A 60,948-nucleotide genomic window follows, 5' to 3' on the forward strand; every position below is an offset into this window, starting at 1 on the left:
TCAAGGCTAAACTGAGGTATGCAACCTAGATCTCGGGTTAGAACAAAACTGAGTTTTAAATAATAAAGATACCAGTAGATACCTCAATCATTTTTGACAAAATTGCTTTCATGAACATACATATGAGATAAGAATGAAAATAACACAGTTCGAAAAGTAATCTCTGGCTATTTAATTTCCTTCTATTAACTCTACATCACATTTATTTTAGTTTTTATCCAATAACGACGAAAAAAGGTTTTCATGCCGATGGTTTAACCGTAAGGTTTAAGGTGAAAATCCATAAACTATTAGAAAGCAATGTACTTGAATATCATCTATTCCTTGCCATTCACATTCAACTAGTGCACTGGAACTTTCTACAATAGGCTCACCTAAGTTTTATATCTACTATTTACATTACATGGAGATAAAAGGTTTGAACTTCAACCTTGATGATCCTATGAACCGATAGGAAATAATATTGCGACTAAAATGCAAGGAGTAAGAACTTAGAAGTCTTTCTTGATCCCATCAGAACAAAATATGCAGGCCATGATAAATGTTTTTCTCTTATAATCTTTAAAACACATAAAAATAATATAGCATCTCAATTTTCATTTACTCTCTAACAAAAATACACTGTCTACGAATGACTCCTGACCACTACCATGGTACTAGAAAGATTGTCCAACAGAGTATATACCTGCAGAACCATGGAGGACGCTCAGATAATCCCACATTAATACCAACTTCAGCTCTTTGCTTGTTATCCTAGTTAGGCTTGACAGTTGCAAAGTTCAAAGTTTTTCTTTGGCCCTTAGGACCATACTTTTCCCAGTAAACAAAGTAAGCATAGGAAGCAGGAAAAATGAGATTGCTAATATATATTTTAAAAACTTACATTAAAATTGGAATGCTAACAAAAATAAAAGTAAACCAACGAATACAATGTAATTATAAAAAGTAAGAAATCATATCAGAAAACTTGTTTTGCACATTAGTAGAAATAAAGAGCTACCCATCTTCACAAAATAAACGTCGTCGTGTATAAACAGAAGAAAGTGATAAAGCATGCATCATTCAGAAATAACAATGAAAAGCGAGAATGAGAGACATACCCTTCTGTAATACACTGTGTGTGATCTTGAACAGTATCATGTCCAAATATTTTCCCGCAGTCAATCCACGACAACTGCGCAACAAAAACAAAAAGTGAGGAATGACATCAAAATGTGAATGAGAAATAACTATTAGCTAGCGGAGTTGAATAAAGAAATTATGATTACAAAACAGAAACGTACCTAAAATATGAAGAAATTGTTGAAATTACGGTTCAGCTTACGAAAGTCTTCTTCTCTTTTGGGGCTGCAAAATCGCATAATTTTTCAGGTTGCATCCAGAGAAAATTATTTATAGGTTATATGGGTTAGGGCTAAACAGCCCTATTATAAAATGGGATAATAAAAAATGGGGCCAATTGTAAAATTTTAAGGATCAGCCATGAGTTTTATTCTCATTTGCTAACTCTATTAATCGTATTACAACGAAACGGTTGCATTTGGCATAATTGAAGGGATTAAAACTTAAAATTAACTTAATACCTATAAAGGAAAAAGGAAAGAAAAGGTTATTTCATCCAACGAAATGTATCTTATATAAATTAATTCTAAATGAATTATAAATAATAATATTTAAGAATTATTTTTATTACCAAAAAATATTTTGTCTAAATAAAGTGATGTGTAAGTAGCAGCCAATAAACCTGTCTTCTTAGGTTGTCAAAAACCTTTCACCCGCTCAAATCCAAGTCAGGTCGAAAAATCGATTTATATTGGTTAGAAATTTAGTTTTTATCGGTTAATGTAGTCGGGCTCGGTCCCGTAAATTTGAATGGCAATAACCAAACCGACCAAATATTATTTATATTAAATTATCCATGACAAACCCAAAACATCCGCGCACATGTAGAATTTGCGTTGGTGAACACCTGATTTATGAAAGTTCTTAGTTCTCTACTCCATTTCCCGAACTCTCCTGTGTAGTCTCATCTTTGCATTGCTATAAGTTTGCTTTGTTGCTGTTTTAGTTTCTGCAACTCCAATGGTGTTGAGAATTCCTACAATACTACAACATCGACACTGCTATAATACGTTTGACAACACTCCGATGTTTTAGTACACTGTTCTTAAAAAATGGAAAGCTTCAAGATCTGAGGAAAAAATGTTAAGAAATCACGAGGACAAATCCTTTCCTTTAAAACCCGCTCAGCCTATGACCCGCCTAGCCCGCTAGCGTTACAGTCAAAACCCAGTAAATAATATTAGTGTGCATTTGCTTCAGTTTTAAAATTTTGGGCCCTAATGAAGCAATGCTCACCACCTTCTTACTTTCTCTTCCCTCCATAAGAAGAACCAAGTCCCACAGTAACCAAATTATTTAAAAATTCTTAACAGAATTAGTGCGCTAAATAATGTGAAAGCCAGGAAATGTTTTTTCCCCAATAAGGATACGAATGAGTGGCACCGCCCTTTACCTCTTACATATCTATCCACTAATGAAACCCCCCAACCCCTCCCAGAGTTATTATACAAATTGAACGATTCAAGACATAACTCATTGATTAAAATTGTAAACCATCAGTAGCAAAATCGGTTCGAAACAAAAATCAAAATGTCAATTTGCAAATGACTAACAAGAACTTTCCCATTACACGATGTCTTGTGGCATCATCCTAAGGTTTGTCGACTAGCAAGATCAAACATCACCTTGAATGGTACAACAAACCAATAAAAACAACTAAAGCCATATAAAAATTTGGGAAAAACTACAATCAAGCTGCGCCCTTCCCCTTCTTCCTCTGGATTTTCTTCATGTAAAATTCCAACTCCTTACCTTCGAGAATGTAGCTGCACAATTAAGGAAAACAAAGACAGTAAAGAACAGCTCAGGATAAACAGATTCAAAATAATTACAACTTAAGCAATTACCCATCAGCTCTGCCACATTGACCAGGGCGAGAAGAAATGCAAGCCAGCAATCGCCCACCACCAAACTGCTCCTCAATATGGGAATCAAGCTTACGATCTTTCTGGCGCTTCTCCAGTTTTCTCTGCACACGATTACTCTTTTTGGCTTCTTCTGCAGCAGCAGCAGCAGTAGCAGAAGCTTCACCGTCCTGCAAGTTACATCACAGGGTGATGAAATAGTCATAAGCTTCTATACAGGAGAATAAGTCCACTTCTTCCACAAATTGAACAAATTACACTACCCCAATCATGATATATATCTATTTATCAGATACAAAGAAAAGAATAATTCACAAAACAAAATAGCCAAGCAGCATCCGTTTAAGGACATTTTAGGTACAAATTACAGTTTTGTGGAACACAGCCACAAATGTCTTTTATCAAGACAATAGATATAAAAAGCAAATTCCTCGGGGTTCAGATAAGTCAAATCCACAGATTCTAAGAAAACACAAATGGCTGAGACAATATACAATAACAAAAATTCATTCTGAACATATAGTTCACAAACTGTATCCAATGAAACAAAAACTAATATGCATTACAAACATTGCTTTCAGTTTTGACATATCTCTTGCTCAGAATTATTTAAATAACCAAGACAGGCAAATGAAAATAGTAAAAGTCATAAATACAAGGAATCAGAAATGAAAGTACAAATAGCATTGAGCTGAACTATGGTTATATTATATTATGAGAACATAAACAGTGCATAAAAATAACATTACAAAAGAAATGTAAAGAAAAACCCACCTCGGCAGATTCCTTCTTGGCAGCAGTTTTCTTTTTCCTACCAATGTCAACACCATAGTGCTGAAGGTACCACTGTTTGAATGGAGCAGCATCAACCTGGACAATAGCACTTTTGACAAGGGTCTGAGTTCGCACAAGCTCGTTGTTTGAGGCATTGTAAACCACATCAAGTATACGAGTCTTGCGAGTTACGGCTTCACTTCCCCATGAGTAATTTCCAGTATCCAATCTCAGTGCCCTCCACTTCACATTGCCACCTCTAACACGAATCCTGCGGACTGTCTTGTTGCTTGATAACTTAGTGTTAGCAGGCTGGCGACCAAGCTCATACCTTTATAATATAAAACCAATAAGATATCTTAGGGTAAGTAGGAATTATTAGAACAGAACATCATCAAAGCTAAAACCGAATGCAAACAAATTAAATTATACTATTATATACTAATAAACGAGCGGTATGAATTATCAAATATAAAATATAATCCATTATCAAAATAGATATAAATGAAGTAAAAGCAAATTTTCTGTTTGAGAAATACTTAAACAAACCTAGGGAGAATTTAATATGATAGCTGTTAGTAAGGACCAAATAATCATTAAACTGTATTCAACTTCAAAAAAAATTGGGAAAGTTTTATCATCATTGACCCTAAGTCACCTTTGTTCTATGTAGGATATTATATGCGTCTAATTGTTACATATCATGTTTTATTTAACAAAAATGAAACACAATAACAGACAACTCCTTAGCATCAAAAAGAGAAGGTAGTGTGAAACAGAAGTTCTGCCCATCCGTAGACCATCCAAAAAAAAAAAAAAAAAGTAACACAATACAAAGGGATTCATAAAGGATACCCATTTTGCATCAAACTTATAACGAAATTCAAATGCACTAACATTTTTTATTTTTCCCATGCCCTACCAAAATCACAGAGACAAAGAATAACTAAACCTAGATCCACTAATTGCTTTAGCAAATACAAATTCGCATTTCAAATTCCCAAATCAGACACGCAAATTCCATACCAAAAAAAAAAGAAGAGATACCATTCACATTTTCGTTTAAACCATCAATTCCACAACCAAGCAAAGACTCCAAACAGCGTAACAATCAAAATGACAGAAAATCCCAAAACACACATCTCTTCCACTTTCACTAAAAACATAAAGCAACTCAAACGACACACACATCAAATCAAAATTAAAAATAAAATGAAGAAAAAAAAGAATTAAAGAACACACTTTCTCTTCTTCCTCCAAGCCTTCTTCTTGCCACCAGTGGCACGCCTCTTGTGCATAGAATCCCTGGAAATACCTGATTAAGAAGGAGAAGAAGAAGAAAATCCATCAAAAACTTTACAAGCTCAATTGGTGGTGTTAGGGTTTGCGGAAGATGGAAGAACAACGAAAGATGAAGCATTTACGCACCCATATTGGCAGAGTTGTAGAGAAGAAGCGACACACTCTGTCTCTCTCTTCCTCTGTGTTAAAACCCTAATGTTACAATGCCTTATATATTCGACCCACCAAACCTAGTCACTGCACACTATCTTCAATAGACCCGCCCCGTCGCCAGTCCACAAGATTCAGGCCCAACTTCAATTTTTTTATTAAATAAAGTTTGTAACACTGTTCACAAAAATCATCTAGAATAAAATGATATAGAATAGACACAAGATATAAAAATTAATTAATTAATTAAAATATTATAAAATATTATTTCTTTTACTGTTTCTGTTTCATTTATATTTGAAAATAAAATATCATAAAATTATTTAGGAGAATAAAAAATAAGCCATACAAACTTTTTTTTTTAACTTTAAAGTACGGATTGATGCTGCAATTAATTAAAGTAAATTAGAGTTTTACATATACGAACTTATCTCTATTTAATGGTCTAAATTGAATAAGTTCTGATGGTGAAGAATTTTTTTTTACTACTTTTCAAATATGTGTTTCTTTTTTCCTTAAAAGTAAAATTAGTAGGGTGTCAATGACATGTATAGATGTTTTAAATTTAAATAAAATTTAAAAATAAAAATAATGTTAGGAGGGTAGTAAATAATTTTTTAATAAATTTTGAATATTTTATTTTTTGTGTAGTAATAAATTAAAAAATAAATATTTTAAATTAACAATAAAATTATAAAATAAGTTAGTAGAATCAAGCCATATTTATATTAAAAACTAACACATATCATCGATATTTATATGATATATTAAAAATTAAGATCATAATAATCTTAAAATTTAAATTATTAAAAAAATATATATTTATTTTAAAATAATGTATCAAGATATAAAGTTTAAATTAAATCAATTTTTAAAAGTAGTATTTAAAAATATAAATTATGACTAAAAATAAAAATAAAATGTTGAATATAAGAAAAGTTACATGAATTAATGAGATAAGAAAAATAAGGATAGAGGTAGATTTCATTTTCTTCTACTAAGCTTTAAGTTAGAATTGAGGTGGTGGTGAAAAAAAAAATTGTTTAGAGATATATTTATAAAGGAAAAGCTACCTACACCATACAAAGAGCTTGGGTGGATCTTGAGTAATGACATGTTTGTAATTAGTGGATGAAAATTGTTTGAAAGTTACACTTCAAAAGATGAAGTCCTTTAGAAACTTTATCTTTCATGGTAGAATATCTTTTGATAAAGCTTTAAGGAAGAACAATAGGAATATGACAATAAAAAAGAAAATATCAAAGTTGCATGCAACTTTTGAAATTATAGATGTGGGTCACAACTTCAATATAATCAAATTTAGTTTAGAATTCAATTGTATCACAATTGTAAAGAATGGTCTATGGATGATATTATTTAATCACTATTTGGTAGTCTAAATGAGATCATGAAAAATTGTTTTTCTAACTAATAAAGTTGAGAAAATTGTAGTTTGAGTTTTTTTTTTCAAGCCTAAATTTGGTATTTTATGATAAAAGTGTTCTACTTTTACTAGCTTTAGCCAATCAAGAATGTTTGTGTTGATATCAACATTACTAATTGTAGCAAGAGGTTGAGATTGATCAAATTAAGCCAATAGTAGTTGAATTGAATGGTCATATTACCATGTGCAATATGAAGAAATGCATATAATTTGTTCTACTTGTAAATATTATAGTCATATTACTCACAATTGTTCTAAAATGAGTTATCAAATAGTCTCTTATTAGTGTTGTGAATAGTACAATCAATTACTTTAATGGATGGTATTTTGATAGTTACCTTTGTGGTCATATAGGTTGTAACACCTTAAATTTAATTTTAATTAAATAATGGTTTCACAAATTCGAATAACAGAGTTTCATTAAATATTTTGAAATGAGGGAAGGGTTACAAGTTAATATCAAATAACTGCTACAAGACTAATTCAATATAACATTTTTAAAAAATAAAAATTTAAGTCCTATAGCAGTTCATCCATCCCTTCACTGAATCCGGTGCTGATTGTCTTGATTACCTGAAAAATGAATGTAAAGGTGAGTACTCTGCACTACTCAAAACATAACAAGCATAGAGTCTCACCTTGCCTCTATTTTACTCAAAATAAACATAAATAGCATGTCATAGATTTCAATTTAACTTGACACCGATGCACTCATAGCATCAATCAATCATGCACACTCGCGCGCTCAAGGGGCGCCGCCACGCTTACCGTGGCACTGTGATTACAGATTTTCACTATGGATGGTTGCCAGTTACCTCCGCCTCACGGATACCACGTGGGCAGTCACAGGTCGCTCAGTAAAGCTAGTGGTCAGAGGTCTAGTCAGGAAGAGAGTGTGTGGCCCATGGTGCACCCGTTCCAAAGTCGGTGTCACCACCACTCTCTCCTCCCCAAGGTATTTCTACCATCCTCATCTTTCACACCCCTAGTGTATCGCTGAACCATTTATAGCACATTTTAACGACGCTACACGCCCCATTCACATACATTTCATTCATACACGCAATATTCATGCTTGCACACAACACACAGCCTATATTCAATTCACATTACATGGCATATAGCCCACATTTTATCCACAATATACCGCACATAGCCTTCATTTATCCACAATATCGTTAATTCACCAATCAATGGCATTCCATCACACACAATCACCCCACGGGGCCTAACTATTCCAGCACACATCACATTGTACACCAATTTCCATCAAACACACAATTTCTACTCCCTATCTCAGCCACATTGTATTAATCAACAAAATACACAAGAATTACAACACATTGAGATAGGGTAGAGTCCCCCTTACCTTGGATTGAAGACCCACACTCGAACTCAACCTCGAACATGCTTCCCACATAGATCTCAGCCTAAACACATTGAGAAACTCTATGAAAATCCCAGAAATCACCAAAAACAGAGAAAATAGAGGAAAAATGAAACCCTAACCGTTTAAAACTCACCTCTAAGCGTTCCCCACATAGATTCAACCTTCAATCTAGCTTTCAAACGACTTTGGAGGCAATTTAATCAGTGAAAAAGGGTTTTGGGTTGGAAGAATCGAAAGGATTTTGAGAAAACTTCTGGTCACGAGCTGCAGCGACATGTCTTCTTGCTACAGTGAAAAACTCAGAGAAAACTGTACTTTGGTTTCTGCAGAATCTCGCTATAGCGAGACCCTCTCGCTACAGCGAGAATGCACCTAGAAATGCGCTTCAAACTGTCGCTCTATCATTACAACAAGATACTCTCGCTACAGCGAGAAGGCGACAGATGCATGTCTTTTACCCAGGGTCCTCTCGCTATAGCGAGAATGCCCTGCACCAGAACTTAGCCTATTTTCCTTCAGTCTAATTCTAGCCATAAACTCATATCATAATAAGGTCATATATATATGAATATATATATATATATATATATATATATATATATAATTTAACATTACAAAATTGGAGCGTTACAGAGGTTGTTAGATTAGGGTGAATTCTATGACATCCAATAGTGAGTACACTAATGAGTCATTTTTTGGACTCTAGTCAACGCATGGTGATTGGCTCATAGTTTCTAAATGAAAGAAAAGAAAGAAGCAAAGGGTAAAGAAATCTCACAAAGAAATAATAAAGAGAAATGTCCATTTTCTGCAATAACAATGAACAAAATCACATTTTCTTTTCTTTATAGTGGTTCAATATGACATGTAACCTTATTTTCATAATCCCCACATAAAAACTTTTTCAACGCATCGTCACATACATCATTTGGAGATCATTTCACTTACCTTTAACAAAATAATACATAAACATATCAATTCAATGACTATTTTTCGTGTTTTCTTACCATTCCTATTCGTGATACTAACTTGTAAGTGTTTTGTTGAATTGCCCACATTATAAGATTTCCAACGAATCTTTTCTAGCATGAACCAGACTCTGTTACACTCAATTATGCTTATGTTTGTAAGTAATGTTGAATTATTGAATATTTTGACATACGAAATTCCTGCGCTATTTTTGCTCAATTTTTTGTGTTTTAAGATTAATATGTCTACAAAAAAACTAGTTTCTAAACCCTAAACTCTAAAACCCTGAATAAAACTCAGTGTCTTTTATTTTGAAAAAGGAGTTCATTGGCACCTCATATGCATCAAACAAACTCTAAATGGTCAAGTTTTAAGCCCAAATGCAAATCTCGTTCCAAAAATTAAAAGAGATGAAGTATTTCAAGTAATAAGTAAGGAAAAAGATAAATAGAATAGGGTGTTCCCTTAGCCTATAGACATGAATGCATGTATTAGAAGACATGTGCTATATATATTAATTACTTGCTATGTTGAAAATATTGTTTTGAAATATATTATAAAATTACAAAATACTTAATTGTAGCTACAATAACCTGGATTTAGAATGCTTTAAATGTTTTGGCATGTGAGGTGGATAAAATTGTGTATATGTGTGACCACTTAGTTAAACACTAAGTTATATAAAAAAATTGACTTGTAAAGTTAGTGCTAAGGCACACTGAAATTGATTTAACAATTAAAGTATGGTTTGACACATGTTTTCAATGCATAAGAAACTTGAATTATCATATATGCATTAAACAGGTAGATTAAGGGGCCTTATTTATGATGTAAAGCCCTTGAGAAGGCGTGTGTATGCATTGTTAAAAATGCTCAAGAGATCAATAGGTACATATATTCTAGCTATTGAATCTAGTAGTTGTCTCGTATTAGATCTTGAATTCACGAAATGAGTAATAAAGTACCAAATTATTTTCCACAGGTCCTATAAAATCATCTTTTATAAATAGGTAGTTATCTAGGTTAAGGAATTCAAGAAAAGAGACAAGAGTGGTAGGCTGGAGATTCTTACTAAAACATGTTAGTAAGCATTGGTATGTGTACTTGTCAATCTCAATGTAAAATTTGTCTAAATAGTTGAGTACAAACTATTATTCTTGAGTTGCAATAGCCTATGTGCACCATAAGAAATTATTAGAAATAATAAAGAGATTATTTAGATGGCAAATGAGTGTAGACACTTCTCCCCTGTAGAAGGAAGTCGTTATGTTATTATTATAATATGAGGTGAATAATATAAAGGAACACTTATTCAACCTAGGGGATTATTAGAATTTGAGACTCAATAATAGCCCTATAGTCATGTTCTTTGGCATAAACCTCTAGTTAGGAGTGCTTTGCACGATACTTTTTTATCCATACTTACTACTGAGATGTATCTAATTAGTAAAACTAGTTCCAATAGTATGTTGTAGGCTACCTAAGGTTAAATAGTGAAACTCTCAACAACTACTAATAAATATAATTTTTTTATATATTCAAGAGTCACATAAGCATGATAAATGACTTTTTAAGCTAAATCAAGAGTTTGCATTTGCACTATTCATGCATCATTGCTTTTAATATGCATAAAATGATTTGGAATTGTATGTGTAGAAGTGGATATGTACCTTATTTACATTTTCGTCATTTTTTCTTGAAATTTTATTACTTGGACACATCTCACTTCCTCTCTTTTTGTGATTTTTGATACTTTATGTATTGCTTTTTATTTGAAGTGTTTATAAATTTTGAGGATGTGAATCTCATGCCTCTTCGAAAACATTGAAGTTATTTTTAAAAAGGACAAAGACCCTTTAAGAGGATCTATAGCTTTTGATGTTTGTTATTGGAGGATTCCACTGGCAATAATGTCATGAAATAATTAGGATGTTATGTTTTAATATTTGGTGTGGTAGTAAATTATTTTATGTTATCATTATCATGTAATTCACTTTCTCACTCCAATAGATTGACTAAATTTTAAGACTTATTCTAGGATGATTGTAATTAGGTTTATGCATTCACTATAATTAATTATGATTTTGTAAAACTCAAGGATAGAAAATGATGTAGAGTAAAATTTGATTTTCATGGTACACAAGTGGACCCACTTAGATCTATTGAATTGGCAAGTACTACTTGGCATTGCCAATAAGTTAAGTAGAATAAATAGGATGATACATAATAAAGGATGATTATTGATGGAATCCATATCTTAAACAAGTGAACCTATTTAAGTCCATTTATGTGGCTGATTAGATTAATGAAATCAATCAAATGGAATTAAATAGTGCTCTTATGAAAGAATTTCATTTATAAATTATGAAGTCTATCAAATACCACCAAGTTAGTCAATCGAGACTTTGACATTACCAAATCATGATGAGTTATATTTCCTTTCCATGTGAGTTTAAGGAGACACTTGTGTAAATCAGGTTATTAAGTAGTTATTGTGAAAAAAACTATAAACTTACTTTACATTAGAAATGTTTGTAAATTATAATGTGAATGACAATGATATTAAAAGTGGATTACATCACCAAGTATGACATCACACCTAATGTAGCAAGTTAGACATGTACGATCATAGTATTTATTGTCGCTATAATTTTTAAAATAACTTGAATTATTATACAATTTTTCTTCATAAAGACCTTTGAAACATTATTTGGGAATAAAATTTAAATGATATATATTTTGTGATGAAGGATTATTAATGTTAAGCTATATTTCGTAACTCCATTGCTTCAAATATTCTTTGCTCATCATATCGGTACTTTTCCTGATTGTTTTTACTGTCATTTTCTTAAGGAGGACAATTTGGAGAACATTAGAAACTTTGCTTATTTTAGAGCAATTAGGAGGACAAGAGTTTCCTCAATCTTGATAATTTTCTATTGTTTATAGATGTTATTTGGATCGTTGATTTTAATCTTACAGGAAACTCTTCAATTTTTAATTTTAAGCACTTAAGATGAAACATAAACCAAAATATATCAACTAACTAAAATATTAAGTTCTTCTTACCTAACCTAAAAATTATATTTTTTGCAAGTGTGAAAGATTGAGTGCATGTTAGATAAAAACTTGGTTAATGATGATGATGTGATAAAGGGAATGTCTGTAAGGATGAAATTTTTTTTTGTCAAATATTGGAAAGAGTATAGTGTAGTATTGGCTTTTGGAGCTATTCTTATCCCACGTTTGGAAGTATATTTTATACTATTTTGCTACACCAAACTTGATTGGTCAACCTCTGAATATAAGGTTAAGAGTGTGAAGGAAAAGTTTAAAAATTTGTATGAAGAGTATGTGAGTGATCCTTCCAATACCCCAAGTGCTTATCAATCTCAATCATTAACTGAATCTAGTATGTTGGCAAGTCAAGTGAAGAAGGAAGTAGGCACAAGAGATCAAAACTACTCAAGGTATTTTTTTAATGTTCCTTTATTAAATTTATACTTCTATTATTATGTTGTTTAAGTGATTAATATGTTATATATTGCAGGAGCTTAAAAGTTTCGAAGTGAAACCAAATCTAACATTGGGAAAAGTAAATTAGATCTTTATTTGGAAGAAAAATCACTTGACTATGATGATAATGAGGATTTAGATGTGCTGAGTTATTTGAAGTCTAATGATAAAAGGTTTCTGACACTTGCAATTATGGCACAAGATGTTTTAAGCATTTCAATTACTATAGTAGTCTCAGAATCTGCTTTTAATATTGGTAGTCATGTTCTTACTATGTATAGAAGTTCTACCCTTCCCGATAATGTCCAAATGCTCATATGCACTAGAAACTGATTGCATGGTTTTATTCTGAATCCTAATGTTAATAGTTTAGACAATATTTGTCATGACCCCTTTATGTAAAGGATTAGTGATATCCTAAATTACTACTCCTAATTTAGATTGCATTTATCGGACAATACACGTATAATATAGATAATATAACTTTCTAAACTTATAAATTTCAACATCCAAATCAATTGTAGCTAAACAATCTTGACCTATCACTAAAACTTAGACTGACAAAATAATTTAAAGCTACAATTTTCTCTCAAAACGTGTTGACTTTGATGTTTGTAACATCCAATATTTGTTATTTAAAATAAATAAATTTTTATAGCAAAAGGGAAAATAGGAGAATTTTGTTCTATTTTATAGTTTAAAGAATTAGGTAAAAGCAAAACTTACATTCCTCTTATGAAAATTTTTCTTAATTCAAAAGTATTTAAAATTTCTAAAGGAATAATTTTAAGACTTTAAAGTGACAAATAAAACTTAAATTTACATCTAACAAATTATTTGGTTCAAAATGCATACGTATAATTTTAAGATATAATCATTAAGACTTCAAAATTATTAATTACAATGAGAATTTATCCAAGTATTTTAGAATTCTAAAATTATTATTTAAAATATTTACAGAACTTATCAACTTAAAATGTAAATAAAGTAAAATACTACAATTTCTCAAATTATTCTAGCCCCTACAGAACAGTCTTCCTTCCAATATCACTGTACTATAATCCTAGAACAGATCAATCAGCTTTATCCCCTCCTCATTCGCCTTTCTGAAAATAGTTAATAAAAGTGAGTATTTTACGCCTTACTAAATCTCTTTTTGATAGAAGAAAGATAAATATGTATTAATATAATGCTGAAAATATTATCTAATATATATGTATTGAATTAACAATAACACTTAGAGCATACAAATTATTATCATAGTGGAGCACTTACATGACAACCAATTGATCATCTTTACAAATATTTATGACATGCATTTTCACACTATGTATGTCATGATACATTATTACCACATTAGTCAATATGCCATAATACATGTGTTCTAATTGTACCTGTCGATGTATTACAACACATATATCATAACAACATTAACCGATATGTTACAATGCATTTATTATCATCATACAATTTTTATAGTACTTCATATTCATCACACTTTCATATTCATTACCCCTGGATCCCTTGAGCACTTTATAGCATAAATAGCTGTTGGTTAGCTATAGCAACATGGATACATGTATGCTGACCCAGCCCTTTTTAGCAAAAGTGTAGTTAGGGGTTTAAGTCAAGAAATGAGTATGAGGCCTATGATGTCTTTTCTCTATATTTTCATAAATTTTTGCGTAATCATAGAAAGACATCCACCACCCTCATTTCTTCCAGATTTCTCAATCGCCCCGTCTTCCACACCCCATTGTATCTTTGTGACTATTTATACTTATTCTCTTTCTTTTTCTCCCTCTTAATATTTCTCATTTTATTTTCATATTCTTTCTATCAATCAGCATGTCATAATACGTGAGTTATGATTTATATAAATCCATGTATTATAATACATGTATTATAATATACCCTTCAATGTACTACAACACCTATATCGTAATCACACCTCTCAATCCATTTTGACTCATGCATTATGATCACACATCTCATAATTTCTCAATCATGTCACATTCTTTCAAAACAAATCAACACATTCATTAATAATATGAATTCACCCATTTTGGACACATATCAACTATCAAACAATATCAATATTTATTGTATCATACCATTTTAACACAAAATTATCAAATAATATCACATCACATAGTCAATACAAAGTGCCGAAGGTCGGGCACCTCTGGAATTAGACCAAGGTACAATTTCAATACACGCTTTCTCAGCATCAATACAGTCATTTATCCTAAAGTTTGGTAACATCCAATATTCACAGTATATCTATTATTCCAAAAATATCAAATGTGTAAATCTTAAATTACCTCTAAATAAGGTTTACTAGTAAAATCATAATATTTCTTGAAATAGTTTTATTCAAAGCTTTTGCTATAAAATTGTATTTAGTTAGTTCTGAAAAGAAGCACGAGGTTTCATGACAAACTCTATCCCTACATATTAGATTTTTAAGAAAAACCTTAATATTCTAAGGTTCCAATAGAAAATAGTATTTGCAAACCAAAATATTAAGGAGTTAGGGTTTGGGATCAACTCTCTTTACCTAGAAATGAGTCTCTTATATTGAGTTTTCCTAAAGATCCAAGGGAGAAGCACAACGTCTCAGTAGAGAATATCTTACTTGAATCTGAATGGTTGAGCTTCCAAGCTCAGATTTGAAGGAAGATTGAGGTTTAGAGGAGGATTTTTGAGAAGAGAGGGTGAGAAATTAGAAATAACAAAGAAGAGGTCGAGATTTTTGGATTGTGATTCAACTTTCTAAATTGGAGACCCTTAAATATCCCTTAACTCGCGATCTATCATTCTAGCTACAACAAGAGCCCTTTGCTACAGTGAGAGCTTCTCGCTACAGCGAAAGAGCATCAAAAAGCTTGATTTTGGACGCTCTTTCTCGCTACAGTGAGATACCTTGCACCAAAATTCCTATTTTCTTCCATACAAGGGCCACAAAATTGAGGGCAGCCAGACCTTCCAACTTAAGAAGTAGTTACAATACTTGTCATATCTGCTCATGTACCACAGCACGATCATCGCAAAATATACACACATGACATAGATAGAATGCAAGGGTGAGCTTACGAAACAATGACCAAGATTGTAAAAGTAAATATGAATATAATTATCTATACCACCTGTTTAATTTTAGTAGTTTTCAGCATAGGATACAACAATGTAGCTCATATAATGTATGATGCGACAACTTAGTTCCAACTGGTTTCACAGCCCTAGTATTCCAGAAGAAACCTACACTTTCTCAGTCTGGGAGCGATCTATCTCGGTACTTGGATCCAAATATACAACACAGTGCAGCTCAATATGTTATCTATTCGACACATGCCTACCCTACCCAACTAGGCTTTCGAATGATGAATATCAGCATGACAATACAGCTCAGCCACAATTATATATATATATATATATATATATATATTCAATAGCTCAGAAATATCTAGCAATATACGTACATATACAATGACAACTCAACACTTATAACTCCTAACATAGCATCACACCAACACTCATTCATTCACTTCAACACATAGGGTTCATAGTATGTGTTAAATAGTTTACAGTCTTTATTAAATATTTCAACCTATATGTCTTAACACACAATCTAACTTTCACATAGGTGCTTAGTCTTCTACCTTAGGGTTTCTCCCTTCATTGACTCAGTCTCAGCTAACCCGAAATTACGCATATAAATATTACATCTAGTGAATGAAAAGACCAGCTCCGGTAAGCTCCCCTTACCTGAAATAGGTTTCTCAGATCTAACTCAATGTAAACTTCTAAGGAAAGAAACAATGCCCGAGGCTTAGACCTCCTCACTATTAGTAAATAAAAACTTTAGAGAAGAGAAACCTAAGAAATAAGAAGTAAGGATGGAGAGTGAGAACTCAATAGCTTACCTAGATCCGTACCAAACAAAGGTTCTCACTTAGATTGGGGAGAATTTCAGCCTTCAGAAAGTTTCCTTTAAGATATAAAGGTAAGAGAACAGAGGGAAAAAAATGAGAGAGGAGGGCTATTTGGTGAGAAATGAACGATTCTTTGTGTTGTGGTTCCTTAAATACCACTCTAAGCCTACGCATTCTCGCTTGAGCGAGCTAACTCTCGCCTAAGCGAGCCTTATTCTCACCTGGGCGAGCTTATCCTCGCCTGGGTGAGAAAATCAGACAATGAAACTTCTTAAAATTCTACTATTCTCGCTTGAGCGAGGAATATCTTGCTGAAGCGAGCAGAATTCTCGCCTGAGCGAGATTGGGTCCAGAGAGCTACCCATTTTTCCTGCAACTCCTTGCCTAAGCTTGTAACATCCTTCTTTTCTTTAAATAATTTCCATTAAATAATTTACATATTGAAAATATTATTAAGAAAATTGGTAATAATTTGTACAACTTTGCAGAAATGGTACAATATGGGAATACTAATTAACAAAATTTAACAAATTTATCAAATTCAAAATTTGTCTATCAATGGAATAAAATACATTAATAGATTCATACATTTATTACTTTTAATTTAATTATATTTGAGCAGTTCCTTTCCCACAATCCTTGACCTGTATGACCCTAGAACGGATCAACCATCTTCATCTTCTTTCTTTCATTATCTGAAAATATTGGTAAGGGTAAGTATTTCCTGCCTCACTAAATCTCTTTTATTATAAATTATTTTAAAAGAAACTGAAGTTATTGCCTAATATCTTGTTCCAATTCATTACAAATAGTGAATAATTCATATTGAGACTCATCATATCCAAGCACATGCAATAAGATAGCCATCAATTAGAGCATATACATCAATTCACTCATTATACATACATTTCTATGTTGATCTGTATGTTATTATACATATATTATATCATTTTAATTAATATGTCATAATACATGTATCATAGTCACACCCGTCGATGTACTACAATACACATATCATAACAACATAAATCAATCTGTTACGATACATATATTATAATCATACAAATTCTATACCATTTCACATCTATAACACTTCCTTAACAATTGCCCCTAGGATTCTTTGAGGACTTCATAGCATAGATAGCTGCTTGTAACACCTTAAATTTAATTTCAATTTAATAAGAATTTCACAAATTCAAATAACCAATTTTCATAAAATACTTCAAATTAAGGGAAGGGTTACAAATTAATATCAAATGATTGCTACAAGACTAGTTTAGTTACAACAAATTTTAAAATAAAAACTAAGTCCTATAGCAGTCCATCCATCCCTTCATTGAGTCCAGTGCTGATCGTCTTAATTACCTGAAAAATAAATGTAAGGGTGAGTACTCTACACTATTAAAAACACACAATCAACATAGAGTCTCACCTCTAGAACTTTCCCAATACATTCAACAAACACAATCACAGACAACAATTCACATCCATAAGTACAAAAGACAAACCCATGCATACGCATACCAGCCACACTCACTATAGTACTGTGATCACAAATTTACACCATAAATAGTCGCTGGTTACCCCTGCCTCGCGGATACAACGTGGGCAGTCACAGGTCACTCAGCAAAGATAATAGTCAGGGGTCTAGTCAGAAAGAGAGTGTGTGGCCCGTGGTGCACCCGTTCCGCAGTCAGTGTCACCACCACTCCCTCTTTCTCAAGGTATTTCTACTGTCCTCATCTCTCACATCCCCATTGTATCGTTGAACCATTCATAGCACATTACAACGGCGCTAATATGCCCAATCGCACATACTCCATTCACGCATGCAGTAATCATGCTTACACACGGCACACAACCCACATTCCATTTCACAGCACACGGCACATAGCCTACAATTATCGTTTATATTACATGACCCTTGGGCCCATGTTTTCACAATATTCATTCAAATACACGGCATAAGTGCCCATACTCATTCACAACACTCGGCATACATGCCCTCATTCTATCACACAACATTTATATACAATCCATCAATTTTGGGTCAACACACATAATGTTCACACATCACGACACTTGACCCACATTACATTTCTTAGCAATTTCCTACCCACTAACTCAGCCACAACACAATATTCAGCAAAACAACAACAATTCATGCATAAAAGAGTAGGATAGAGTCTCCTTTACCTTGGATTGAAGACCCACACGCTAAATCCACCAAGAAGTTCTCCCCCTCACGGATTTTGTCCTAAACACATGGAGAAACTCCATGAGAACCCAAGGAAACCACAAAAACAGAGAAAAAGGGATGAGAAACAGAACCCTAACCATTAAAACTTACCTCCAAGCGTTCCCCACACGGATTCAATCTTCAAACAAGCTCCCGAACGGCTTTGGAGACAATTAATCGGTGGAATAGGGCTTTGGGAACGAGAAGATCAAAGAAATTTCGAAGGGAGAGGGAGAAATAACTCTCCCCAAACCCTAACTCCCATTAAATCCTTTTCTAGTCGTGACACTCTCGCTACAACGAGATATTCTCGTTGCAGTGAGGGGACCTCGCTGTAGCAACACACCCTCTCGCTACAGCGAAAAAACTAGAGAAAAATGCACTCTGTTTTCTGCAGAATCTCGCTACAGCGAGACCCTCTCACTACAGTGAGACTGCACCCAAAAATGCACTCCAAACTGTCGCTCTCTCGCTACAGCGAGACGTCTCTTGCTACAGCAAGAAAGTGACAGTTTCAGCCCTGTACTTAGGCACTTGGCCCATTTCAGCCCAACCAGTCATGCATACACACACAAATATATATATACACATACATATTCACAACATATATCTAAAAATAAACACATGAATATACATTTAAATTTTATATAATTATCAATAATTAATATTATAAAATTTGGGGTGTTACACTGCTAGTTGGCCGCAACATCACGGATACAGTGTGCCACCCCGGCCCTTTTTAGCAAAGGCATAGTCAGGAGTTTCGTCAGGAAATGAGGGTGTGGCATGTGAATGTCTATTTTTTAGCAAATTATTGTGCACCCTTTTATCGTTAGCATTCACTATCCTCATTTGTCTAAGATTTTCCAAATCTTCTCCAAACTCTATACCCCTAGTGTATCTCTATACTATCTATACTTATTCTCTTTCTCTTTCTCAGTATTTCTCATTTCTATATTCTTTTTATCGATCAACATGTAATAATACGTGAATTATGATTTATATAAATTCGTGGATCATAATATAAATTATAATACACCCTTCAATGTGCTATAATATATATCGTAATCATCATTTTCAAGTTATTTTGACCCACGAATCATAATCATGCATCTCATTCTTTCTCTTGGATACATCACATACTTTCAAAATCAATTAACATTTCAATTATTAATGTGAATTTACTCAATCTGAATACATTTTAGCTATCAATTCATACATGTATATACTTATTGCATTATACTAGTCTACTAAGAAAGTTATCACACAACATCACACCATACAATTAGTACAATATATCAATCTAGCACGGAAATTATCACAAATCTCATAGCATACAATCAAACAATATATCGAAGGTTGAACACCTTTGGACTCAATCCAACTCGTACAATCTCAATATGGTCTTCTAACTTAAAGTTCATTATTTTGTGTCCTTTATTACTTAACTCATATATATCCTAAGTAACTTAGTTCTAAAACTTCTTAGTGCTATTCTAGCCCATATCTTTTTCTAGGAATATGATTTCATTAGTTTCAAATAAACCCAAAACCTTTCTTTATACCAAAAATACACTTTCCCCATATGATTTCATAAAAATTATAGATTATTACAAAACTAAGTTATTCAGATTCTCCTAAGATCACTATATATGTATATAAAACTAAGGCTTGAGAATACTCCCCTTACCTGGTAAGGGTTTCAAGAGATCTACAGTGAGGTTCCACGCTATCAACGGGAATATCATCCGAAAGATGAAGCTTCCCAAGTATTTCAAGATAGATGTCTTATTATGAGAAGAAAATTGAAGAAAAGGAATAAAATAGAGATCTGAGTTTCGAGAAACTTACTTACATCTGAATGAAATCGATGTTTAGCTCAGATCTGGAAGAGATTTAAAGTCCGGAAGAGTTCTCTTTAGAGAGAGGAAAGAGAGAAAATAGAGAAAATGAAGAGAGAAGGTCATTTGGTGAGAAATGAATGTTTTTGAGATTGAGGTTCCTTAAATAAAGATTCTCGCTTGAGTGAGCTTCCATTCTCGCCTAGGCGAGTCTTCCTCGCCTAAGCGAGACAACCAGACAGCAAGATTACTTGTGGTTCTGATATTCTCACTTGAGCGAGATACAATCTTGATTGAGCGAGCTATACCTTACCTAAGCGAGATTAAGTCCAGAGAGTACCCTATTTTCCTGCAACTCTTTGCCTGAGCGAGCTCTATCTTGCCTGGGTGAGCTGCTCCCAGCCTGAGCGAGACCCCTTTCTCACCTGGGCGAGAGGACAGTTGGAGCAACATTATCTCATCTCGCTTGGGCGAGAGGGTTCCAGAACGTTCTCCTTTAGAAAATCCTGTCGCTTAAACAAGATACCTTTTATCTAAATTCTTATTTTTCCTATTCAAGAGTAGAAAATTAAGGATGTTACAAAGCCAGCTTTTCTCACTTGGGCAAGGTCGCCTCTTGCCTGAGCGAGATTCCTTCTCGCCTAGGCAAGGGGACAATTAGGGTGATTCTATCTATTCTCACTAAAGTGAGACTGATCTTGCTTGAGCGAGAACACTCTAGAATGCTCAATTCTGCATGACTTAGTCTCGCTTGAGCTAAAATTACCTCGCCTGAGCGAGACACTCTATACCCAGAACTCTTAATAGAGGTAACACAAGTCCTTGACTTCAGTCCTTAGGTTATCACACACATAATACACTTAATGATATCAAACACAACAACTATTATGCACTATAATTGCTATATCTTACATCAAAATCATAAAGTTTTCGTATTCGTATTCCAACATATGAAAATCCATACACTTTAAGCATACACAACATAATTTAAACAAAATAATACATATGTAAAATACATCGATTTGACAATATTTTTATAATTGTATAGGCTTTTGGTTAATTTCATTTGATTTTTTATCTAATTATTTCTCAATTTTTTTTATAAGTTTTAGATGAAAATGATTGTAAATCTATTTCTCGAGGGATGAAGGAATTGAATATGCATCAAAACGATGATATTGAAGGCTAGTGATGAATTGAAGAATGAAGACTTTTGATGTTTTTTATTTTCTTTGTTTGAAAGATAGTTGAACTTAAAGTGGTTTTTAAGGTTGTTTTTGTTGAAACATTGGTTCCCTGATGTTGTTGTTAGCAATTTGCTTCATTGTCCTTAATAGATTTTACCTCTTTATTAAGCTTTTGTTTTTGAAATGGATGGAGTGAGGTTTGGTTTGGATTAGCTTTTAAATGTTAGGCCTATAAATGATATTCTCATATATTTTTTGGTGTTACTATTAGCTTGAATTCATACTAGCTTAATGCAGTTGCCAAAATTTGTGAGAATGTGGAGTTATGCAGGCTCATTGAGCAGGTTTTTAACATATTTATATGCAATTTTTTTTGTTAGAATATTTCTTTATAAGATTTTTTTTCATGTAGGTTCTGTGAGAGGGCCCAGGCATTAATACACAGAGATCTACACATTGGTTCTATGATGGTTACTCATAAATCAACTCAGGTTATAGATTTAGAATTTGCATTCTATGGACAAATAGGTTTTGATATTTGAGCATTCTTGGGAAACTTGATTTTGACTTTCTTTATTTCTTTGCATTTTATCTCCTGTTGTGGTTACTTTTAACATATTGATGAGAGGGCCATGCAAGGCAAATAGATTCACAAAGGCTAAAGATTTGTTGGATGAGATTGTTGTGATGGGTCTTTCTCCCTCAATTGGACTTACAATTTGCTAATAGATAGTTGGTGCAAAAATGGTTCTATGGATAAGTGTAAAAAGGCCTGATGATGCTCTCTTAGTCTGAGATGAGATGGAAAAAATAAAAAGGTTTTAATCTTTGTTGATAATTGTACTTGTATATTTTCTTTTTCTCATAAAATTCCTTTTTCTAGTAAAAATAAAGTGAAGACTTTGGCTAGAACTACTACGTCTATTAGCTGAACTAGCATTGTTTTTATCTACCTATGTATCTTCATCTCATTTGGTTAGTCTTTTTCTTTCAGTCAAGTTACAACATTGCAGGGTGCATATAATAGTTTGATTGGAATTAATTTCACTGGGTTTAACTCCATTGCTACGTTATTTGGTTGCTCAACAAAACCATAACCATGAGGCAAAGCAATAACACAAAAACTACTGAGACTTGTCTAGTGAAAAAAATTTTAAAATCATTTTTTAATTCTTTACTAGTCTGGAAGTGGAAAAACTTATGCAATGTGGGGTCCCCCAGGTGTTATGTTTGAGGAGCCCTCACCCTAAAGTCATAAGAGAATTGTTCCTCAGATCTTCTAGATGTTATTTTTTTTATCTTGAGAAAGTATGTTCTACTTCTTATATTAAGTGCCTAATTTATAATTTTCTAAAATGTTTTTTTGAGTTTTGACTATTTTGAGTTTGAATTACTATATTAGGAGCAAGACATGTCCAAAGGAAAACAGTTCAACTATCAGTGCCGATGTTCTTTCCTTGAGTTAATTCTTCATAAATTTTCTCATTGTTGCTTCCTTGCTTCTATAATAATAATCTTATTTCTTTTTTTCTTTGTTGTTTGAAATAGATATACAGTGAGCAAGTTGATGATTTACTTGATCCAACCTAGCAGAATCTTCAGGTAAGCATATGCCACTCTTGTGCTACAATTTATCATAAAATCACTATTTTCTAATACACTTATTATTGCAGATGAAAGATGATTCCAAAAATGCATTGTACATAGAGAATTTGACTGAGGAATACATCACTAGCTATGATGATGTGACACAAATTCTGATTAAGGTGTGGACTGGGGAGCATCATAGCAAATATTGTTGAAAATTAGATGCCTACATTCTATTTATGCTCTATCACCAGCTTAGTTAATTTTATCTTTATATGCTACAGAGCCTTTCGAGTAGAAAAATTGGTGCAACAAGCTTAAATTCTAAGAGCTCTAGATCACATATCATTTTCACTTTTGTGATTGAGTCATGGTGTAAGGTATTGCTAACGCTATCTTTTTCTTTTCATTACCTAAAATTGAAGAGAGACTCATATTATTAATTTTCTCTACTAGTTAGTTGCTAATTGACACCTCTAATTTTCATTGAATGGTAATGCAGGGAATCCCATGAAGTGGTTTTAGTAGTTCAAAAACTAGTAGAATTAGCCTTATTGATCTTGCTAGACAAGATAGGAACAAAGTTGATGATGCAGGCAAACAATGTATGAGGGAAAGCAAAAATGTAAAGAAGTCCTTGTCTTAGCTAGGGTATGATGCCATAACATGACTAGATTACATTTGAATTAAATTTTCCTTGTCTCAGCTAGGGTTTGATGTCATGCCATGACTAGATTACATTTGAATTAAATTTTTCTTGTTGGTTGAAATTATTATCTTGGTCTTATTTATTTATATTTTGGGTGAAATCATCTTCCTCTTATTTTACTTCTTTGTAACCTCTATTTTATTTGCTGTAGGCACTTAGTAGATGCTTTGACCAAAGAAACTCACCCCAGAAAAGCACAACCAATTCCAAGCAGAAAATCATGTTTAACACGTTACTAAAAGAAATTAATTTGTATAAATTTGTAAAATAGTTTGATTGACATAGCTAATTCCATATAATTGTTCCTTATTTTTTTATTTGACCTTTATTTTTGGTGAGTACAAATCTAATATTATATATGTGTCTTTGTAGGCTTATCTATTGGCCAATTTTAACACACTAAGTCTTATGGGCTTTTTGACCCTACAGGCTTTTTAGATTGAGGGCTATCGACCCTAAGGGCTTTTAAGCTCTAGCCCATATGGGTGAGGGCTGGTCCATTTGCCAGCTCTAGTTGATATCTTGATATATAAACTTTGTTCAACATTGTTACTGTGTATTCTAACTATACTCAATATTGATAAGTTGCTACTTAAGTCTTAGATTATCTTACATAACATGAATTTGAAATATATGTTACATAATAGCCAATTAAGTTACCATGAATAAAGGAACACATGTGCATAACAATCATCGTAGGTTATATAAGTACATGTTGTCACTATATCTTTTTTTTCTTCTTTCACCAACTGATATATATTGATTAAAGATACAAAAGATAAAGTCTGAAGTAAGTCTTATCCAATAACAGATAATCCACTTAGATGAGGTGCATTCATGCCTTAATAGCCAATTCCGTTATTGGTGTAACAAAATATCCATTTGAATAAGGCATGTCCACGCATTAACATATTTGGTGCTATAGAAAATCAACTTGAATAAGTCTTTGCCCTGAGCCACACCTTAACCATTAGTTCTTTTTTTATGTAGTACAAAAGCTTCACTCGGATAAGCATGTCCACACCTTAACACTCAATATCAAATATTGGTAGAATAGAAGCTTCATCTCAATAAGGCATCCCCGAAACTAATCGTTAGTTCTCTTATTTGATGAAACAAAAGCATAACTTTGATATGGTGTGCCCAGGCCTCATCCAAAGTACAAAATGTATGTCAATCGAGGTTTTTTTTTAAATGTATATAGATAAACTTAGCTAAAATGGAAATATTTTATCAGCATATTCTACGTAAAACCACTATCATGAAAGGCAAGTGAAGTGTTATTTTTATTAGAAAATAGGGTGGAGTGTTATATAATAAAATATTGAGGGTAGTTAATTTATTTTACTCAATTAATTTTGATAAAATTGATTTTGAGTTGTTGAATGTAATTGATATATGTAAATAAATTAATTTGTTAGAACTTGTATGTTTTATTAAAAGGTACAATTAATTTTGTAACTTAAAACAATCTTTTAATATATACATTACAATCAATTTAATTTGAAGTACAAAAAAAATTACTATTATTGTTCAAGATATTTTATTTTTTGTAAATATAGAATCATGATCATTCATTAATGTGTTTAAATTGATTATATAGCATTCAACGTGTAATTAAATAAACTTTAACTAATCTCAATAAACTTAGGTTAATATTATTTCTTAAACAATAATTTAAAAAATAAAAGTGTAAGGATATTTGACAAACCTAAAATGAAAATCTAAGGAGAATATTAAAGTAATTTACAAATTTTACAAATAAATATTATTTTTAGAAAATAATTAATTTTCTAATTATTGGATGAGTCCATTTAAAAAGAGAAAGATAGTCACATTTTGTGAATTTTACAATTTTTTGCAAGTCTCATAAAATATATGTATCTTTTTCTTTTGTATTAGACTCATCCATTAATTGAAAAGGATCTTCCCTTGTAATGTTGTCATAGATGTATTTCTGCAAGTACCTCAAGTTTTGGCAAAATACCAACAAGTTTGTCATTGTTAGAAAGCAATTGTGTTGTGTAATCAAGTATATATCTACTCTAAACAAAGGTAAAGACACATGTATATAGTTATTCCATTAATACATCTCATTGATTAATAAATCCACGCACAATGTTGTGATCACATAATGTTTATGTAAGGATTAAATCCATGCATTATCTATGAAATGATTGAATCCATGCGCAATGTTTGGATCATATGACTTCTAGTAACATGTAAACTAACTCCAAAATTTTGCTAAGAGAAGCAAGGATTTGTAGTTGACTTTAACCCAATTATTGATGTATCAGTTAATAATTCTTTTCTACTTGAATGTTCAAGGGTGATGCTATTAAGTTGAAATTAAAAGAAAGTTAAGGTCAAAGATCTCTCAAAGTTGCCACAGCCACGCACCGAAACCCACTACATTTTAAATGGCCATTTCAAGCCATTGTACTTAAGAAGCTTTGAGCGCTGCAAACCTATTTTGTCACACAACTTAAGACATCCAAAGCCTACACAGCCTTTACTTATCAACTGACAATGACGAAAACTCCTCATAAAATGTGTCTTAAATATTTAAGTTTAAGCTAACATGAGTTAGTAAAGTAAATGACTCGTTAGTGAGTAAATATTTTTAAACTGTTACATGTATTTTAAAATCTATAAACGGATCTTTAACTTATAACTTAATAACACAAGTTTTTACATCTAATCTTTGGCTTTCGGATACACTTCTCATCTTGTCTCTCTTGCACAGGATCCTTGGCACATGTTTGGTGAGACTTGGAGCTTCAAGCGATCGTACTTGAAGACCGGGAACACATCTCATACTGTAGTTTACTATTTCTTTTGATTATGATGGCTTTGTTTATGATTGTTTTAGTTCTTTTCTTTAGCATGAATAACTAAGTCTATAGCTAGGGGCTATGGGAACTATTGTTCATAAATTTATGGAATTTTGATATTTGAATCTAAATTTGATTTCTGTTTTGTGATTAGATTTTATCCTATTACGCTTCTTTCTTAATCCTAATTTATTATATCGTCAGGTAACTGTACCTCGGTTAATTAATAGATCTATAGGGTAAAACGAGACAAAGGATTAGATGGACCAAACTAATCTTTCTCTTCTAATCGTTATTAAATTAATAAGTTCATAGATTCCTTAAGCTTTCTTAAATTAATATCTTGCATGATTATTGGGGATGTTAATTTAGAGAAAAGAATATTAATATTGCATGACCATTGGGTATTAATAGTATTCGTATGAATGATTGGTAATCACAAGGAAATCAAATTTAGAGTTAAACAGAGAAATGACATAAAGGATTGAATGAGAAAACTCATATGCCCTAGGTTCCTCTCTAATAAATTTAACCAAGACATGCATTGTATTCCTTGCTCTTAGTTTTATAATTGATTTAATAAATTCTTGTTTTTAATTAATCTTGTATCTTTGAAGCTTAAACAATTGAATTAAGAAATTCTTAGTAATTGAAAATCAATCGTTGTGGAACGATATTTTGGGAACTTAATTTAAGAACCCTTTATTACTTCTCGATAGATACACTTGCCCTCCGAACAATAGAATAGCCAAGAGACTAGCCAAGCAAGTAATGGCTATAGACCACCCCTATGAGGCAGCAGCAAACACAACAAAGTTTTGAGCCTTCTTTAGAGGATTTGGTCAAACAAATGGCCAAGAGTAATTTACAATTCCAACAAATGGTCAAACAAATTGCAAACACAGATTGGCCAACTTGCTACAACTGTAAACCAGTTCAAGTCTCAAGGTTATGAAAAACTCCCTTCTCAACTAGAGGTTAATCCCAGAAACGTGAGTGCCATAATATTGAGAAATGGGAAGGAGCTGTTAGGCAACCAGAAAGATGAAGAGGTACAAGATGATGTGGAGGCAGAGAAGCAGCAAAACACAGAACAACAAACTACCTTTAGCAGTTCAAAAATTGTGCAGAAACCACCCCTTCCCTTTTCGAACAGAGTGGCCAAGCCAAGGCCACCAATAGACTTTGATTATAAGCTTTTTGAGACATTCAGAAGAGTAGAAGTAAACATTCCACTGCTAGATGCGATAAAACAAATTCTAAAATATGCAAAGTTGCTTAAAGAGTTGTGCAATAACAAGAGGAGACTGAAAGGGGATGAAAGAGTCAGCATGGGGAGGAACATGTCAGCCCTCATACAACCCAATATGCCACAAAAGTGCAAGGATCTTGACACTTTTATTGTCCCTTGCACTATTGGAAATTCCACCTTCAACAATGCATTACTTGATCTTGGTACTTCCATAAACGTGATGCCTACATCAATCTATAGGTCTTTGAGCCTCGACCCTCTAAAGAAAACTGATATAGTCATTTAATTGGCAAATAAAAGTACTGCATTTTCTACGGGAGTAGTGGCGACGTGCTGGTGAGAATGGATAAGTTGATATTTCATGCAGATTTCTACATTTTGGACATGGCAGAAGAGTCCAACATGTCTACACTAATCCTTGGAAGACCTTTCCTGAAAACAACAAGAACAAAGATTGATGTGCACTCAGGAATTCTATCCATGGAGTTTGGAGATGATGTTGTGCAGTTCAACATCGTTGAGGCCATGAAGCATCCATCAGAGCTGTATAGTGCATTTCATATAGATATTATTGATGTTTTAACTGAGGAGTTTTGTACTGATTTTTCTGATATTTTTAGTTATACATGCACTGTAGGAGATTTGTGTAAAATTTGTGTTGAAATAGATGTATATTTAACATCTGATGATGTTTTATGTGATGCAGTAGCAAGTTTGGAAAGCTCTAGCTTGATTACAGCAAATACATATACTCCTGAACCTGCTCAGATGCATACTGCAAAATTAGACTTCTCCACCAGGACACTCCCTTTATTATGTAGCCACATGTACTTGAACTGAAGCCTCTGCCCAAGCATTTAAAGTATGTATTTTTAGAGGCTGATAACAAGCTGGCAGTGATCATTTCAACATATTTAGATGCTGCACAAGAGGAGAAGTTGTTGCAAACTTTAGCATCCCACAAGCAAGTAATTGGGTGGACTTTGACAGACATTCTAGGAATTAGCCCATCTATTTGTATGCACAGAATTCTACTGGATGAAGATGCAAAACCTGTGAGACAACCCCAAACAAGACTAAATCCCATCATCCTAGAGGTGGTGAAGAAAGAAGGTAGCAAACTGTTAGCTGCTGGCATGATATACCCAATCTCTGATAGCAAGTGGTTAAGCCTGATCCATATTGTACCCAAGAAGACTAGCATAATAGTCACAAAGAACCAGTTTGATAAGCTGAATCCGACTAGAATTCAGAATGGGTAGCGAGTCTGTATTGATTATAGGAAGCTAAATTAGGTCACTCGCAAGGACCATTTTCCCCTGCCTTTTATTGATCAGGTCTTGGAGCGAATAGCAGGGAAATCCTATTACTGCTTTCTAGACCAATTTTTTGTTTACTTTCAAATACACATAGCCCCAGATGATCAGCATAAGACTACCTTCACTTGTTTTTTTGGTACCTTTGCTTATAGACGGATGTCATTCGGACTGTGTAATGCACTTGACACTTTTCAGAGGTGTATGATGAGCATATTTGTGGAATTCCTAGAGACCTCACTTGAAGTATTCATGGACAACTTACTGTTTATAGGTCTTCATTTGATGTATGTTTAGATAGCTTGTCTAGAGTAGTAGATAGGTGCATACAGTTCAATTTGATTTTAAATTATGAGAAATATCATTTTATGGTGACTGAAGGGACTGTACTAGGGCATGTAGTGTCAAGTATGGGTATTGAGACTGATAGAGCCAAGATTGATGTAATTGTTTCTTTATCTGCGCTCTTTTCTTGGTCATGCATGTTTCTACATGTGCTTCATTAAGGATTTCAGTAGAATCGTGTCTCCATTATCTATCCTTTTGCAGAAAGATACTGATTTCATCTTTGATCAAACCTGTAAGGACGCTTTTGATGAGCTGAAAAGGCGCCTCACTTCTACTCCTATCATTTAGCCTCCGAGTTGGGAGATTTCGTTCAAGTGTATGTGTGTGATGCTTCAAACTTTGCAGTTGGTGCTGTCCTTGGTCAAAAAGTGGAGAAGCAACCCCATGTCATAGCCTTTGCTTCTCGGACATTGGATAAAGAACAACCAAACTACACCACTACAGAAAAATAACTTTTAGCTATTGTTTTTGCTTTGGATAAATTTTGTTCATATTTACTTGGCTCTAAAGTAATTGTTTTCTCTAATCATGCAGCTCTGAGGTACTTGCTTAAAAATTCAGATTCTGAATCGACACTAATTCTCTAAATGCTTCTTCTGCAAGAGTTTGACATTGAGATCAAAGATAGATGTGGTGAAGAAAACTTATGGTAGACCATTTAAGCAGAATTCAGCAGCCACTAGAGGATCTCCCTATTAGAGACATCTTTCCAGATGAGCAGCTTTACCACATTGAAGGGTATGATCCTTGGTATGCAGACTTGGTGAATTATTTGGCTGCCAAGGAGATTCCTACATACTTTTCCAAAGCTCAAACTACCAAGCTGAAGAGTGATTCCAAATACTACATTTAGGATGATCCATACTTATGGAAGATGTGCAGTGACAAGATTATTAGACGATGTGTGTCCGATCTTGAGTTCCAGTCTGTGCTTAGATTTTGTCATTCATTTGCTTGTGGTGGAAACTTTGGACGTCAATGTATAGCCCGAAAGATTTTAGATTCTAGACTATATTAGCCTATAATGTTCTGGGATGCACATAACTTTTGTAAGACATGCAAGTAATGTCAAAGGACTAGAAACATCTCATGCCATAATGAGATGCCCCAACTACCTCTCCTTTTCTATGAGGTGTTTGATGTATGGGGCATAGATTTTATGGGTCCCCTTCCTGTTTCATTTAGTTATACCTATATTTTGTTAGCAATGGACTATGTCTCTAAATGGGTGGAGGCGAAGGCCACTCGTATTAATGATGCTCATGTTGTTGTAGATTTTGTAAAGTCACATATTTTCTGCAGGTTTGGATTTCCCAGAGCATTAATCAATGATCAGGGATCACACTTTTGCAATCGCATAATGGTTGCCTTACTTCAGAAGTTTGGGGTTATGTACTACACCATACCACCCTCGGACTAACGGACAAGCGAAGATCTCCAATTGAAAAATAAAGCAAATCCTGGAGAAAAGTGTCCAACCTAACAAAAAGGATTGGAGTCTATGCTTGGAGGAAGCTCTGTGGGCTTACAGAACTGCTTACAAAACACCCATAGGAATGTCTTCTTATCGGATTGTTTTTGGCAAGGCATGCCATCTACCAGTAGAAGTGGAGTATAAGGCATTCTGGGTGATCAAGCAATGTAATTTGGATATAGGGGCAGTTGGCTCACATAGGAAGCTTCAATTACAAGAGTTGGAAGAGGTTCGTAGAGAAGCATATGAGAACTCTAACATCTACAAAGAGCGCACCAAAGCTTTTCATGATAAACTAATAGGGCTTCAAGGTTAATGGGCATTGGCTCAAAGTTTTTCATGAGGGCTTGGGGGAACATGAACAAGAGGAGGCCACTGCCACCTACGCTAATTTATAAGGAGTTTTTTTTACCTCTCTCACTTATTGGATTGTTTGAATTGTCCTTATGCGTATTGTGTTTTCCATTGAGGACGATGTTAATTTCAAGTGGGGGGAGTACTATGTTTGTGGTGTGTACTTAGTCTAATTAAGTTACTATTTCATGGCTTTGATCGATTAATTGAATCATTCTTCGATTTGATAGGTGGACTTTGATATCTTATGTGTTTGATTATTTGTGATAGAATACATACCTTGTGAGATTTTGAGCCATATAGATGACAATATAATGTCATTTTACTTACCTTCATTGTGTGATTGCACTCATGGTTATATGACATTAGAACTTGCCTTGAGCCTTTTTGAGACTATATTTCCATATGCTTGCATTTGGACACTTGTTATTTAATAATTGTATTTGGAATTTTAGATATTATTGAGGCCCGCATTTTGGCCACTTAATTTACCCTAATCAGAACCTATAAATAGACTAATAAGGTTCTGAATTAGAGGAAGTGATTAGACACTTTGAACTTTTGAGACTTGACCGAAATAAGAATCCTTGCTTTTACTTTATCTCGAACTCTCTCGTTCTTTTGTCATTCTTGCGTGGATTAAGCGTTTCGATGAAAGGCTAAACCTCTCGTTCAATTCGCAAAATCCAAACATTGTAGTTTTGACTTGAGTTCTGCGCTAATTACTCTGAGTTTGTTCTCTTTTTCTCTCTAACTTCAAAATTGTTTATTGCGATCATGATTGACTTTTCTGTTGTTAGATTTCAAATTAGGACTCGATTGATACTCTAATTTGATAATTAATGCAAATTAGGTTAAATGATTATCTGATTTAATTTGTAACTCTATTCAATTAGGTTATTCGATTGAATTAATAATTGAATTGGGTGATTGTTCAAACGTGGATTTAAATCTTTTGATATTGTGATAGTCGGAGTTACACGTAATTGGTATTCTGTGGATTGATGTTTCTTAATTCATTTTTTACTTACTTTAATTCTGTTCGTAATTTAATTTAATTAATTACAATTTTCAAAACCCCAAAAACCTTATTTGCAATTTTAAAAAAAATCTAAAATTGAATTTGACTGAGAATGTGTCTCTGTGAATTGACCTAGGTTTGACTTTATACTACAAAATCTTTAAAAAACTTAGTTGTTTTGATAGTGACTCGGCAATCGTCTATCACAATACATAAACTGCTTAAGTCGTGTAATACAGTACAATATTAGCTTAAGCAACAAATATTAGTTTAAGCTAACGGGTGTTGGCTTAAGTGAATTTTGACAAAAATTTTAAATTCATCTCTATCTTTGATTCGCTTAAGCATATTAGTGTTGGCTTAAGCAAAATTTGACACCACTGTCTAAATTTTACTTAAGCGGATTATAATGGCTTAAGCAAAAATTATAGGGAATGAATTCCCTATGTTTCTCCTGGTTCAACAGAGTCTCTTTAATCATTACTCCTATTCTGATTAAACCAAAGTGTTAATTTTTAATATAATTACGATGAGTATATGATGTTTTTAAATTACAAAGATCACACTTGAAAGTATAACAATTCAAAGAGAGAATGGTTGTGTATATTTAGGGTAGATTTGAGAAACAAGTTTGCATACTATTAAAGAGAGTGAAATATAGAGGAATTGAAATAAGAGAGAGAAATTGAACAAAGTTTCTACCACAATTTTCTAAGAGAATTATTTAATTCCATTAGATCTCTTGCCTTGGATATATCTTTTTAGACTTTTATTGAGAAAATTTCAACCGTAGCCATTCAATTTATCGTTAAACTTTATATCAGAAGCACAAAACAAATTCTTGAACGTGGTTCAAATATAAAGATGAGAGTGAATTTGAGAAGATATAATATAGTTTCACATGAATAAATAATGATGTTCTTTCTTAAATGACAACTGCCTTAAGAAAAATTATGTTAAAGAATGACATGTTTTAAATATATAAGAAATTGAGATTTTCTATCTACAAAATTTATTAAGAATTAAATTTTAAATATTTAAATTTTTAAAACTTATTATAACAAGTTATTTTACTAAAAACAAGTTATTTTACTAACTTATTTATAAGCCACTTACTTTAATAACTCACATAGCCTTTACCAAATGTTTACATAAGATAAAAGAGACTTTTAACACTAAATCTGCCTTATATACTATTTTTTTATCATATACATTAAAAGTTTTTTTTAAGTAAAAAAATTAAAATTTATTTATTAACATGAGTTTTATTTTTATTTTCTTTTTAAAATATAATTTTTAAAAATTAAAAACAAAAACAAATAAGTCATAAAACTCTTTCTTACTTAAGTAGTGAAATGTTTCTTTGTAAGAGCCTCACCTCTCCACTGGAGTTCTACCATCACCCAAGAGCACCATTGTATCGAAACATTGCTAGCTGTCATGGACTAAATAACTATCGTGTAACACCTTCATTTTTTTTTTATTTTCTTTGTTTTTGAAAAAATAGAAATTTTGGTGCATGGTTTCTTGCTCAAACAAGACAAAATCTTTCTGAACTAGGCTCTCTGGAACATTCTCGCTTAAATGAGGTGAGTCTCGCTCAAGCGAGAAAAGATAATATTATCCCAACTATCCCTTCGCCCAGGTGAGAAGGGTCTTGCCTAAGCGGCCTTACAGGAAAATTTGGAGAACTCTCTGGACCCATCCTTGCTCAAGCGAGAATACCTCTTGCTTAGGTGAGAATATCAGCAAAAGGTTGAAAAATTATTGTCTAGTTTTCTCGCTCAAGCGAGAATGATCTCGCTCAAGTGAGAAATCGTGAGTTTTGAAGAATATTTAAAGAACTTCACATTGAGAAATCTCATTATTCATCAAACCACCTATCCACATCATTCTCTCCGTTCTTTCTCTTTTCCTTCTCAAAGAAAAACCTCCTCTAACCCTGAATCTCTCTTAGATCTGAACTCAAATGTCTATTTCACTTGAATCCAAGTAAATTTTTAGAGCTTAACTCTTGAATCTCACTCTTGTTTCTTTATTCTCTCTTTCATTATAGTACTATACTTTGTGATGTTAGGAAGAATTTTTGTCATTGGGTAATATCTCTGGTCAAAATGTGGAGTTTCTCTCTTGATGCAATTTCATAGTAAAAGTTCTAATAAAACCATTTTAATAAATTCTATGATTTTGTTGATGACCATTATGTAGATACAGTAATATAAATTATTATTTTAAATAATACATGTACTGTGAATAATGCTATACTCTAGGATAGGTGATTTTACCAAGATATGAGAGAGTGTGATTTTCAGCAATATATTCAGAAGTGTCCAACCTTCCACACATTGTATTGAATTATTTGATGATATGTTTCTTTGTTTCATCAATATGGATTTGAATAAGATTTTTGACTGTTATGAAAAGTTGATGATGCATAATTGATTGATCTAGTATGATTAAAATGTTTTCTTTTAGTATGTGTAAGGTTGACTAAGTCTAGGTATGCTTTAATTTATACATGATTCATTAAAATGAATGAGAAAGAAGAAATAAATGAAATTGATGTGAATATCTGAAAATTGTTGAGAAAATGTAAGTAAACGAAAAGTAGTGACTAATACGTATGTTATAAAAATACTAATATATATGTTATAAAAACATTGATTAGTGTGATTATAATATAATTTTTTATAATATATCGATGGGTGAAATTATAACACATATGTTGTAATATATTGATTAGTGTGATTGTAACACATGTATTAGGATAATATTGATTGGTGTAATATTATGATTTTAATGAGTTTCCATATGGATAGTTCAGAGATACACTGAGATACAAAGTTCAGAGGCAATTTAAGAAATCTGGAAGAAATAAAAATGGTGAATGGTAATAACTTATGTGTATAGAATTGATAGTAAAAGTATTTATAGGCTTCACACACATTTTCTGACTAGACTCTAAATGCACATATTGTATCTATGTATGGTGGTTGACAGCCTCTATCTATGCTAGCGTAAGTCTTTCATAACAAAAGAAAATATATTGGCGGCGATTTAAAAGCCTGTGAGTACCTAGAGTACTATTATTTGGTGAATAATTTAAAACTAAAATGAACAAAGTGATTTGAGTTTAAAAATTGAATGATATGTATGGATGACCTATGTCTATTTAGAATTATAATTTTCTATTTTAGTGCATGATGTATTAAAAAATATTTTTTTTGCATTACTTTGACTGTATTAGAAAATATTTCTATTTTGATATTATAGTGTAAAAAGTTTTTAATTAAATATTAATAATTAATACATATTAATAAAAAAAATTTAAAAAGAAAGACTAAGTAAATTTTAAATTTAAAAAATAAAAAAGTAAGATAATTTTTGTAAATTAAACATTTAATTTTTTTTAAAATTTATATAAATAATAAGAAAAAATTAAATAATAACGTCAATATTCAAATCTAAAAAAAAATTAAAAGTAAAATTATTTTGATAAGAAAAAAATATTATATCATGCATATATTATTATATATATAAAATCGTGAATGAAAATAACTTTACACATTCTCACAACCGTTATTTATTTTTATTTTAATTTCTTATTCACAGCTTTATAACTTATTTTTTTCTTTTAAACTAAAAAAATTATTCTTTTTTAAAATTCTTTTTCTCTTCTCTTATTTATCATCCATTTATTAATGCTTCTACAATTTATTCACTCTCTCTTTTGAACTCTTCCAAAATTTCTCTTTTTTCTTTGATTTTATCTTCTATTTCTTCCTCCGTTTTTTCCTTCAAATTTTGAAAAAAAAAAAGTTTCTAATGAAAGTTTCAATTCACTCTTAAAATAGTAAAACAAAATAAAAAATAAGATAATAACAGCATACTCCTTCAATCTTTGACAAAAAATAAATAAATTTCTAATGAAAGCTTCAATTCAATCTCAAAATAGTAAAAGAAAATAAGAAATAAGATAATGTCAATATAATCTAATACGCATACAATGTCATTGTTGCCTCTCTAGTTTAGTTTTTTTTTTCCAAAAATAATCATATCTCTTAATTTATTTTTATTTTTTTTTAACTTTTGATTATTCTAGAACTTAAATTCTAGAGATGTGAATTTTTGCTTTTGAAAAACAAACTACTAAATAAATAAATAAATAATTTTTTCTTTTGAGAATTTAATTCTAAGTATAACAGATGATTTCCAGAAACTTAATCGTGGAAGTTTGTAAAGTTTAACTTACAAGCTTTCTAAAATTTACGAGCTTTCTGAAATTAAGTTTTCAAAAATCAAATCTTACACTTCTAAAATATAATTTCTAAAAATAAAATAAACTTTCGAAAACATAATTCTAAAATGATATTTTACAAACTACTAAAATTAGGTTTTTGAAAGCTAACATTTGCACTTACAAAAAAAAACAAACATTAATTTTTACTTGTAGAAAGAATTTTATTTATTTTAGCATTTTTAACTCATTCAAATCCTTATAAAAAAACTTACCCAAACTTAACCTTACTCTCCCACACACAAATATAGGATCCATAACATGTCTCGCATCACCAATATGTAATTTGGTCAAGACAAATTTCCCAGTTCTTAGCAAATAATAGAACAAAATTTGTCGTTCACATCCCATAATCCATCATAATTTCCAAATGTCCACAAAAAATAATAAGAAAGCAGACCCCAGAAATTAGATGAATTTCCATGGTGCTTATGCCGGGCTATCGATATTCATGGGTTGGGCATCCTTGGACGCAGATTTCTGCACGTGAAATAAACAGTGCATTAAAAAACACAACACGGACAAAAGCCAGATTTAAAATGCAAACCCACTAGTCACAGTCGAGCAAAATTATACATTTGGGTCCATTGTTTTATGATTCTGGCAGTTAATTTTGCTAACTGTCGTAAACAAGTAACTCAGTGTGACACTATATACAAAACATAATTCTTTTTTGTATATCTTGTTGGGTAATTCTTGATATATTCAAACGTGTCACTAGCTAAATATCACTCAACTAACAAAATTATCTGCAGAATAATAAAACGATACAACCAAGATATATAATTTTCAGTATCAAGCAAAAAGCTGAACAGCTATGCCTGCTATGGGAAAGAGAAAACATTGATGTTATGTTTAATACAGGAAATTGTGTTCTACTCCGTGTTCAATGCACAGAATAAACATGCTCATGTTAGCATAACCTGTTCGTTCCATATCCTGTTCCAAGTTAATTTACGGAATGAAATTTTTTATTAACATCCCATTCCATACCCCTTGGTAAATTTATCCCTTCTAAATTTAAATATTATTTTCAATCTATCCTTCTTATAAATAATTTTACATACTCACGTAAATTGTTAGATTTTTAAAATAATAATGTAACTATAAACATATGTAAAAAGTTGTACACAATACAATTGTGTAACATAACCATTACTAAAGAATTATAAAGAACATAACATAAGAAATATCATTTAATTCAAAATACTTTCTCTCTAACCCTTTTAACTAAATTATATAAACTAATAAAAATAGTTAAAGTTGGTTGATTTACCTTCATTTAATATCATTGACAATTTTACTCAATCACTTCGGGTAAGCATATTAGAGATTTAGAGAAACTACAGAGATGAAATACTCACATAACTGTCAACCGAATCTAGTTTATGCATTTTGTTGAACATATTTCCATAAAATTTTGCCTCTTTTTTATTATACTCCTTCACCTTTTCCTTCAAAGTCTTGTACTCCAACTTGACATCCCTAGTTTACATACCAATAGCAAATATATTGGTCAGATTAGAACAAAAATTACAGCAGATAAAATGATAAATAATCCAAAATACAAATAAATGAAATGAAATTTGAATTTTAAACCAGATTCAAGAATTACCCATCTATAAAAGCCAACAATAGTAATGCAATCAGAATATACCTGTTGTCAGGGTCAATCTCCAGGGCTTTCTTGATATCAAATTCAGCCAAATCTAAATCTGCCAACTGGATATATGCCTGGGCCCTTCTATAGAGAGCCTTTACGTTGGTACTCTCAAGCTCCAGTACCTGCTTCACCATATCAAGAATCAGTTTTTGCTTTTGTAGATAAGTGAAGTGGTTTTCTATAACTATCAGATGGGAAACAGCAGTTATACTTTTGTACACAATTTCTCTGCTTGTTTGTAATCTTTGAACTTCAACTTGCATGCTGCATTGTTTAGATTGCAGGCAACCTTCAAGGCTTTGGAGTTCTTCTTCTCCTCTTCACTGAAGGAGGAATCATAATCAATGAACTTAACAGCCTGCATCAAAGTTTCAATAACAAATATCTCAGAGGATGCATTGAAATGGGAGTGAATAAAAATTTAATTTAACTTCAATTACCTTCTCATATCTTTTCGAAGCTCTTGTATATTTACCAGCTTTAAATAATCCATTCCCTTCTTCTTTCTTCTTGCCAGCAGCTTCAATCTTCTCTTGGGTGTTCATGTCCCAGGACTCCTTCTCCTAAAAGTAGGTAAAAATTACTAATGCTTAATGTTTATACAAGAACTTGCCTGGTGTCAAAAACAGCAATTTTAGAATAACAAAATTCCCTTGCTAAGTTATGGAGATTAATAACTGTTGTGGTATGCATAGACTGAGTGAAACCAATATTTATTTATTTACAGGTATAGAAATTCCTTTGTCCAGCGATTGACATACAAAAAATTCTTAAGTGCATGTTCTTCGAAGATGACATAATCCTAGTTGAAGAATCAAAAGAAAAGAATAACTCTAAACTTGAGCTTTGGAGACATACTTTGAAATCTAAGAATATTTTGCCTTGACAGAAGTGAAAAAGCATATATATCACAATTTTAGCAAGAAATAAGATGATGATTATGTGCTGAAAATTTAAGTGAAGAAATTATTAAAAATATTACCCATAAAGTACAAGATAAGTGGTAAAAGTAAAAAAAAAATTATCAAGAGTTATTTGTGATTGTAAATTATCTAATAAACCGAAAAGAAAGTTTTATCATACTAGGAAACTTTAGCCTAATTCACTTCCAAAAGTTAGCTTATAAGAGGACTAAACAAGTCTTTATAAAGAGTATTTTGCCTCTATTCCTAGCCACCGTAGGACATCTCAACACACACCCTTTGTGCTCAAGATTGGACATTAAGTTCTGAAGTTTGTGGAATAGGACATTTGCAGGTGGCCTTACAAGAGTGAATATCTATAGACAGCACATCATTTAAATTGGGATAGGCTTCGATAAACTTGGGCTTAATTCACTCAAAAAACTAGTTCATAGGAGAAAGATTACCCAAGCCCTTATAAAAATATTTCCGATTCTATTATTGACCAATATGAGACATTTTAACAATAGTGAATATTGAACTTTAAAGAAATAACATGAGAAAATGTGAAAATTATAAAAATAAGAATGTTAAAATGAATAAGTAGTCATATGAGAAAAGACAAAATAAAAAATAATTATATCCCAAAAATATTTCAGTAGCATCTTTTGAAGAAAAGTGTTAGGCCCCTTATAAGTAAACATTATAAGAAAAGAGCCAAGACTTAGGTTTTTCAATAGGATTGAATTATCTTAGCAGTTATTAATTATTTTAGCAGGTGTTATTTTAATTAGTGGGGGCAAGCGTAACTGCCTCTAAGCAGTTACGAGCAGAATAAAAATAGGAGAAAAGGCAAGAAGGATGGAAGGCACTTTTTGAGTGGATTTGGGAAGGGAGAGATCAGGCTCTCAAACAGGAAGCCTTTGTACTCAATCCGTTTTGCTCAACTTCCTATGTAACTTTTAATTCCGTATCAGTTCAATTGAATACACTTCAGTCTTTATTCCCACACCAGTTGGTGTCCATCAACAAGATGACAAAAAACAGCAAAGACGGCCACTAGAAGCACTAGTAGAAGAGTAGCTAACATAATTTTAGCACAATTAAAAAAGGGAAAGAGAAACCCAAAAAACTTTAAAAGAAGAAATTATTAAAAGAAATTTAGCAGTAAATAATATCTTAAATATTTTAGTGTTTTTACTGAATTCAATGGCATTATTTGATCCACATAACCAACCTCACCTAGAGGGATAAGGATCAGTTGTTGTTGGGTATAGAAATTCAATCAACTTTTGACGCTCAAATTGATTAGGCCAGATGATCATTTGGTTAAATTATTTAACTAAATTATCATATTAAATATAAACAACAGGTGGAAATTAATTAATTAATTTATAGAAATAAAAACATGGACAATAGGAAAGCAAATAAAATTGGAATTTGGAGGAAAAATAAAAAGGGAGCAGAATTAACTTGTTTCTTTATCAGTCCCTTTTTAACCTTGTGAATTTTGTTTAATTACATTACAGTATTGCAAATAATTGCTCAGTTATTAACTTACCTTCACAAATGATACTAGCTCAACCTCATAATGCACAATGGAGTTTGGTGGAACCACTGCCAGTTCCTGCTGAGACTCCAATGAACCAAAAGCATATTCAGGTGAAATAGTCAACAATGCTACCTCACCCTTCTTCATAGTCAACACAGCTCTGTCAAGCCCTTCAATTACTTGCTCTACTCAACCCATCAAACATTACAATGGTTAGCATAAAAATAAATTTGTGGGGAGCAAGAAGAAACATTAGGACATTTCAAGTTACCCTCATCTGTTTTGAATTCAAACAGCTCCGACTCATCATCATGGCCCTTCTTCAAAAACAAAGTACCATCTTGCAGCTTACCAATTACTTTCACTGCAATGATGCTAAAAAATACGTAAGAATACATCAGAAAGCATGTCTTAAATATATTATAAATGAAAAGGTCATCATGCACATCAACTAGCATTTACATTTCACAATGGCTCCCTCATTTGGATGTTCATATCCTTCTCCTTCCTTGAGGATCTTTTTGGTGACCTTCTTGTCATCAGTTACTTCTGACACAGTCTTCCAAGAAACTAATTCAAGAGTAATCTGCAATGTTGCATTTGGTGGAACTGCACCTTCATCACCATGTGCTGGCTTGCCCTTCTCACCAAATCCATCTACAAACAAATAAAAAAAATGCATAAAACTTTGAACCAAAGTAAATGTTCATATTTATGATATTAAGGTTACTAGTCACATCATTTTAAGAAAAAAAAAAAAGAAGAGAAAGTTAGATCATCAATCACCAAATCATACTGTAGACAACTTACATTGGGGCTTCACAGTCAGAATCACTTTCTCTCCCTTCTTCATGGTTTTAACAGCCTTTGATAATGCAGGACAAAAATGACCTGTAATAGAGTTAACATTAATGTAAGATCACACCATGCAAATTTGAAAAATGAGTAACAAATTTTGTAGGCACTGACCATCTTTGACTGTGAACTCCACTCCGTTAGATTTTGCAACCAGTGTTCCATCATGAAGACATGCTTCATACTTAACTGCAACACCAAAAGTGCATTTAATGGTTAAGACTATGTTATATAACATAACAAACAGATTACAAAGGAAGTATATAAGTATACCTAATACTTCATCAGGATCCTTGGGGTTCTCCCATTTCTCCCCCTCAGTAAGTATCTTTTTAAATAAACCCCCATCCTTACATATGTCCTTCACACTAGTCCAAGACAGCAGCTCCACATCAAATTGGAGTGTCGCATTGGGAGGAATTGGTGGTGGAGAACCAGATTCACCATAAGCCAGCTCAGGCGGGATGGTAAAAAGAGCATTTTCACCTTTCTTCATTGTTTTAATACCTTGATCCCATCCTTTAATAACTTGCCCTGCATTTCCAAGATACGACCACCTAGATCAAAACATAATACTGATAGCAAATGTTCAATCAAAACATACTATTTCATTCCCCCAAGATAACAAGTGCTGTGTAGAGATTCGTTTAACTCTTGATTACATGGGCTACCAAAAATCCATACCCTCCATGAAGGGGTAACAACAAATGGATTAGAAAAAACAATCATACTTATTATTAGACATAAAACAAATGATCAGATCCAATTCTTTAAAAATCCAAGCTAACTACTTAATAGCTATTACCAGTAGAAAATTTCAAATAGAAATAGAAATTTACTAAAGAAAATAGTCGCATGCCTATGGAATTCCCCAAAGCATGCCAACTCTATTGTCTAAACACAAACCAATCTCACAAATTTCCAATTCCTATTATTTTCACCACTTAGCAATCCAATTTAAAACCCAACCGAAAACTCACAGGAACGCTTCGCATTGCTCGTGCCAGATTTAATAAATCCACACAAAAACCAACAAAACACAAAATTACATTTTTTGTCCCCAAAACAAGTCCAAATCATCATTATCCATTAAACGTTAAATTCACAAATTCACCATCACAAGCACAACCTCGTTTAAAATTCTCCACATACTCTGAAGCGCTAGTAGGTAAATCCACCAAAAACCAATTAAACAGTCACACCATTCCAAGTCCCAACACATTGATTAATCACAACACCCACAATTCTCACCACAAAAACCAAAAACAAATAAAGAAAGAAAAGCACGACACTCACCTTGTCCAAGCGTGAAACTGAAAGGGCTTCCCCTATCTCTGCTGGAATCAAACTTTGTGCCATCAAGCAATGTCCCAGTATAGTGAACTACAGAAAAAAAAAATTAAAAAGAAAAAATCATCAAATAAAAATGAAACAAAACAAAACACGATATTAGAACAAACCGAGTAAGAAGAGTACTAGCCATATACTCTCTAAACTACTCTGCCTAAGACACTATCTGGGGTTAGTTAAAATTTATTAAAAAATTACAAAATTATTAGATCTCATTAAATAGAGAATGGAATACAATTTCATAAACTTCAACTAATAATAAATAAGTAAAAAGTGTTCCCAACGTTTCGAAAGTCAATAAATCTTTAAATAAAAATTAAACACGACAAAACAAAAAAAATTAGAACAAACACAGTAAGAAGAGTACTAGGCAATAGTCATACACTCTCTAAAACATTATTTCTGACACTCCTTTTTATTATTTAAAATATATTAAAAATTGTGGAAGCATGAATGATATTCGTTAAATAAAAAGTAAAATACACGTAATTTCATAATTTTTGATAAAGTGAATCGAAAAACAAAAAATTACAAAAATAATTAAAAGATTGTTACTAGCATGTCTCAACAAAGAAATCTAAATGCAAGAAATATAATATGAAGGAGAGAGAACAACCTTGAACTTCATCACCAACTTCAGGTGCGTCCCATCCTTCGCCTTCTTTAAGGAGCTTCTTCTTCAAGCCTTGTTTCCCAATCTCCTTCTCCTCGCCGACCTTGAGGACAGGGTAGTCGACGTCGATATCGCCGCCGGCGAAGTCGAAGTCGTCGTTCATGGACTCCGGCGCCGGCATGTCGAAATCCTCGTCCATTTCGAAACGCAGAAAATGCTGAGAAGTTAGTTAGAATGTGCGTGAAGATGGAATTGGAAGAAGGAACAATGAAGAGAGTTGAAAATAAAATGAAGTTGGAGGTTCCAGAGAGTTCTACGGTCTATGGCGAGTGTCTCCGAGTAGCGTAGTTTCCAGATTCCAGGGTTGAGTTAAGATGCTTCTAGACTGCGAAAATTTCTTGCTTTCCTTTGCTTTGCTTTTTTTTTTTTAAAAAAAAAACTATTTATACACATCTAATTTAAGAGGTTTTTACCTTATAATAAATAATTAATAATAATAAAATATCATTAAAAATATTTATTATACGCTTATGATTTTAATATAATAAATATGATTTTTATAATATTTTTTATTTATGAATATTTAAATTCAGTTAAAAAATATTCTGAATTTTATGAATGAGACATTATATTTTATATTATACATTTTTATTAATTTTTGTAATATTTTATTAATAAATATTAAATAAAAATATATTTAATATTTTGAAAATATAAAATATGTCTAATTTTTTATTTAGTTAGTAAAAAAATTCGAAAGAAATTGTTATAGAAGAATTTAGAATTATTTTAATTTCATTTTGTTTAAACATATATATTTTATTTAATTAATTGATCTTGTTTAATTAAATTTTCATAAGGAGATTAAGTGATTAATATTAATAAAATTTTATTATAAAATATTTGCTCTACTTTTTATATTTAAAATAATAATTATTTTTTCATAAAATTTCACTTTTATTGATTATTTAAATTTAATTTTTAAAATTGAGGTTAATAAAATCGATAATTAGTTTAAGAGATGGTAATAGATAAAGTACCTAATGAGAACCTGTAAAATTTACCTTCAACCGGTAGGTATTTACTTGCTAAACAAGTACAAGTGTGGATGTAAGAAAATACCCAAATTTTAATAGAGATGATTGCGAGTATAGGTACATAAGTATTCACTCCGCCTCATACTCGCATATATTAATATTTTTTTATTAATTATGCTACTTATGTGAATTTTAATCTATGCTTGAACTTTGTTCTATAACTACGTATTGAATTTTTGTATTATTATGCTACTTATGTGAAGTTATATAATCATATTTTTCTTTATAAGCAATTGAATAGAATATTGATTTATTTTTTATATAATGTATAAAACATTCATGATTCATTGATTTTTTAATGTTTACACACATTTGTTATGCATTTTTTCATTATTTAGTAGGAACAAAAATGTTAATCATCAAGTCATCTTCAACAAAGTTAGGTTTTATTTCCCATTTTTTTTCTTTCTTTTATCATGCTTTTTTCTTCTTTTTCTTTTGCAAAATCTGTGCTAGAATGTGAACTATTTTCTATTTATATAATGCTAAAATACTCTACTAATATTATAGACTTTTTTTTATAATTTTAGTATAATTTTCTAATAACAAATCGTACGTGAATATTGTAACATCCTAATCCTTAGTGCTCCTGGTTTGCTGAATTTTAACAAAATCGTTGTCAAAATTTTAAAAATTAAATTATTAGGAATTAGTCAAGGTGACTTTAGAGTTTTATATTCATTAGATGATTTGTGATTTTCTGAAATTTTTAGAAAATACTCAAAATTTATCTATTTTGTGAGTATACTGATAAAAACTTCAAACTGAATTTGAGTATAGCAAATGAAGTACAAAAAAAAAAATTCTGAAAATCTTACAAGAGTCTAGTAATGCTAACAAGATCTCGAAAAGTAAATTTTTACAACACAATTTGATAAATTTCAAAATTCTATTTTGCAGCATATTTAATTAGCAGATAATAAATAAATTATTTCGGGAGCAATTTGAGTAAATTAAAATTTTAATAATCATCTCATTATTATTGTAAACATTCTATTACCTTGTTTAAAAAAAAAAAAAATTCCTACCTATTAAATTGTAAAAATATACATTTGGTAAAAATGTAATTCTTAAGTTTTAAAAAATAATAATAATAATAATAATAATAATAAATTATTTGAATTTTGACTTTTATAAGGGACATAGGAGAGAGAAATACTTAAAAAATTCCTAAAACTTTCCTAAAATTTACGGGCTCTTCTTCTTCCTTTTCTCTTCCAAAAACTTTCACATTTCAAGCTAGAAATTGAGGGCAAAATCTTAGTTTTCTTGAGGAGCTTCAAGAGGTAAGTTTATTCCCCTCATCCTCCTCTACATTTGTATGGTTTCATTTTTTCAAAATGGTGCATTTTCATTTTCTCTCCTTGCTTGGCTTCACATGAATAGGAATGGGAAGAGTGTTATGGTGCTTTTGTTGTTGTGATTTTACACCTAGAACACTAGAATCATGCTTGAAATGGATTATTAGAAGTGGTTAGGCTAAAAACCTAGGAACTCAAATTTGTACGTTTTAGTCCATTGAATTCTGGGACTTGTGTGGACCGAATTAGGGTTTCACATCAAACGGATATTTATAGCTCAAGTTATGCCCATTTTACTATCAGATATTCTAGCAGTCACCTTAAAAGATTATCCTGTTCCAACAGCCACGGATTTCGAATTACTGGGACTGATGTGTAGAATTGGGACTCGAATCCTCATAAAGGTTGTAGGAAATTGTATTATTGAAATTTTAAAATCTGTTTCATGTCAATAGCTTATTTGTAGCATGAGATATAGTCAAATTACTAAGGTATGTTCAGAATGTTAGTGTAGTTGAGCCCTGTTAGAAATAACCTCTGTAAACTGCAAACTGCCATTATTCTATACGGTATTTGAATTTGATTTCTTCATAAGAGTTGTAGATAAATTAGTCCTTGAAATTTAGAAACCGGTTCCATGTTAAAATGTTAAGTATATCTTGAGTAATGGCAAAAACACTGAACCTTGTGCAACCTGCTCGAAAATTTCTCTGTCATAACTTGGACCAACTTTATTGTACAATCTATCTTGGATTAGACTTTGATCTCTTCATCAATATTGTAGACAATCACGAAAATTCCAAAACACTGAACTTTGTTTATGTTCTTCATTAGGATTCCTCCTACTCTAAGCGTATACCAAATAGAATAATTTTCTAAGTTAAGTGTAAGGTGAATGTGGGCTTAACATATTGCCATGATTAGATTAGAATAATGAATGAGTTTAAATTCTCATGAGATAGAACGGAGAAGGTTCTAACTAGCATTTCATTACATGTATAGATTTCGCCGGAAATCAATCTCAACCTCAAGCTTTGGAAGGAACAAGCGTGGACGTAAGAGGTAAAGGGTGGGTTATATAGTAAGGATTACATCATAAACGTATTTAACCTTACTTGTTGAAATTGTCAAATTTTGTTATGATTGATACTTTCAATTTTATAATTTGTTTAATTTCAAGAGATGAAAAAGGTTGGTTTGCGTGTTTGATTGTAAAAGTATATGTTTGAATACTTCATTGAGCTATAAGTTGTGTTATATGATATGAATTGTCCTTGAATAAGCATTTATGTGCATGGTGGTTTTCATGGGAAAGTTTATTGAAATTAAATTGAAATGAATAAATGATGGGTGGTGAATCCTTACAAACTGTATTGGGAAGTTTTCTGATTGTAACAGATATCTAAAAAAAAAAATTTGGGAAGTCCGTATTACAAGGGAAACTCTATCAAAATTTTTGAAAAATGTTCAAACTAAAAAAAAAATAAAAAAATATTTTAATCATTTTAAACAAATTCATGCATTACTCATCTGAAAATGGTATTTTGTGCAAACTGGGGAATCGGAGACTATGGACTCTGGGAATACGATAGGGAGGCCCTGAGGGAGGACTTGGGGATAGGAAGGGTAGTGGTTGGAAGCTCCAAAAGGCTCAGGCTCGCTACCTGTTGTCAGGGATCCCACTGTACAAACTCTCCTGTACCTGACTGTACTCTTACCGTATATCATGGTCAGTGAGCTACTAGGTTTATATTTGAGCGTGGGTCTCAATAATCCCGTGGGTGGATTTTCCATACCTAGTAGTGTCAACTCCTGGCTACCCCAGCACTGATTTGAGAAATGATCTGGGCCCGCATGCATGAACATATTAGTAAAAGGAACTAGGATCATGCATCATCATCATCATCATGTATTTGGAATGTGATTGATCTGTGAATGTTTATGATGTTTGATTTTAACAAGATGTATGAACTATGGCTCACCCTATTGTCTTTCTATTTTTTTATTTTCTATGTGTTTGCGATACTTGTTGGATTTGCTCGATCACTCTTTGTAGTAGAGGGAGATGGCACAGTTACCACTTCAGACGAATATGGTGATCAGGTTCCTCAGTCCAGAACTACACCGATGGCATCACGATTGGGATAATCACATTCACACATTTGCTGGCATACTTACTATAATGCTAAGGAGAGCGGCACCAGGACCCGGAGGTGGCAATGTACCTTTCACCATTAGGACTAGACTAACTCTTGATTTGGGTAATAACAATCCCTTTCAGCCCATACCACCACCAGTTCCCCCTCCAGCTGAGGAGGAGGAAATGGATATTGATGTTCCTGAGGATTATGATCCTCTAAACATCGATGAGTCTAGTGACTCAGAGATGGGCTCATATGAGGGGGATTCATCACCCAAGTCTGAGGATATGGATTCAGAGTAGGACTGGAAGCACCTTACTTTTTGTGTACAGTGGCAAGAGTTAGTTGTAGGCATTCTTTTGTTGTACATAGGCCTATATGGTGCTGGGCAGTAGCCACTTATTTTGTTTAGTTATGCTGCTCTGTAGGAAATCATTTCCGGTGTTGCTCTTATTATTTTGAAGAATTGTATCTAATATTTTTATCTGTATGTTAATTATGTTACTAGACGTGATTGAGTTCTCTGGTGTATAGTGACGTGTAAGCAGGGAACTCATTGACCATTTGCCCTTTGGATTACTGTAAACAACTATTTAAATACTTATGAATGTTTACTTTTATTATATGCTACGATGAAATTCAGAAACTTCATATTGAAATTTGCATGTGAAAATTTATTTTGTGATTAATGATTGGAAATCTCGACATTATGTATGAATGAATTATTATTGGTTTTTAAAAAAAAAATCACTAATTGAGGGTCTCTATAAAGTAGGGTGTTACAAATATCAAAGGAAACTAGCCAGTGACTATTATTATTTGATTTTAAAATACAATACTAACAAATGTTGCAAAAAAGGAGAATCTCCTTTTAAAGTGCATCGCAAGAATCTGAAATATTTTTTTGCAACAAATAATTAATTCTTTCTCTAGTTTATACAGTAGAGAATCATTGAATAGATGTTCAAATTTTTTCATAAATTATTGTGGACTACAATCAATTGTAACTTTTTGTTTTTGTCAAAAAAATGGGTTAATATTATGATCTATTTGAATATACTCAAGTCCACTAATAATGCAATCAATTGCTAATGGGCTTTGGGCATTTAATACTAATCTATGTGAAAAATAGTATAGGCCTTGACCCAAAAGTCCATGATGGAAGAAAATTAGGGTTAATATTTTATATATTTAACTAAGTCTCCTCTATAATTATTGATAATTATGTAATCATGAGTTGCTTCACAACTTATATCATTGAGAGTTGTACTTTCATACAAAGGTAAGTCTTTAATAAATAAGCCTAAAACTCTATTATAATTATTATTGGTATTTTCAATTATCATTGGTATTCTAATTTCATATAATTTTGTCTGAATAATTTTTTACTTACAATGAAGCAACTAGAAATTTAGGAAAAAAATAATTTAACCCACTTTTAGTTTTTAGAAAGTTTTTGTGGATGCTTTTGTGAAATTTTGATCAAGATAAAGATTTCACTGTTTATTTTATGTAATTTTATATTTATATTTTCTACTCATTTAAAAGTTCTTTTATATGCCATAATTATTTTATTTTTTTGAATGGACAAATTTTCTATTTTGAGTAATATTGTCTTTCAATTTATAATTCTCTTTTTTCAAAATTTATGTGATATTATATTGACTTAGGTTGAATAAGGATTTTGATTTAAATTCTTGCTTTGATATAGGTAATAACAAATGGAAAATGTATGTGGAGTAACTCCTTCATAGGAATATGAAAGTAACTTTTTTTCGATTATTTTTATTACTCTCACACAACCTGAAAATGCTCATAAAATTGTACTTAATGATCTATGATTGATTGATCATTCCAATATTAGAGGTCAATCTCAATCCTAGTTAGATACACTACCTATTTTTCTGGATGGAGATGATTATGATGCAACTGATGATGAAAAAAAAAGAAAGAAAGATGTTAGTTATATAGAATCACTTTAAGAAAAAAATTATTAATGGAGAAGAAAAAGTTATATGCAATTATTGCAACAATCAACTAACAGGTAAAAGATCAGATGAAACAAATTATTTGCATAAACACTTTCAAACTTGTAAAAGGATGCCGTATAAGTATATAAAATAATCAATCTTGTTGAAAGAACAAAAGAAAGTAAATGGATCATCCACTTATTTGAGTAATTATCTTTTTAATCTAGAAAAATCAAGAAGAGATCTTGCTTCTATAATAATAATTCATGAGTATCCGCTTTCTATGGTGGACCATTTGGGACTTAGAGCATATTTTGAAGGCCTATAACCTTTATTTAAGATTTTTAGTCAAAAGACAATAAAAGGTGAGATTATCAAAATCTATTAGAATAAAAAGTTGAAGGCTATGGGACTCTTAGAGAAGCTTGGAAGTAGAATTGTTTTAACAACATATATGTTGAAAGCTAGCAATAAAAAAAAAGGGTTTATAGCCATCACAACTCACTACATTACTGATGATTGAGATATGCAAAGTTGCATATTGAGGTATAATTTTTATGATAATTGTATGATATATTCATTTACTAATTATTTACATATAATATTTTTAGTCAAAAGACAATAAAAGGTGACATTATCAAAATCTATTAGAATAAAAAGTTGAAGGCTATGGGACTCTTAGAGAAGATTGAAAGTAGAATTGTTTTAACAACAAATATGTTGAAAGCTAGCAATAAAAAAAAAGGGTTTATAGCCATCACAACTCACTACATTACTGATGATTGAGATATGCAAAGTTGCATATTGAGGTATAATTTTTGTGATCATTGTATGATATATTCATTTACTAATTATTTACATATAATATTTTACATTATTTCAATGCCTTTTTATGTATGTATATAATTTATTTTTACATTAATAGGTTTGTATATATGGAATGTCCACATATAGTAGAAGCTTTATCTAAAGTGTTGGTTGAATGCATGCTAGATTAGAATATTGATAGAAAGTTATCTACCATCACTTTGAATAATTGTAGTACAAATGACTCTCGTTAGTTTGTTACTAAACAAACTTGATTGTTCTTCTCTTATGCTTAACGGTAAGTTGTTTCACATGAGGTATTATACTCAAGATAGTTTAAATGTTATTGGAGATGGTACAGAGAAGATTAGGAGTAGTGTTGCTTTTTGGATAGCTACACCTAAAAGAAAACAAACCTTTAGGGAAGCAGCATATCAAATCAAAGTTTCCATTATAAAAAAACTTGTACTTGATTGCAAAACATGATGGAATTTTACTTATCAAATACTTATTGTTGCATTGACTTATAAAGATGTTTTTATCCATTAGACAATAGGAGAGCATATGTATACATGTATCCCTACAACAAATGGGTGAAATTACTAAAGAAATTTGTAGTAGGTTGAAAATCTTTAATCATGTGACTGATATGTTTTTCAGGACACAATATCCTATAACAAATATTTTCTTTCCTTTGGTTTGTGAAATAAAGTTATCCTTACAACAATGACAAATTTGTTCAATTAAGGCTATTAGTGAAGAAAGATAATTGCCTACCTTTCTCATTCATTATCTCTCCTATATATACAAAGTGTATTACCACTATCAAGGCTACAAATCAGGGATTATACAACTATAATATCCTATACAAAGGGAAACAAACTATAACAGAATATTTACATAATTTGGAGAATAATTTCTATATTCTATCACACCCCCGCAGTTTCAGGGGGAGGAGAACGAACACTGAGATTGTCCCAAAAATCTTTAAATAAAACAAGGGGCAACCCTTTTGTAAAAATATCAGCAATTTGATAACGGGAAGGCACATGATAAACTCGGACTTCACCTCTAGCCACCTTTTCACGAACAAAATGAATATTCATTTCAATGTGTTTGGTGCGTTGGTGTTGAACCGGGTTCCCAAAGAGATAAATGGCACTTACGTTATCAAAGTAGACCAAAGTTGCCTTCCGTATAGGACAACCTAGCCCCAGTAGAAGGTTCCGAATCCAACAAGATTCAGAGACAATATTTGCAACACCCTTATATTCCGCTTCTGCGCTAGATCGGGAAAGTGTGGGTTGTTGTTTTGAGGACTATGAGATCAAATTATCACCCAAAAAAACACAATACCAGATTTAGAATGCCGAGTATTCGAACATCCACCCCAATCAGCATTCATATACAACACAATGGTAGAAATAGAGGATGGAGAGAGATGTAGTCCAAAATGTAGAGTACCTTGTACATAGCGGATGATATGCTTGAGAGCATTTATATGGGTATCTCTTGGGTCATGCATATGTAAACACACCTGTTGAACTACATAAGATATATTCGGCCGTGTGAATGTGAGGTATTATAGTGCACTTGCGAGGCTATGGTAAGAGAGGGATCTACATATGGGGCGCCAGAAGTGGCACTCACTTTGGGCTTGGTATCAACAGGAGTACGAGATGGCTTACACGAACCCATGTCTGCTCGATCAATTATTTCTTCAGCATATTTTCGTTGTGAAAGGAACAATCCACCCTTGTGCCTAGTCACACAAATACCCAAAAAATAATTAAGAGAGCCCACATCCTTCATCGCAAACTCCAAACTAAGACTGTCTATAATGCACTGAAGGAGGGAAACTGAGGAAGCAGTGAGTATGATGTCGTCCACATACAATAAAAGATAAGCCATCTCAGAGCCATTCTGATAAATGAACAGGGAACTATCAGACTTGCTATTCTTGAAACCAATACCTGAGACAAAATCTGCAAACCTCCTATACCAGGCATGGGGGGCTTGCTTAAGTCCATACAAAGCCTTACGCAGTAGACACACATAATCTGGATGTTCAGGGTCCCCAAAACCCCATAGGTTGATGCATGTAAATTGTCTCCTTGAGCTCCCCATGGAAAAATGCATCTTTTACATCCAGCTAATGAATATGCCAGTTTCTAGATAGAGCCAAGCTGAGAACGGTCCTGATGGTAGCTGGTTTGACCACTCGACTGAAAGTCTCGCCACAGTTAATGCCCACCTGTTGAGCTTTGCCGTCACCTACAAGACGGGCTTTGTGCCTCTCAAAAAAACCATCATATTTTTCTTTATGAGTAAAAATCCACAGAGTGAATCACATTAGCATTAGACGGATGAGGCACCAAATCCCACGTCTTACTTTTAATAAGAGCATTGAATTCTTCATCCATGGCCATTTTCCAATTCGGGTCACGAAGAGCAGCTAGGGGGTTACGTGGTAGGGAAGACCTAGTAACCGTGGCATGATGGGTTTGGTATTTTGGATTAGGCTTACGAATACTATGCTGACTTCGAGTGATAGGTCTGCTGGACTGAAATTGGGAGGCCTGTTGGGAAAAATTTATGGGCTGTGGGGAAATAGGCCGTGTGGAGGAAGTGGTGTCCCGGGCTTTGTAGATGACAGAGTAGGAGATTGGGCCGTGTCTATGGAGACATCATCGGCGGCTGCTAGACTCTGGGTTGTTGGGCTGAGACATCTTGGTGTGGGCTAGTAGAGGGTGTTTTGTGAGATGAGAGGTCACGAGTATTTTAAAGATGGTGGATGGTATATGGAGACAGCCCATCATCCAAGAAATCATAGTCACCCTCTTGTGGTTGATGAATTTTCGCAAAGGGAAAAACATTCTCATCAAATATCACATGTCTACAAATAATGATTTTATTGGAAGACATATCAAAACACTTATATCCCCAATGATAGGATGGAAAACCCAAGAAGACACATGGAGTAGACTGTGCTTGAAGCTTATTAATTTGAGTAGAGGGGAAAAAGGATAGCATAAACACCCAAAGACCCTAATATGAGAATATGAGGGATGGCGTTGATATAGCACTTGAAGGGGGGACTCATAGGCTAACAATTTACTTGGAAGAATATTAAGTAGGTATGTTGCCATTTGGAGAGCATGATGCCAAAAAGATAGGGGTAACAATGCATAATGAAGAAGAGTGCGAATGATATTATTGATGGATCTAATCTTTCTCTCTGCTTTGCCATTTTGGGATGATGTGTGAGGACAAGATCGACGAAATGAAATGCCATTTGACTCACAAAGTTGTCTAAACGACTTATTATCAAATTCACGTTCATTTTCACATTGAACATTTTTAATAGGATGCTCAAAATGAGTACGAATGTATTTGTGGAAGTTTGTAAATATAGAAAATACTTGGAATTTGGAGGCAAGGGGAAAAGTCCACAAGTATTTGGAGTAATCATCCAAAAACAATACATAATAATGATGACTTGAAGTACTGAGCACAGGAGATGTCCAAAGATCACTATGAATAATATCAAATGGCATATAAGTAATAGATGATGAAGCAACAAATGGCAATTTAATATGTTTTTCAAGTACACAAGATCAACACATATTAGTCTTAGAAGAACTAGTACAGTCGATGAAATTAACGCCTAAGAGAGGCTAAAACTGAAGCTCCCGGATGACCCAATCTATTATGCCAAATTGAAGAAGCTAAGAAAGCCGAGGGTGACGAGATGGTGGTAGAAACGCTCTTGGTGATGGGATAAAGGTCACTGTTGCTATCACATCTCAGTAGCTGCATTCTCGTATGTAAGTCATGCACAGAAAACCCAAAGGGATCAAAAACTACAGACACATGGTTGTCAGTTGTGAACTTACGAACTGAGACAAAGTTTTGAACAAGGTTGGGAGCATGCAAGACATTTTTGAGAGACAAAGGAGGGCTAGTTTGAGGTAAAGAACTATAACCATAACCACGAATTGGAATAGATTGACCACTACCACAGTAATACTTTTTTCTTTGCTCAAATTAAAATAAGATGAGAGATTACCTTGTGATGGGGTCATATGAGATGTGGCCCCAGTGTCCATATACCAATTCGGGTCCTGCTAAGAGAGCGACATAGTATGCATGCCCGACTCTAAGTCGGTCGGAGTCCATTGGGCCGCATAGGCCTGTTGTGATCTAGGCCATGTTGATTGGTTTGGACGAGGGCCCAGAATCCTTTGTGGCTGCTGCTGCTGTGTAGGATAAGGACAAGGAGACATGGTCCAAGGTGGGGGTTGTACCCAGGCCCACCGAGCAGTAAACGGAGGCCACAACCCTTGCGACTGCTGTTGCTGTTGACCTGCTTTATCATGGCGACCACCGGACTGGCCCCATCCTCGGTTACTGCCACTACTGGCATACGGCTGACCACCCCCGAAGTTGCCACCACTCGAGTTCCCTCTGTTTCTATTCTGAAATTTATTCTGGGTTTATTGTTGTTGCAATTTTTGGATTTATTCTTCCTACCATGGGAGTAGGATTTGGTCTCCGATGAATCATCCAAATCTCGAGATTGCGCAACCATGGCCTCATCGCCCATGTCCAGGCTTTTTATGCCAGCCTACTCCAAAACCAGCATCGAACGAGCCTCATAGGAGAGAGGGAGTATTTTTTTATGGCGAATAACTGAAGCAACGCCCTTGAACGCCGGGGTCAATCCTCTGACCATACAAAGGACAAGACGGTTGTTGGAGACCGGAGCACCAATATTTTGGAGTTGATCCGAAATAGTCTTGAGATGTTGACAATAGGCCAAGACAGATGAGAAATCCTTCAAGTATGTATTGTTGAATTCCTGTTTAAGGGCAATGGCACGGGAATTCTGATTGTCTTGAAACAAGTCTCGGAGCCGATTCCATAGTGTTAGAGCCGAAGCATCTTCCTCGATAATTATGTTTAGCAAGTCCGTGGATATGGTGGAATATATCCATTGGACCACAACAACATCTAACGTGTCCCACACGTCTTGTTCTTCTGGAGTGAGAGGTACTAACGCCTTCACTTGACCATCTTTGGTCTTAGGAGGGATGATATGATGAAGAACCTTGTGAGAGCAGCAATGGACTTTGAACAATTCTGCCCAATTTGCATATTGGACATTTTCCATGGTAAGGGTGACAGGTACATGCGATTTGATGTTTGTTACAGCAAGATTCGGATGGAAAGCGCCTTTGGAGGAAGAAGATGAGGAAGAGGTCTTGTCACCCATGACGTGGAAAGGCAAGGATTGAAAAGGAAGAAGAGGAAGAAGAAGAGGAAGAAGAAGAAGAGAACAGAACAGAAGAAGACGAAAGCTGCGGAAGCAAGAGGATTACACGCCTCAAACTTCTGATACCATGAAGAAAGATAATTGCTTGCCCTTCCCATTCATTATCTCTCCTATATATGCAAAGTGTATTACCACTATCAACGCTACAAATCAGGGATTATACAGCTATAATATCCTATACAAAGGGAAACAAACTATAATAGAATATTTACATAATTTGGAGAATAATTTCTATATTCTATCAATTAGAAATATGGCTACAAAAATATTAGCCAAATTTGAGAAATATTAGTTTGTTATACATGGGATTATGGGAATTGCCATTTTTTTGGATCCAAGATATAAATTGAAGTTAGAGTATTTATTTCTCAAGCTTTATAAAAGTTCATCTTCTTTTAAAATTAACAATGTGAAGAAATTATGCTACTTGTTGTTTGAAGATTATCAAGCTAAAGCCACAAGAATAGTGGAAATGAATTTGGATATGCTTAATGTTAACAATTTTCTAAGTGATTATGATTAATTTATTAATGATAAAAATGATATACTATCTAAGTCTGAGTTAGATATCTACTTGGAAGAAAAGGTTGTTGCCTAGAAGTGCTAGTTTTGATATCCTTGGGTGGTGGAAATCAAACCAGATCAAATATCCAATATTGCGAAAAATTGCCAAGGATATTTTGGCTATCCCAATTTCAAACTGTTGCTTTAGAGTCTCCTTTTACCACAAGAGGTAGATTGTTGAGTCCTCATCGTTCTCAACATCATGAGGACACCTTGGAAACACTTATGTGTGCACAAAGTTAGCTAAAAAATGAAAAGGAAGGTATTGGATACTCTATTAATATATTTATGCAATTAAATGTGTTTGTTAGTTTTAATTAGATAGCTAAATTATTGATTTTCTTGTTATATACTTATGTGTTCAAGTTTCTATTGGTAGAAGGTGTATAACCCCTATCTGTTGGTTCCAAGATGGAGTATTTGATGGTTGGGCCTGAAATGCTGCAAGAAACTAAGGAGAAAGTTGAACTTATTAGAGAAAAGCTGAGAGCAACTCAGAGTCGACAAAAATCTTATGCTGACCGACGCAGAAGATCTCTAGAATTTGAGGTTGGTGATCACGTATTCTTGAGAGTATCACGCACTACAGGTGTAGGGCGAGCCTTAAGAGCCAAGAAGTTAACACCTAAGTTCATAGGACAGTATTAGATATTACATCGTAGAGGACCAGTAGCCTATGAATTAGCGTTACCACCTCAGTTGTCAGGACTACATAATGTTTTCCATGTATCGCAATTAAGAAAGTATGTTCCTGATTCGTCTCATATAATTGAGCCTGATGTTGTGGAGTTACGAGATAATTTGTCTGTGGAGGTCCCAGCTGCTCATATCGAGGATACTAGAGTTAAGGAACTTAGAGGCCAGTCTATTCAGTTAGTAAAGGTTGTTTGGGACCCAGTAACTGGTGATGCCACATGGGAGTTAGAGGAAAGAATGAGAGTTGTACCCTTATCTTTTCTCTGAGGGATGAAATTTTTTAGGACAAAAATTTATTTTCGGGGGGAGAATTGTTAGGCTAGTGATTTGTTATTGAGTAATCTATAATATTTTATACCTGTTCAATGTTAATTGAAGGATTATTTGGTATTGGAATAGATTTAGATGGAGTTTGAAATTATTTTTTTTAAAAAAAGTGAATAGTACCGTATGAACAGTGCAAACCGTGTATGAACAGTAAAAATTGCATATGTACAGTGATTGCTGACATCATCACTGACATCATCATGACGTCATGGCTGACGTCACATACGTGTACAGTGCGTGTACAGTACGCATGCACAGTGTTTTCTGGCATGAATAGTGTCCTGAACAGTGTTTTCGACGATGAACAGTAAATTTCGGCGGTGAACAGTAAATTTCAAAAATTTTCTATTAAAAGGGGGCTTCACACGAAATTTTCATTTCTTCACCCCTATCCAAGGTTCTCAAAGGTTCTAAGGCCGTATACTACCATTTTCTCTCATATTAAACCCTCTTAAACTTAGATTTCTCGCTAGATCTGAGATTTTACATCTATTCTGAAGGATTTGAAGTAAGTTTCTTTAAGTTTGAAGCTAGATTTACCGTTCGTTTCTCTTCTTCTTCTCTTTCTCATAGAAGTTCATGGTGTTCTTAGGAGAAACTCCGTTCTAAAGCAAAATCTTTGGTGAATCTAGCTATAAAACAAGTAATATTCGGTAGATCTAGTGTGAATCATCGTTCTGAGGTAAGGGGAGTTTACTTTAACCTATGAACTACGTTTTGAACGGTTTAATATGCTATTTCAAGATGTTTTGATATGATTTTGTTAGATCTATTGAATAAAAGTTATTTTCTAAGTTGTAACTGCTGTTAATTGATTTAAAATGTTGAGATTTTAGCTGATCTATCTTAAACTTGCCTTAGCTGAGCTGTTAAAATAATTTTAGCGGTGTGCATCATGCTGAGATATATGTTTTGCATCATTATAGAGCTGAGTTACATGTTTAGGTGAGTAAACGTGTAACGGTAAGTTCATGCTGAGCTGCTGTGCTGTGCTGTCTGGATCCAGATACCGGAACGGGTAGCTCCCGGACCGGCTCGGTTCCTTCTGGATTACTTAGGCTGTGAAACCAGTTAGAAATCATTTTCATGCTGTGCATTAGATGGGCTGGAAATGCATGGGGCTATTGCTGTGAGAAATATTTTGCTCTATATATATGATTTTATTTTATTTTTGTAAGCTCACCCTTGCTTTTGTTTCTATGTCGTTGTGTGCGTGTGTACTGCGATGATCGTACGGTGGTATGTGAGCAGATGTAGCAGGTGTTGCATCTACTTCACAGGCTGAGGGGCCAGTGAAGAAATGTTAGAAGCTAGAATCGAGTAATATTGCATCAAAGTCCTTTTTCCTTATATTTTGAGACCTCATGTAGAGGGAGCTACGTAGTATAATTTTGGATATTTTGAATATTATGAACTAAATGTAATATTACGTTGTTTTATTGGATATTTGTTGTAAAAAACTTTATTTTATTTTGAATGAGAAGAGAATTTCATACTTACATTCTCTATTATTTATTTATCTTAAATAAGTATGTGATGTAGAAACAATGTTCTCGATTCCTTATAAAAAGGGGGTCGTGACATTAAGTGGTATTAGTGTGTATTTAGAATGGACTATAGAGGATTTTTGTGAGGATTTTGGTGCAGTAGATCTCGCTCAAGCGAGATTAAGCGTGCAGGAATAATTTGTTGCGGGGCTATCTCACTCAAGTGAGTGATTCTTGCTCAAGTGAAATAGGATAAATGTGGCCTAACTGTCACCTCGCCCAAGCGAGAGTGATCTCACTCAGGCAAGCTAAGGATTTAGTCTAGGCGAGATGGGTCGCTCAGGCGAGGACCCCACAAGAGAAATATCATGCTCTCTGGACACTATTTATTTTGTGCTCAGAGAGTACGGTTACATGAATATTTTATGAGAATAGATGATTGAGATACTTGTGGTGTGAAGTATGAATGAAAAGATATTTGTTTGATTGTTTAGAATGATTGATTGTCTGGGCCAAATGGCTGATATATGCTTACTTGCATGGTATGATGAGTACTGGATATAGAATATTGCAACTTGCTGAGTAATTTTGTGTGATTTTACGAAATATATTTGAGTAAAATGATATAAGGTAACGATGTTGATATTAAATATTTACGGTTAAAATTGTATCAATGAATGTATGTGTGGAATGGATTGAAACAGATTTACTCTGAAAGTACTTTATTAAGCACGATCTTATGAGTAAGAAATAGAATAACTTTGAGAATGACCTAATAGTCGAATATGGATGAAATCTAGTATGAATAGTTACAAAGATATACTGGGGTATAAAGTCTGGAGACGATGAAAATTTGGGGGAAACATAGGGTGGTGAGCGACATTCGCATATGTGTATACACTTTTTCTGAGAGCAAATACATCACATGGCCTCACACTCGTTTCCTAACTAGACTCCTGACTATGTCTTTGCTAATGGGCCCGATTATTATACATGTTGTATCTTTGTGCATGGGTTAACCGACAATTATTTACCTAGTTGAATAAGACCTCAAAAAGTGTTGGAGACATCGATATCTGTGATCACAGTGTACTGAGAGTGCATATTGGGATAAGAAAACAGATAATAGATAGTGAATTATGAATGATATATGTGTAAATATGTTTGTAATGTGAATTTAGTGTGAAAATGAATATGTTGCTTTTATATTATAACTTATGATTTTATGATATAATGCTTGAAAAAGGATAGAATAGATGATCATCCTTACTAATAATTTAGGGAATCAGGATGACGGGTGATTATAATATGTGAGCCAGAATAAATTAATGGATGTGATTATGATACAGGTATTATGGTATA

General features: G+C 32.9%; 4 protein-coding genes across 6 annotated transcripts; 1 reads left to right on the forward strand and 3 right to left on the reverse strand.

The window, feature by feature from the left end:
• Positions 1 to 2,582: 2,582 nt before the first annotated feature.
• LOC113849414 (40S ribosomal protein S8-like) lies at positions 2,583 to 5,261 on the reverse strand. Its single transcript, XM_027479314.1, has 5 exons — positions 5,190 to 5,261; positions 5,004 to 5,076; positions 3,762 to 4,092; positions 2,970 to 3,157; positions 2,583 to 2,888 (listed from the first exon to the last, which is right to left on the reverse strand). The coding sequence occupies exons 1-5, from the start codon at positions 5,191 to 5,193 to the stop codon at positions 2,813 to 2,815; spliced, it is 672 nt and encodes a 223-aa protein (XP_027335115.1). The 5' UTR covers positions 5,194 to 5,261; the 3' UTR covers positions 2,583 to 2,812.
• Positions 5,262 to 37,078: 31,817 nt separating this feature from the next.
• On the reverse strand, positions 37,079 to 44,276 carry LOC113849334 (peptidyl-prolyl cis-trans isomerase FKBP62-like). 3 transcript variants are annotated; one of them, XM_027479183.1, is made up of 14 exons: positions 44,179 to 44,276; positions 43,865 to 44,078; positions 43,195 to 43,281; positions 42,172 to 42,432; positions 42,013 to 42,087; positions 41,854 to 41,934; positions 41,506 to 41,700; positions 41,315 to 41,407; positions 41,053 to 41,228; positions 39,030 to 39,152; positions 38,801 to 38,947; positions 38,584 to 38,711; positions 38,291 to 38,411; positions 37,161 to 37,406 (listed from the first exon to the last, which is right to left on the reverse strand). In XM_027479183.1, exons 2-14 carry the CDS (start codon positions 44,058 to 44,060, stop codon positions 37,356 to 37,358), a joined length of 1,734 nt encoding a protein of 577 aa, XP_027334984.1. In that variant the 5' UTR covers positions 44,061 to 44,078; positions 44,179 to 44,276; the 3' UTR covers positions 37,161 to 37,355. The 3 variants fall into 3 exon arrangements, with proteins under 3 accessions (XP_027334982.1, XP_027334984.1, XP_027334985.1); XM_027479181.1 differs by having other exon boundaries at positions 37,079 to 37,406; positions 43,865 to 44,276; XM_027479184.1 differs by lacking the exons at positions 43,865 to 44,078; positions 44,179 to 44,276 and adding an exon at positions 42,531 to 42,595 and having other exon boundaries at positions 43,195 to 43,259.
• An 11,528-nt stretch (positions 44,277 to 55,804) lies between these two features.
• LOC113850733 lies at positions 55,805 to 56,452 on the reverse strand. The gene has a single exon (XM_027481284.1). It carries the CDS (start codon positions 56,450 to 56,452, stop codon positions 55,805 to 55,807), a length of 648 nt encoding a protein of 215 aa, XP_027337085.1.
• Positions 56,453 to 57,487: 1,035 nt separating this feature from the next.
• LOC113850734 lies at positions 57,488 to 58,039 on the forward strand. Its single transcript, XM_027481285.1, has 2 exons — positions 57,488 to 57,717; positions 57,817 to 58,039. Exons 1-2 carry the CDS (start codon positions 57,488 to 57,490, stop codon positions 58,037 to 58,039), a joined length of 453 nt encoding a protein of 150 aa, XP_027337086.1.
• The last annotated feature ends 2,909 nt before the right edge of the window (positions 58,040 to 60,948 follow it).

This window comes from Abrus precatorius, unplaced genomic scaffold, assembly GCF_003935025.1.
Source record: "Abrus precatorius isolate BTA unplaced genomic scaffold, Abrus_2018 Scaffold9, whole genome shotgun sequence".
Lineage (NCBI taxonomy): Eukaryota > Viridiplantae > Streptophyta > Magnoliopsida > Fabales > Fabaceae > Abrus > Abrus precatorius.

What these genes read in the sequence shown, in the direction of transcription:
- LOC113849414 (XM_027479314.1), bottom strand. An exon ending in CCAAGAAGGAATCTGCCGAG is followed by an intron (nt 3,158 to 3,761) that starts GTGGGTTTTTCT and finishes TGTAACTTGCAG; the next exon opens with GACGGTGAAGCTTCTGCTAC. An exon ending in CAATGTGGCAGAGCTGATGG is followed by an intron (nt 2,889 to 2,969) that starts GTAATTGCTTAA and finishes TTAATTGTGCAG; the next exon opens with CTACATTCTCGAAGGTAAGG.
- LOC113849334 (XM_027479181.1), bottom strand. Translation starts at nt 44,060, where the DNA reads ATGGACGAGGATTTCGACATGCCGGCGCCGGAGTCCATGAACGACGAC. An exon ending in AGTTGGTGATGAAGTTCAAG is followed by an intron (nt 43,282 to 43,864) that starts GTTGTTCTCTCT and finishes TTTTTTCTGTAG; the next exon opens with TTCACTATACTGGGACATTG. An exon ending in TAGATTCGGTTGACAGTTAT is followed by an intron (nt 37,407 to 38,290) that starts GTGAGTATTTCA and finishes TTTCACGTGCAG; the next exon opens with AAATCTGCGTCCAAGGATGC.
- LOC113850733 (XM_027481284.1), bottom strand. Translation starts at nt 56,452, where the DNA reads ATGGGTGACAAGACCTCTTCCTCATCTTCTTCCTCCAAAGGCGCTTTC.
- LOC113850734 (XM_027481285.1), top strand. Translation starts at nt 57,488, where the DNA reads ATGGAGTATTTGATGGTTGGGCCTGAAATGCTGCAAGAAACTAAGGAG. An exon ending in ACACCTAAGTTCATAGGACA is followed by an intron (nt 57,718 to 57,816) that starts GTATTAGATATT and finishes ATCGCAATTAAG; the next exon opens with AAAGTATGTTCCTGATTCGT.